General features: G+C 47.5%; 1 protein-coding gene across 1 annotated transcript; it reads left to right on the forward strand.

Annotated features, from left to right (window-relative positions):
• Window positions 1-3,599: 3,599 nt before the first annotated feature.
• On the forward strand, window positions 3,600-37,138 carry BPGM (bisphosphoglycerate mutase). The gene is made up of 3 exons (XM_004608248.2): window positions 3,600-3,750; window positions 21,261-21,923; window positions 36,214-37,138. The coding sequence occupies exons 2-3, from the start codon at window positions 21,323-21,325 to the stop codon at window positions 36,390-36,392; spliced, it is 780 nt and encodes a 259-aa protein (XP_004608305.1). The 5' UTR covers window positions 3,600-3,750; window positions 21,261-21,322; the 3' UTR covers window positions 36,393-37,138.
• Window positions 37,139-71,526: the final 34,388 nt, after the last annotated feature.

Below are 71,526 nucleotides of genomic sequence, written 5' to 3' on the forward strand. Positions count from 1 at the left end.
TGGAGGTCTGCCCCACAGCTTGGAAACTGGCCTCACATGCTGGGGGAAAAGGCAGCTCAGATAGAGAAGGGAACACCAAGTAGAGGATGTTGGGAGGACCCATTCGGGTTGGAAGATTCGAACTAAAAGTAGACTATATGTAGGAGACTAATACCCAAGAATAGTAGTATACAATACCAGGAGGTTGACTCCATAGCTTGGAACTTGGCCTCACACGCTGGGGGAAAGTCATACCAAATGGAGAAGGGAACACCAAGTAAATTGTGAGCGGAGATCCCACGTGGTAAGGGAAATGAGTGCTGAAAGTGGACTAGTGTCTGAACATGATGGCCACTCAATACCCCTATTGCAGACCACAACACCCAAAAGGAGAGAGAGAGAGAACAAATTGGAATGCCCTGCCACAGAGGAGGGGTGAGGGGGATAGGATTGGGGGGTGGGAGGGATACTGGGGTCATTGGTAGTGGAGAATGGACACTGGTGGAGGGATGGGCTCCCAAACACTGCATGAGGGAAAAACAAGCACGAAATGTTTGAATCTGTAACTGTACCCTCACTGTGACTCACTAATTAAAAAATAAAAAAAAATTTAAAAAAGTAAAAGTAGACTATAGACCGAACATGAAGGCCACTCAATACCTCTTTTGCAAACTACAACACCCAGAAGGAGAGAGAATGAGAGGGAATGCCTTGCCACAGAGGCAGGGTGGGGCAGTGGGGGATGGGGTGGGGGTGGTGAGAGGGATACTGGGATCATTGATGGCGGAGAATGGGCACCGGTGGAGGGATGGGTAAAAGACCACTGTATGACTGAAATGCAAACACAAAGGTTCATAAGTTTGTAACTGTACATCACAGTGATTCTCTAATAGAAAATTAAAAAAAGCTATGTTAAATTAAAAAAAAAATACTGGATGGATGGATGGATGGAGCCCATGTTTCACCAGAAGAGAAAATGAGAGTGGCCTGGGTTGGTGGATAATGCTTTGCTTTGTTGTTGTTGTTGTTTTGGGGGCACACCTGGTGGTGCTCGCTCAGGGATTACTCCTGGCTCTGCACTCAAGAATTATTCCTGGGGGCTGGAGCGATAGTACAATGGGTAGGGCGTTTGCCTTGTACACAGTCAACCCGGGTTCAATCCCCAGCATCCCATACGGTCCCCCAAGCTCCGCCAGGAGTAATTCCTGAGTGGGTGTGGGGCCCCATATGAGATGCCGGGGATTGAATCTGTGTCAGCCATGAGCAAGGCAAGCACCCTACCAGCTTTACCATTACTCTGGCCCACCATTCTGGTGCTCTGCTTTGCTGCTTGGTAGAACAACCACACCCCACCTAGGAGAGGCTCTGTGTGTCCAGTCATGAGAAGAGGATTCTGTCCAGATGTGCATGCTATCATGTCATCCCGTTGCTCATCGATTTGTTCGAGTGGGCACCAGTAATGTCTCTCATTGAGAGACTTATTGTTACTGTTTTTGGCAAGAGCAATAGCACAGAGGTTGGGCGTTCGCCTTTCACGCGGCCGACCCGAGTTCGATTCCTCCGCCCCTCTCGGAGAGCCCGGCAAGCTACTGAGAGTATTGAGCCTGAGTGGCAGAGCCTGGCAAGCTACCCGTGCGTATTGGATATGCCATGCTATCATAGAATACTATTTTATTCAGGTCCTGACTAAGACCGCCTGCTACTGAGCCTTATCTTATGATGTCCTGTATGCTCCAGGGACATTTCAAACCCACACTTAGTAGTAGAAAGACAAGCCACCCACGTGGCTCTCCTGATTTAATGCCGTTCCCTTTCTTGCTGGGTGAAAGCACCTGAAGCAAAGCAGTGAACTGAGTCCCTGAGTATTGTCTGCTCTGTCACAGTGAGATTCACTCCGCTTGGTCTGAATGGAAACTCATGTTTAGTCATTTTTTTTTTTTTAATGACTTGCTCTTTCTTGGACGAGGTTGGTGAGGTAGAGGGGGTAAGACAGCAGAAAAGAAAGCATGTTCCTGGAATTATGAATCAATACATGGAGTTCAATCTCGTCAGCCTCCACCCTCAAGCAACAATCCTCAGTGGTAGGTGATGCTGCATGGGGTTGATGTTCTGCCTGGTTTGCCGCCGACATTCCCTGCACATGCAGAATAACAAAACACAGCCCAAAGGAGACCGTGCCCTCTTGTAGGCATCAAATACTCTGACACAGCCCCGAGCCCAAGGCTGTCACTAGCCTCCAGAAAATGGACAGTGGGCGCTGAGTAGGGAGTTAGGATTTTAGAAACTGGTGGAAAAAAACCTGCTCCTGATGGCAAATGCGAGAGGATAAGAGTAAGGCACCTGGAAGCTGCAGCCAGAGCTGCAAGAGGAGAAGCAGCCTCCTGCAAGCGTTCTGACCTAAGCTCTAGTTAATCTTGTGCTAAGTAGAGAGAGCGAAGCTCTAACCTACTCGGAAGGCGCTATTAGGCCTTCTGAGTGAGGCTTTCTCAGAAGCAAAGACAGTTCTGTGTCAGGAGGAGTTCTGGCACCCCAGGGTGGAGGTGGGTGGGGCAAGAGAAGTAAGGGCATGGTACAAACCAGAGCGCGCTGTGTGTTGTCCAGTTAAAAAAATGTGGACACGATCTTTCCAAAGTTGTGTTTATTATTCTGAGGATCTGCGGGCGATCACAGATCAAACTGGCTTGGTTAGGGAGGATGAAGTCCTGCTGAGAAGCGCCCACGAGGGCACTGGGCAGGAGGCAGGGCTTGATTGCAGAGATCAAGAGTGGGGGGTAGCGTGTGTGTGTGGGGGGGAGGGGGGTTCCCCGACTGCTCAGGCAAACACACATCCCCTTATCTTTCTCGCCCACCCGAAAGTTCTAAGGCTTCTGCTTCAAAGCCTGGTGTGCTCCTTCAAGGCTGCTTATTAGCAGCAGCGAGGGCTCCGGGCCAGGCTTTCAGGTATTTTCATAGGGTTCTCGGCTTCAGTAATTGCGGCTTCCCCCCACTCCTAGTTCTCCTCATTCCACCCCATCCTCCCTTCATCTGCCTTTCATTTATCACGCTATTTTTTTTTTCCAAGCGAAAAGAGTGCCCGGGAATTGCCCGCGGGCTGGCCCTATAAAAAGTACCGAGAGAAGAAACAGCGATGAGCAGCTGCTGGCCCCATAAACCGGGCACTTAAAAGGCTTTTGCTTTCATCGCGATTCAAGCCTGCAAAGCCACAACACCCTCTGGCGAGGACGGCAGCCCTGCCCCGGCTGAAGTCCTCCAGGAGTGAAAAGAAACATCACCTCGTCGCTTCCAAGGTCCCGCCGGCATTTCTCCAACTTGGTAGACGCCAAACGTCTTTTTTTTTTTTTCCCCGCCTCCCCTCCCCCCGAACCACGCAAACGTGCAGTGTACCAGCCCCGGGTTTCCAATTGCCGGGGCAACCCCGGTGGCTTTTTCTTTTCTACTTCCCCAAACTGAAGCCCGCCTACCCGGCATCTAGGTCCGTCTCTAACTGGTCCCTGACATGTGCTCGTCTCCACAGTGAGCCAATCAGAGTCTCAATGTCTACCACGTGGCTGTGAAAAGCGGAAAAGACCTCGATGTGGTCCCGGGAGCGGGGCGGGGCCGAGAATGACGGACGGCTCGGCTTTCCAATAGGCGGGGGCCTAGGACCGGCCCCCTCCTGGCTCCGGGGCTAGAAAAAGAGCGTCGATGCCGGCCGCCGGGATGAGTCCCAGCAGGCGCTGGCTCCTAGGTGGCTTCGAGGAGAGGCGGCGGCTGCAGGTGACTTCTTGGCAGGTGAGTGACGGGTGCTTTGGCGAGCGTTTTCATTTATTTTATTTTTCCCAGTGATGGCATGTGTGCCTCCGCAGCGCGGGAAGGCCAGTTGCCTGGCGTCCAGGGGTGGGAAGGAGCTCGCCCGCCCCTTAGGTGCGACCCTCACCTGGACCCCGCTCCCGAGATCAGCCCAGCTCACTGTTTGCAGAACTGCCCGTGCAAAGGAGGACTCTGCCTTGGGCGTGGAGTCTTGAGGGCAGGAATACACAGCAGTTGAAGGGAGAGGTGAATTGATCGCTCCTGGACGTCAGGGGCCGGTGTGGCTGAACCCCTTGCAACAGGAGGGTGGGGGGTGCTTCGCCGGAGACCTCGGGGACCCTGATTCAGGACTGTGTCCTGTGTTTTCGGGCCGTGGCCGACCTGGCCCTGGAAGTCTTAAGTCGACCGGACAAACTCGAACGCCGGGAAGGGGGAAAGAGGTGAAATCCTGCAATGCTTTCAGGAGCGCTCAAATCTGGAGCAGACAGACCGACCAGCCAAACCACCGGGTCTTAGAACCACTGCAGATTTAAACGTTATTTCTGCCCTTTCCAGGATCTGGGACGGTTTTGGTCTCTAGGGTCAGTAGAATGCATAATGGAAAGCAAACAAGCTCCCCGTCAAGTTTCGAAGGGGGAAGCGGTCCATTTGTTTTATTATAACTCCCGCTTCTCCGCTGTCTGCCTTCCAACTTCGGGAGCATTTGGTACCAGAATGTTCGTGGAATGCAGACGCCTGCAAAAACACAAAACAAAACAGCAAATCGAATGCTGCTTTTTCACTGGTAATTACTAAGGTTTTCTAGAATGAAACTAAAAAATGGTCTTTTTTTTTTTTTTTACCTTGCTCTCAATCTGTGTCCCCGGAATCTAGGTTTTATTCATCTTTGCATCTTGAGCACAGTGGGTACTCCTTTAAATGGTGGACTTTAGAGAAGTGTAGTGCAACCAAATGGTGTGCTGGAAGAAGCTGGGTTGGAAGTAGAGACACCGGGGTTTTAGGTGTCTTGAAGCTGTTGCTATTTATGGGATCACAACCAAATCATTTCCACCCTCTGACTCTTCGGGTTTTGCATCTTAAATAAGCGGATGTTCCATGAAACTGTTTCTTTGGCTTATGTCTGTGTTAAAAATCTGGTTTAAATTAGAGATGATTAAACATTTTTTTCCCACCACAAATACGTAAACAGAATTTCGTCGCAGTAAAATCCGTACCAATCTGTTAGAAAAGTCCCCAGCTTCAAGGGACAAGTACCTGTTGCCTTTTTGTTCGTATTGAAACCAAACGGAACCGAATGCATCATTGTAGAAAATGTGGTCATTGTTTAGAATGGCCATTATACAGAAGTATACTAAAGGACAACTGGTATTCCGCTATGCAGAGGCAAGTATTGTTAGGTCAAGGTAGTTAGATCTTTCCCCTCTCTTCCTCTTTAGCCTTCTGCCGTTGGTTGAGATTAAGGGGACACATCTCCTTTGGAGTCCTGAGTGATACTTGAGTTTACCCATGCATCTTTGTGTCTCAGCCCAAAGCCTGAGGCCATGCAAATATTTGGTAGGTCTCTTGAACATCTTTGGAAAGAAATCTGTTGTACGGGACTATTTATAGGGGCAAACAAGACTACAGATATTACTCAATAACAAAACTCTCACCAAAACAGGGCCACAAGTATGGAGAAAACCTCACTTAGGAAATGGAAATGAAATGTGTGCTATCTCACGCAAGCAGTTGGACTCTAGAATTTTACTTAGCGTTCCGTATGCTTGAGCGATTGCATTTTTACCATCTGTGCTCTCTCCCCAGCACTCAGCAAAAACACTGGGCTACATTCCTCTTTCACTCCTCATATAACCTTGACTCTTTCTGCCCGCCCGCATTCTGCCACAGCATTTGCTTCTGCTCATGCCCTCAGCAAGGTGGGCTCACCTTCAGGGACCTGAGGTTGGTGCCCGTTTTCCTGTTCCATTCGACCCAGAATGTCTCTGCCTCTTGGATAGAGAACTTTGCCATCAGCTCATTTATTCTTCCCAAATACCTCTTGAGAACGGCAGTTTCGTTATCTTCATCCTCAGGCAGAAGGAAAAGGGTATCCACACACATCATTTGGTCAAGATCACACAGTCAGAAAGTAGCAGAGCTATAGGACCAGTGTCGAGGTTTCTGGACTAAACATTCTTGGAATTTGGTAAACAACCGAATCAAAGTGTTTGTGTTGACAATAAACCCTCCCCGCAGGGAAGAAGTCGCCGGAGCTAGGAGGGAGGTGTGGTGTGTGGGTGTTCTGCACAGGAGGGATGCGTGCAGGCTGGAACAAGCAGCACACCCAGGCAAACGCTCACCTCGCGGCTCATGGCTCTTTCCTGGCATGGGAGGGCCACCTGCTCTCCTCTGGGTCCCTTGGACCCCGTGGTCCTTCAAGGAGGCTGATCGTCATTTCACATGGGAGAACAGGAAGATAATTGGGCTGGGCTAACGTCACCTGTGCATGATACCATTTGCTTCTGGGAAGGGCGTATTTTTATGTTGCCACTAAAAAATGGGGAAGTGGGTTGGGGAGCCAGCTCAGGTCGTAGGGCGCATGCCCCGAATATGCTGAGAGCGGAGTTCAGCCCCTGGCACTGCTAACCCCACTAATGACTGCCAGCTGTGTCCCTGGCTGCCAGCCCCCCGAGCCGCACCAGGCATAGCCCTGGCTGTTTGGCCCCTACCCCTCCCCAAACTCGGCCAGGCCCAAGCCCCAAACCATCAGACTCACACACTAGGCGGAGCTTTTCTGAGTGTGTCCCCTGAAGGACACGCAGGAACATGTCTAGAGAATGTCTTCTTAAGTTACAGGTGATGCCACACTAGGTACTTTCAGGTACCGTCTTGTTTGAGCTCTTAATATTGAACTTGACAGTGCGGATGGCATGAAGGAACCAAGCTCCAGATTTCATTCCCCTTTAGAACTATTTAGTTTTAATTTACCGGAGCCATATAGTTGAGCTCTCTTTTTCCCTGCCTTCTGTTGTAGCCAGTTTGTGGTCTCCCGAGTTAGGCTCCCAGTGCACAAAGGCTTCAGCTGTTCGAGGCTGTGCAGTGAGAATTCAGACCCAGGAAGACCTCTGGGCAGTCACCTAGAATAGCACTTGACTCTTTGATACTTAAGGGGAAGTTTTGGATCAAAGCGACTCTGTCCCTGATTTTATAACACTTCAACACCAGAACATTGACCATATTTCTTTTTTGTTTTGGTTTTGTTTTTGGGAAGTGGCGTCACACGCAGCGATGCTCAGGGGTTCCTCCTGGCTCTGCACTCAGGAATTAACTCCTGGCAGTGTTTGGGGGGCCATATGGGATGCCAGGGATCTAACCCGGGTGGGCACGTGCAAGGCAAACGCCCACCCGCTGTACTATCGCTCCGGTCCTTTTGACCATATTTCTTAACTCAAGTTTTAGAAATAGGAAACTGTGTTTTTCCTTTTTGATTTCCTGGGGGTTGGGAGTGAGCACATCCAGCAGTGCTTAGGGCTTAGTCCTGGCTCGGTGTTCAGGGATCACTCATCGTGGTGCTGGCAGAGTGACCGTATGTGGTTCTGGGTGTCAAATTAGGGTTGATCATGGTCAAGGCACTGTACTACTCTCCAGTCCTAAAAGCCACATTTAAAAATCCATTTTTATCCTGTAGTTTCTTTTTTAAATTTTTAAAAATTTTTTTATAGAATCACCGTGAGATAGTTACAAGCTTTCATGTTTGGGTTACAATCTCACAATGATCAAACACCCACCCCTCCACCAGTGCACATTCCCCACCACCATTATCCCCGGTATACCCCCCCTTTTCCCCTCTCCCCCTGCCTCCATGGCAGACAGTATTCCCCATACTCTCTCTCTCCTTTTGGGCACTATGGCTTGCAGCACAGACACTGAGAGGTCATCATGTTTGGTCCATTATCTACTTTTGGCACGCATCTCCCATCCCGACTGCTTCCTCCAGCCATCATTTTCTTAGTGCTCCCTTCTCTATTCCATCTGCCTTCTCCCCTCCGCTTGGGAAGCAGGCTTCCAACTATGGGGCAATCCCCCTGGCCCTATCCTGTAGTTTCACCCCCCACCCCTATATGTGAAGCGTTGTCAGATTGGAATATTAGGCACAGTTCTTTCAAATACTTGAGGAAGGGAGACAGCCGTGTCCTGGGAGTATTCCTCTGGGAAGGCAGCCCTGGGTAGGGGGAAGGTTTGCTCCTGGCTTCGTGAGGGCAACAGTAGAAAGCAGCAAAAGCATTAAGCTCCATTTAGTGCTAATCTCTGTGTTAGAGCTAATATTAAGAACTATTGTTGAAGTGTCAGAAGAACTCCTGGCTGCCCATCTACGAGATGGTCAGACTTCTTCTTCACACCCAATGATGCACAAGGGTTACTCCTGGCTCTGGACTCAGGAATCACCCCTGGCGGTGCTCAGAGGACCATATGGGATGCTGGGAATCGAACCTGGGTCGGCCGCGTGCAAGGCAAATGCCCTACACGCTGTACTGTTGCTCCAGCCCTTATAGTCAGACTTCTTCATCAAAACTCCGAACGAACGGTCTGAAGCTCTTCGTGTTCCTGGAGCGAGCAGACGCCATTGGGCTGCATAGCACACGACAGGGACAAATGGAGACGTTACTGGCGCCCGCTCGAGCAAATCGATGAGCAACGGGATGACAAGTGATACAAGTGACACAAGTGATTGTTGCAGTAGCCTCAGCAAATGCTCTGTGTGTGAATTCACCCCTGTCTGCCCTCTCCATCCCTCCCTGCCCAAAGCATGCTGACCTGGAAGCCTAACTTTGGGTTTATGGCAGCAACATCATATTGCTCGTTTTTTTTTTTTTTTTTTTTTTTCCGCTTTTTGGGTCACACCCGATGATGCACAGGGGTTACTCCTGGCTCTGCACTCAGGAATTACTCCTGGCGGTGTTCAGGGGACCATATGGGATGCTGGGAATCGAACCCGGCTGCGTGCAAGGCAAACGCCTTACCTGCTGTGCTATTGCTCCAGCCCCTATATTGCTTGTTTTACATGGGCTTTTTATGCATTTGTTTAGTTGCAGGTATGGCCTCTTTACAGAGCTTTCTTTTGAATCACCTGTTTCTTTCTTTCATTTTTTCCCCCTTGTTCTTCCTATTCACTTCTGTATTGCAAAAATAATTGTACAGCTTCAATTCCCAAGCAAGCGTACACGCGTCTGAAGTGTGAGGTGATAGTTGGTGAAGGTGCATGTCAAAACAGCAGACCATATTTTTCAAGGAGGTCGGCAGGGTGACTAATTTTCCCTGTTGTTCCCTCTGGAACCCATTATGAGATAGTTCAGTTAAGCAAAAGTTTGGTACTCTGATTTCAAGGTGCTCAAATGGTCTTCTGTGATGGGTCAAAATAATTATTATGTGGATTTCTTTACTCAGGGTACTTTGAATTTTAGAATAAAGTTAGGTGGTTTAAGAATGTTAGGATTGGGGCTGGAGTGATAGCACAGCGGGTAGGATGTTTGCCTTGCATGCAGCCAACCCGGGTTCGATTCCCAGCATCCTGTATGGTACCCTGAGCACCGCCTAGAGTTATTCCTGAGTGCACGGAGTAACCCCTGCGCATCACTGGGTGTGACCCAAAAAGCAACAACAACAAAAAAAAAAAAAAAAAGAAAGAAAAGAATGCTGGAATTATCTCAGGATAAGGTGCTTGGGAGGTTCAGAATGCTGATGTCATGAGTAGAAATGACAAACAATGGTATCTAGCAAGGCCTGAACATTACATGAAATTCAAATATCAATATTCCTACATGAAGTTTTATTGGAACACAGCCTGATTATTTATATATTGCCTATGACTGCTTTTAGCTACAGTGGCAGAATAAGTAATAGCAACAGAGACGCTAGAGCCAATCAAGCTTTAAAAAGTACTACTGGGCCCTCTAAAAAAAAAAAAGGTTCCCAGCCCCTGAGCTGTAGCGTCGCTCACATTCATCTCCTTTGTCCCGTTTTATTTACTTTTAATTTGGTTTAGGTAACGAGGTTGCAACAGTATTAACTTGGACGTGGTATACAAAGGTACTAGCACCTTCACCACCACCAGTACGCCAAGGACACTCCACCTTTGTTCTTTTAATTTAATTTTATACTGTGATGCTGCCCCACCAGCCCATCACCAAAGTAACATTATCCCAAGGTCCCGTCTGAACAGCCAGTAAACTTGATCTGGGTCTGGTCATGTGTCATCAGGATTATTGCAAAAGCCTTGTAGTGTTCACCTGGCTGTGTGTTTTTCCATTTTCTCTGTATTTTTAAGCGCTTTCACCTTCCTATAAGACCCGAGTGATTGCACCTTTGATGATGCTCCGGTGTGTACAGGAGAACCTGCTTCCTGGGCACGAGGCCCTTCTGGGCCACGCGTCTGTCTTATCTTTCTAGGCTGGTCTCCTTGTCTCCTGTTGCACCCTAGGCTTGTAGGGAGAGTGTGTAAGTTGTCACCTATGGTACTTCAGTATGAAAGGGACCCTGTAATTCAGTGGGGAGAGCAGGCCGAGAGCAAGCCTTTCCGAGGTGTCCAGCCGTTTCTGATGGGTCCTCTCTCTGCACATGCATCTGGCCCAGTGTCTCCTCACTCCTTCCTTAGGTAAGAATGCCTTTTCCCCTTTCCTATAAATATATTTTTTTTTGATAAATTTCCCCTTTTCTATAAATCTTAAGCATCTCTGTCCAAATGCAGTTTCAACAGTCCTGTGTCCATGAAACTTTACTCGGAGATAATCTCCTCCTTAATTCTTGTTTGCGGCTTCATTCCTCAGCAGCGCATCACTGTACTATGTTCAGATGCTCAAATAGGGTGGGGTGTGTGACTCCAGAGAGGAAGGGAGGGAGGGAGGGGGGAGGAAAGGGGGAGGGATGGAAGGAGAGAGGGAGGGAGAGAGAGAGGAAGAGAAGGAGGGAGGGATTATTTTGTATGTATACAGGGCTGCATCACTGTACTGTGTTCAAATGCTTAAATGGCGTGGGGTGTGTGACTCCAGAGAGGAAGGGAGGGAGGAGAGAGAGAGAGAGAGAGAGAAAGAGAGAGAGAGAGAGAGAGAGAGAGAGAAAGAGAAAGAGAAAGAGAGAGGAGAGAGAGGGAGAGAGAGAGGAGAGAAAGAGAGAGAGAGGAGAGAGAGAGGGAGAGAGAGAGGAGAGAGAGAAAGAGGAGAGAGGAGAGAGGATAGAGAGAAAGAGAGAGAGGAAAGAGAGAGGAGAGAGATTTTTTTTGTATGTATACAGGGCTTCAATCCTGGTCTGATCCAGGCATCACTTATGATTCCCTGAGCACCACCAGGGAGACTCCTGAGTCCTGAGCCTAGGTCAGGAGTAACCCCTGAGCACAGTCAGGCATGCCTGGCATCCCCCTCAGTGGGATTGAAAAGAGAAATAACTAATACAACTGGGGAGGCTGAGTAGTTGGTAGTATATGCAGTACTAGTAGTATATGCAGTAGTTGGTAGTATATGCAGTAGTAGTAGTATATGCAGTAGTACTAGTATGTGCAGTACTAGTAGTAGTATATGCGTCATTCATTGTAATGTCAGTAATGACGGAAGTGAACAAGGATTTAGGGTAGCTTTGAAAGTTCAGAGGTGTGGTTCAAGGTCTCAGTGTAGACCTCAGGGTCCAGCTTCTGCCAGATTGAACTCCAGCTCTGCCAGTTACCATCACCAGGGCCAGGGGGGTTTCTGCATCTGTACAATGGGCGTAATCGTAGCGTCTTCTCCAGACCAAGGTGGCTGAGGATTCAAGTATTCCTGTGCGCCGTAGTCTTCGTCCCTCGAATGGTAGCTGCCATGGAACCGTGTGCTCGGCGTCATAGTATGGTTTTTAGTGGCTGAGGAGACAGGGAGATGGAAGGCCATGTCCAGTGGTATCCCCAAATCTTAGAGCTATTGTTCCCCTGATAGAGGTAGTTAGCTTTGGAGGGATCAAAGCCACTGAGTCATCTCTCTTTCTCTCTCTTTTTTCCCTTGGTCCTTATTTTTGCCTTTATATTTTATTTTTTTCCTGAGATTTTATTTTATTAAAGCACTGTGAATTAGTTATTCACAGTTGGGTTTTTGACATGCAATGTTCCATCATGGATCCCGCCACCAGTGTCACCTTCCCTCCACCAGTGTCCCCAGGTTCCCGCTCCTATCCCAGCCCTTCTCCCCCCCACCCACCCATTCACCCCACCCCCCAGCCCCCAGCTCCAGACTGTTCTCTTGACAGCCACCTTTCAAGTTTGGCCATCTTTTGCACGCCCGTTTCAGAGGTGCGGGCCAGGCACACTGATGTAGCAGAAAAATGTAAAAAGTAACAGTGAGAGGGAGGGGGCTGGAGCAATAGCACAGCGGGGAGAGCGTTTGCCTTGCATGCGGCCGACCCAGGTTTGATTCCCAGCATCCCATATGGTCCCCTGAGCACCGGCAGGAGTGACTCCTGAGTGCAAAGCCAGGAGGTAACCTCTGTGCATTGCTGGGTGTGACCCAAAAAGAAAAATTTAAAAAGTAACAGTGAGAAAGAAGGGCAATCAGCCGGGAGGAAGAGGTGTGGGGAAGATGCCTTTTGAGATCTGCTGTCTGTTTGGTGTTTCTTTATTTCTTCCTTTTCTTGGTTTGGGGGCCACCTCTGGCGGTGCTCGGGGCTTCCTCCTGGCTCTACACTCAGGGATCAGTCCTGGAGGGCTCAGAAGACCGTATGGAACCCGGTGTCTGCCACCTGCTTTTCCCGCTGTACTCTCTCTGTCTCTCTGGCCCCAGGCCGTATCATGCTGTCGAGATGGAGGGAGCCCTCTGGGATTAGGAGCCCCGGGGGGTCCCTTTCCCGAGTATGAAGTAAACTGAGACCGACATCAGTGCCTAGCTCGGGTGCCAGTCACCCACGCTGAGGAAAGCACGAAGAGCCTGGGGAAACCGACCCCAGGCTGGTGAACTTGACCCAAGCCAGCCCCAATGAACAAAGCTCTGGCCTTAGAATCATGGGGAATCTGAGGGTGAGGAGCATGTGTGTCGGTTGGGTACCTCTCCGCGGTTGGGGGGGGACCGATACCCACCTCCACCGTGTGCCTCGGGGTCATGAGCTGAGCCCTCCTTTCTTCTCCGCTGGGTTGCACGCGGTCTGTGAGATGGTTGCCCGGGTGGGGAAGGGCAAGTCGTGACTGGAGAGGCCCCTGTGAAGTGAGGCCAACTGAACCTTGATCTTCACACCGGGATCCAGTTCTTCAGTGGCTCCAGGGTTGGAACGAGCCAGTCGTCAGCCTCGGTGCTCTCCGTGGAGATGAGGCCCTTTCCTGAGCAGGGTCAGTCTCGGAAGACGGTGCAGACAGCGCGGGCGATGTTCTTTTTTTTTTCTTTTTTTTCAATTTTTGGGTCACACCTGATGATGCACAGGGGTTACTCCTGGCTCATGCACTCAGGAATTACCCCTGGCGGTGCTCAGGGGACCATATGGGATGCTGGGATTCGAACCCAGGTTCGTCGCATGCAAGGCAAAGGCCCTCCCCGCTGTGCTGTCGCTCCAGCCCTGGGGTGGTGGGGGTAGGGGGAGGAGGTGATGTTTTTGGCTCGGCCTCGCCAGTGAATCCACCGGGACTCTTGAGTTAAAGCTTCCCAACGCCTGGGGTTGCCAGTGACTCCTCACGCTTCGCTGCTTGCCACCGTCCCATCAGGCTCTCCCCTGCAGTGTTGTGGGGTCCGTGGGGTCTGACTCGGACGCTGTTGGCACACCTGCTGGGCACCTCCCTGTGGGGAACAGAGCAGTGCTCCCCAAGGTTGACAAGCTGGGGGGCCTGAGAGGACCTGGGCACGGGGGATGTGGCTCGTAGTCTTGGGTGAAATTGGAGGCACTTTGGGGCTGGAGTGATAGCACAGCGGGGAGGGCATTTGCCTTGCACGCGGCCGACCCGGGTTCGACCCCCGGCATCCCATATGGTCCCCCAAGCACCGCCAGGGGTCATTCCTGAGTGCAGAGCCAGGAGTAACCCCTGTGCATTGCCGGGTGTGACCCAAAAAGAAAAAAAATAGAAATTGGAGGCGCTTTCTGTCGGTTCGCTTCCAGAGTGTGGGTTTCCGGGGGGTGCTGGGTGTTTATCTGGAAAGGGCTGGTAGGCCAGGCTGGGAACCTCTGTCCTAGATATGGCAGGAAGAAGTGCCAGGATGAGCAAATGTCCTGCCCCCAGGGACCTACATGGCCGCGCCACCACCCCGGGTAGACTCAAGCACTTTCCAGCCAGCAAGGAGGACAGAGATTTTGCCCAGAGCAAAGGGTCTCCTGGCACAAACCTCAGACCACCAATGAACGTGAGAAAAATGCCAGGTGGATGCCCGCCCTACCTTCTCAGGGTCTGGAAACGGCACCCAGAGTTCTCTCTTGCCCCTTTCTCCTGGGGACTCTGACAGACATTCAAAATTGAGACACCTGGGGCTGGAGTGATAGCACAGCAGGTAGGGTGTCTGCCTTGCACGCCACTGACCCGGGTTCGATTCCCAGCATCCCATATGGCACCCTGAGCACTGCCAGGAGTAACCCCTGTGCATTGCCAGGTGTGACTCAAAAGCAAAAACAAAAACAAAAACAAAAACAAAATTGAGACACCCCCACCCTCCGGCTAGCGCAATGAACATTCACGCCAAGTTCTAGAGCTGTGCAGTTCAGTGTGGTGGCCAGCCACTGGTCCCGTGTGGCTTCCAGTCCTCTAGATGTGGCTCGCCCAGATGGAGATGTGTCATCAGCAGGCGGCGTCGGAACCCCTGCGGCTCTCTCTCGCCGCCTGCGTTCGGTGGTCTCGGGCCACTTCCCCACCCGGGACGGCAATGCCATGGGTGGACGAAGGAGGAAACGAGGGCCAGGCTGGTGGGCAATCAGTTGCCTTTGTTCCATTCTCCCCACACGCCTGTCCCAGTCTCACTAAGCCCCCCATTCTAGCCTCACACTGCCCCTCATTCCCGTCCCCTCCTGTCTCTCCCGCTCATCTCCCCGTGCTCTGACTTGCCACCTGGGTCTCTTTAGTCCCTCTCCAACTCCCTGCATTGGGGGTAGCCCCACACCCTTTCCGGTAGCACAATCAACATTTGAAAGCCATTCTTCAGCTCAGGGGCAAAACACCTTTTAGGGGTGTTTCTCCTCTCCTTAGTCCAGTAACTTAATTAACATCTTAATTAACATCTTGATTTTGCTTCTTAATATATTAGTTATTTTGTATGGACACAGTAAGAGATACCTTGAGCTTGGAGAGTGGCTGTCCTGGGGACATCTCACTATAGAGCTCAGTCTACAGTGCTCAGGCCAGATTAATCTTTCCTAACCCTAGTAGGGTCCTAATCTAGATGTTACTTTTTGGATCACAACAGAATCTGTCCATGACCATTCTCTTAACTTATAGTTAAGTATTATGGCGCATTGGCCTGGCCCATTTTGATGCCAAGATAGCTCACAGCTTGCTTTGGGTCCATCTAGTCCCTCATCGGGACACTGCTTTTGGGGTGCTAGGAAGTAAGGGCAACTGAGGCTTAAGTCAAGAGAACAGATGCCCAGGAGTGAATATCATTCGAAGTCAGTTAACTCTCAAGTTACAAAAGCGTAGCATTAACCATCTTCCTGTGTCTGTACAAGAAAAGGACATTGCTCTGAATTAACTATGCAAAGGACTTAAGGAGAAGAGAAAAGCAATATTTACAAGTTAACAGAGTCTGATTAGGAGATAAAGGTGATTGACAGGTTTGGGAAGCAGAGCTCAAAGAAAGAGGTTACAGATAAACACAGAGGAATGGGAGCACTGTGATGGGAGTAACTCAATAAACTTAAGCTCCCTGTGGCAAGGCAGAAAGGACAAACCAATGTTATCCTACAGAGATGTGCTTGAAGTGAAAAAATACGTTCCCAGTTTCAAAGGCATATTACAAAAAAAAAAGACTAAAACATCACGTTAAGATTTGCATCTGGAGGGGCTGTAGTGATAGCACAGTGGGTAGGGCATTTGCCTTGCACACGGCCAACCCGGGTTTGATTCGCAGCATCCCATATGGCCCCCTGAGCACTGCCAGGAGTTAATTCCTGAGTGCAGAGCCAGGAGTAACCCCTGTGCATTGCCGGGTGTGACCCAAAAGCAAAAAAACAAAAAACAACAAAAAAAACCTATTTGGAGCTGGGATTCAGACTCAGATCAGGCCCATGGATGTGGCATTCCATTCCCGGTGCCTCCTGGTCTCTCCCAAGCACTCCAGGTGTGGCCATGGTGGTCCCAGTACTGGTGGGCCCAGGCACCACTGGCTATCTCAGCCACAAGTTGCTGGGAAGAGGCTCTTGGACCCCCAGGATACTGCTTGGCAGCCCAACCCCGCCCTCGCCCCCCCCCACTTAAAGACAAAGAATTGCATACAGATCAGATGTTGAAATTGCAATGTTCCGAATATAATGTTTTTGAACCTGTAAGATTAAAGTGCCTATTAGAATTAGTTCCACCTACTTTTACTCTATAAATATGGTCTTGGGAAAATTAAATCTGTGACGTGCATTTGTGACTGGCATTTATTTTGCTTGGCCACAAAACTAAAGTGCTCTAAGCAGAGACTCCCTTGAGCAGGGCCGGCAGGGGGATGGTAGGTGAGGTTGGAGGGGGGAGGGGGGCACTATAATATGTGCAGAGGTCCTGAGGTGAGAAAGACCACGGCCTGCTCAGGGCGGGGGTGGGGGTAGAAAACAGAGGTCGTGCAGGCCACGGTATGGACTTTGGGCTTCACCCCCCCCCCCCAGACCAGCTGCAGGTAATTGAGGGTCTTAAATAGGGCGCTTGGGTTTCAGGAAGTTTGCAGCCAGCACTGGCGACAGGCAGCGGCAGCTGGCCTCTCCGGCCCAGAGCTGCCCTTCCCTAAAAGGCAGCGGAGTTTTGGAGACCGCAGTTGTGAGTTCGAGACCTCACCTGTCGCCTGCGAGGGTCTGAGGCAGGAGTACCCCCCACTGAAGAGAGAAGCAGGCATTGGGGCAGTGTGGTTCCGACACCGGCTCGTTTTCAGCCCCGCTGGCACTCAGAGCCGGAGGATCAAACTGAGCCCGTTTGATTGGCAGGAGGGCGAGGGCAGATGGGACAGGAGCCAGGGCGCTTGCGCCAAGGAAGAGCGTTGGATGTAACCGAGGTGCACGGGGCGCCGGATTGGCAGGGGTTGCTGGGTCCTGGGGATCGTGACCTCCCCGGCTATGTGTGTCCCCGGGGAGGTCACCCTTTCAGTCACCGGCCAGGCACTGGCAGTCTAGTTCGTTGGCTTATTTTATTTAGCTCACAGTTTAAAAAAAAAAAAAGTGTTCAAACTGCTTTCCAGGATTTATACCAGGTACCACCTAAAATTGCAGCTTCCCGGGACTTTCAGTTTGGGTTTTGATTTTTATATTCTGAAGGTCTGAAGGTCTGGGAACTCAGGTTCCCCATCTCCCAGGGAAATGGGCTAAAGCTAAGAAGTAGCCACTCTTTTTGAGTTTTTATTTATTTTTATTATTATTATTTTTTAGCTTTTTGGGTCACACCCGGCGATGCACAGGGGTCACTCCTGGCTCTGCACTCAGGAATTACTCCTGGCGGTGCTCAGGGGACCATATGGGATGTTGGGATTCGAACCCAGGTCAGCCGCGTGCAAAGCAAACACCCTACCCGCTGTGCTATTTGCTCCAGCCCCTCTTTTTGAGGTTTTAAAATAGTAACTTTGGGGAGTGGGGATGATCGGATCGCTCCTCCAAGAGAGAGGTGGGGTTTTGCTTTGCTTTGACTTTAAAGCTTGGGAGGGGACACGTGGGAGCGCGCGTGCCCCACCCGCGTGCCCCACCTGTGCAGGGTTCCCAGCCAGCGGCGCAGCCAACACCTGGCCAGCTCTGCGGGGAACGGCCCCTGTACTACACGGGAACAAATCAAGCCAGAACAGAACCCCCACTTTCTCTCCAGCCTAACCCCCAGGCCTGCCTTCCCGCCAGTCTTGCATTTCACAGGTCCAGCTTCTTCGGTTCCCCGCAGTGCTCCAAACCCGGAAGTTGGGTGAGCTCAGGCCATGGGACCTTCACTCCCATCCCCACTTCGCCCACCCCCGGCAGAGGGGCCTGGCGCTCCCTGCAGCTCGCTCCCCGCACTCTTCAGCCCTTCCGAAGCCTCTGGGCCTGGAAATGAGGCCGCCCACAGGGTGGCACCTTCCCCGTCAAGCCGGAACACCAGGTCCCGGGAGGCATGACAGCGTCAGGACAGGCACCCGTTGGTTCCCCAAGCTCCTCGGCCTGCCGTGAGCAGCCAGTGAAATGGGAAAGTGAGTTGACAGCCCCACGGAAAAAGAGGGAACGGCTCTTGGGGACTGGAGCGATAGCACAGCGGGGAGGGTGTTTGCCTTGCACGCCACTGATCCGGGTTCGATTCCCAGCATCCCATATGGTTCCCCCGAGCACCACCAGGAGTAATTTCTGAGTGCATGAGCCAGGAGTGACCCCTGTGCATCGCCGGGTGTGACCCAAAAAGCAAAAAAAAAAAAAAGAGGGAACACGGGATCTGTTTCCAAGAATGATGCCCTCCGTGGGGCCCCTGGTCCGACCCCTGAGCTCCCCTCGCACCTGAGGGAGGGAGCGGTCGTGTGTGTGTGTGTGTAGGTAGGTTTTGTGGCTGCGGTGTCCTCTTCCACCTGTGTGTGTGTGTGTGTGTGTGTAGGTAGGTTTTGTGGCTGTGGTGTCCTCTTCCACCTGTGTGTGTGTGTGTGTGTGTGTGTGTGTAGGTTTTGTGGCTGTGGTGTCCTCTTCCACCAGTGTGTGTGTGTGTGTGTGTGTGTGTGTGTGTATGTGTGTGTGTATGTAGGTAGGTTTTGTGGCTGCGGTGTCCTCTTCCACCAATGTGTGTGTGTGTGTGTGTGTGTGTGTGTGTGTAGGTAGGTTTTGTGGCTGCACTGTCCTCTTCCACCAATGTATGTGTGTGTGTGTGTGTGTGTGTGTGTGTGTGTGTGTGTGTGTAGGTTTTGTGGCTGCGGTGTCCTCTTCCATGATGTATAGCTGTTCTGAGGGGCCCCAAGAAATTGTTCCCCGTGGTGAAGCAAGCCAAGCCGCCGATGGAGAGACTCCTGCAGCGCCGAGCGAGATGGCGTCTGTGTGTCCCTGGGCCTGCACACCAGGGTGGTCTTGGGTTCTCCCCACCCGGCCCATCCCCAGCTAGACGATGGCGTGCCTCGGCCAGCATACGGTCTGGGGGGGCCCTTCTTCGCGGGAAGCGGAGAAGGCGGAGGGAGGCTTCTTGCTTGGCAGGATGAACCTGAGGGTGGGCGTAGAGCAACAGCCGAGAGCTGTTCTTCCCTCCGCTGCCCCCCGCCCGGCCACGCGTGTGCCACAGCCGAGCCCCGGTGGCAGCGGTGCGGAGGGCGCCAGCAGCCGGGGCAGGCCCGAAGCTCCCGCTGCTTGGCAGATTGGTGCTCTGTACAGCAACCCTACGAGGGGCCTAGAGCGGGGCCAGGCATGCTGCCCACCCTGGCTCTGATCTGAACACAGAGCCAGCAGTAAGCCCTGGGAACCCCTGGGTAGGCCCCCCACACCCCCCCAAGAGAGAAAAGTACCATAGAAATCTCTCTCTCTCTCTCTTGGGGGGATGGGACGGGGGGTGGGAGGGATACTGGGTTCATGTGGTGGAGAATGGACACTGGTGGAGGGATGGGCTCTCGAACATTGCGTGAGGGTAAAACAAGCACGAAAATGTGTGAATCTGTAACTGTACCCTCACTGTGACTCACTAATTAAAAAATCAATAAATTATAAAAAAATAAAAAAATTATATACATTAAAAAAGAAATCTCTCCTCTCTCTCTCTCTCTCTCTCTCTCTCTCTCTCTCTCTCTCTCTCTCTCTCTCTCTCTCTCTCTCTCTCTCTCTCTCTCTCTCTCTCTCTCCTCTCCCTCCTTTGCTTGCGATTATCCCACTCTGCCACCTGTACTTAATCACTTAGCACAACCCTCTAGGTGCTTTTCATCCCATTCTCCATTCTGCGCCCGAGGCCCTCTGTCTCCCTGCTGCCACCCTTTCCTCTGCTGCTGCTTTGGGCCCTCTGTCTGCCTCCCGGAAATAGAAATAGGAAGCCTGGTTTTACGGACACCCCTTGTAGGAAACTCCTGAGGAAAGGAGGACAGCAGATCTAGAGTCCCGCGAGCGCTGTCCCTGCTTGTTCTCTAACAGACGGTGAATCACAGTTAACGCGGAACCCGGTATCTCCAGTTCGAGGGCTCCTCTCACCTACCCTCCCCGGGGGGCACACTGCTGGGGGTAGAGTGCGTGTGCCGGGTGGAACCCGAGCAGCCCCGGACAGTGGCCGCTGTGCCCACCGACCGCTGAGGGCAGCCCGGCGGCGGGGGCCGGGGGCTCAGAGTGGCCCTCGGGTCTGGGAGCAGCAGCTTCCGCTGGGGGCATTTGGAAGCGCTTCAGGGCGAGCTGTCTGCCGAGAACCCGGTCGCGCTGCCGTGCGGCCGCTGTGCGGTGGCGAGAGGAAGGGCTGGGGGGAGGAGAGCCGGGCGGCTTATCAGGGGGCCGCACCCCGGCAGCCCTCCTCCGTTAATCTGCCCCTCCAGACGGCACCGCGCATCTGCTTGCCCTTGACAGCGTGTTTGGTTTCCGGATTTATCCCTGCCCAAAGGGCTTTCTAGGCACAGGTGACAGATTATTTAGGTAAGTGCCACAGGCAGTGTTAATTCGTTTAAACGTTCAGCGCTGGAATCTGAGTCCGAGTGTTTCCTGGGTGCAGTGGGGACCCATGGCGTCGGACGGCCTGTTGCCTAACGGGTGTCATTATTCCCGTCACCAGGTAAGGCTGGGGTTTCTTTTTCCACCCAGCGACAAACCTGGGACAGCTGCCAGAAGCTGGGAATGCAACTTCCAATTCTCTTTTTTTATATTGGTTCCACCTTATTCTATTAAATTCTCTCTCTCTCTCTCTTTTTTTTTTTTTTGCAGGCACAAACTGCCTTTTTAATCTGGCAGAAATGCAGTGTGCCATTAGAATGAGGCATTTTGTTATTTTCATTAATAATTAATTAATTAATTAATTAATTATTTTTTTTTTTGCTTTTTGGGTCACACCTGGCGATGCACAGGAATTATTCCTGGCTCTGTACTCAGGAATTACTCCTGGTGGTGCTCAGAGGACCATATGGGATGCTGGGAATCGAACCCGGGTTGGCTGCGTGCAAGGCAAACGCCCTTACCTGCTGTGCTATCGCTCCAGCCCCGGCATTTTGTTATTTTAGATAGTACAACTAGCAGGCTTCCAGCCATCACAAAATGTGAGCCGACCAGATTCCCTGCCATTCATGTAGAAGACGCCTGTGTGTTCCAGGGTGTCTGAGCGCTGGATATCTGAGGTCAAAGCTGTTCAGAGGAACGAGTCTCGATTGATCTGGAAACCCGGTGATGGCAGAGTTACACTGGCCGTGTCATTTGGATGGAGATTACATCTTATCCTTTTTTCTTCCCCCCCCTCTTTCTAGATGTGTTGTTGTCGTTGAACCTTGGCCCAGTTGCAAGCTCTGGGAAAGCTCGGCCCATCAGTATGTCCAAGTACAGACTGATTATGCTGAGACACGGGGAGGGAGCTTGGAATAAGGAGAATCGCTTTTGCAGCTGGGTAGATCAGAAGCTCAACAGCGAGGGCTTGGAGGAGGCCCGGAATTGCGGGAAGCAGCTCAGAGCACTCAACATGGAGTTTGATCTCGTGTTCACGTCCATCCTTAATCGGTCCATTCACACGGCCTGGCTGATCCTGGAAGAGCTGGGGCAGGAGTGGGTGCCGGTGGAGAGCTCCTGGCGTCTGAACGAACGTCACTACGGAGCCCTGATCGGTCTTAACAGGGAGAAGATGGCTTTGAATCACGGAGAAGAACAGGTGCGGATCTGGAGGAGAAGTTACAACGTGACGCCGCCACCCATTGATGAGACCCATCCCTACTACCACGAAATCTACAACGACCGGAGGTACAAAGTGTGTGACGTACCTATAGACCAACTGCCCCGAGCCGAGAGCTTAAAAGATGTCCTGGAGAGACTCCTTCCCTATTGGAACGAAAGAATTGCTCCTGAGGTATTGAGCGGCAAAAACGTTCTGATATCTGCGCACGGAAATAGCAGCAGGGCACTCCTGAAACATCTGGAAGGTACTTCTTTGTTTGTTTGTTTGTCTGGGGGCTACACCCAACAATACGCAGGGATAACTCCTGGCCCTGTCCTCAGGAGTCACTTCTGGCAGTGCATGAGGGTAGGGGGGGTGCATATGGGGTGCCAGGGATAGAACCCAGGTTGGCTGGGCGCAGCACAAGTGTCTACCCACTGTGCTATCTCTCCGGCCCCTGGAAGGTACCTTCTTTATGCTATTGTGTAATTGAGGTTGCTGAGTGTTACAGTTGGGCCTAGCCCAAGTGTCTCTGCTGATAGGATACCGTTGGCCTATGCTCCTTATTTATTTATTTTTTCTTTCTGTTTGGGGGCCACATCCTCCACCGATGCTCAGGGATTACTCCTGGCTGTGTACTCAGGGATCATTTTTTTTTTTTGCTTTTTTTAAAAAAATTAATTAATTAATTTTTTTTTTGGCCTATGCTCCTTATTCCCCTTGGTCACGGCAGCCTTTTAAGCGTCCTTTTGCTCTGTGGATCACATATCCTCCAACTTTTACACTCACACTGTGTGAAGCGGTGATGCTCACTCAGCCTTTAGCAAGTACCAGAATCACCTGGTCCGTAGGTTGCTGCCTCCATCCTCAGCTTACTAAATCAGTAAGCCTAGAGCGGAATTCTGAGCATCTGAGAATTCTGCTTTCCTTCCTGTCTTTCTTTGTTGTACTAGGGGTCAGGGATTGGAGCTAGGTGCAAAGCATGCACTCCCCATCTAATTTACGCCCCCCCTCCCAAATTTGCAATTTCTAAAACACTGTCAGGTGTTCAGGTGTTGCTGTTGGAGCTCTCCGTTGTGAGGGCCTCAGCTCATTTCAACAGTCAATGACCCTGCTGGTAGCATGATGAAAGGAGGCAAGGCAGAACGGAATTTTTTTTCTGTAGAAATGATTTTTTTTTTTTTTTTGCTTTTTGGGTCACACCTGATGATGCACAGGGTCATACAGGGTCATTCCTGGCTCTGCACTCAGGAATTACCCCTGGCGGTGCTCAGGGGGCCCTATGGGATGCTGGGAATCGAACCTGGGTCGGCCGCGTGTACGGCAAACGCCCTGCCCGCTGTGCTATCCCTCCATTCCCCTGTAGAAATGATGTTATTCAAGTTAGGCAAAGTTAGTAATCGCTAACTGTGCTCACATTTCCCCAGCTTCCTACAGCAGTTGTTGCTGTGTTTTCAAGGCGGGTCCGCTGAACTGTGCTTTTCCAGGCCTTTCTGGACCAGGCTCAGTCATCGGGAGAAAATTAAGGGGGAAAGAAAGTAAAAGGATGTCTTGAGAGGTGACCTGTAACCTCAATTTCATTTGAACAGCTTCCCCTTGTATTCTAGCTGTGTTCTCAAACATACTGTACTGTGGTCTCTCTCTTTAAGATGAGCTACATGAGCTCCTTTGTGGATTCAAGCTTACCAGTTGGGGGCCCCAGTGATGGCATTGGGACAGGTCAAGGGATTTCTTGTTGTCCTCTCTCTTTGCTAAATGATCTTCAGTGGTTGTGCTTTATAAGGGACCTGCTCTGGGTACTGGTTTCCCATCTTTGCTCACAGCAGAGAGTTGGCTGACTTTGATCTGCATTCCTCCGACCTTCTTTTTCCACTCGGCTTTAGTTTTCAGTGTGAGGCTGTGAAAAATGGAGTCAGGCATTGTTTGTAAAATAAGGGAGAGTTCTTTAAAATAGGTTCCAAAAATGAGATTGTCATGAAAACTTTTAGCATGTCTTCCCCCCACACACACATGCGTCTCCCCAACCATTAATTTTTATAGTATGGCCAAGAAAGAGCCAAATCATTACTCTTCTAGCTGACATCCGTTAGTTGTGCAGAGATCTGAGATCCTCACACTTGATTGGCTAGTAAAACCTGTATATGGTGGATGTGACACTCGATCCATGTGGATGTGCCTATGTCTTGTTTATTCTGCTATATAAAGAATTGATTTTCCCTGGTTCAGAAGTTAGATATTTATTTGAGCCAGTGATGGATAAACATCACTGCTGGACAACATAGTGGGTTCTCTTTACTTCTTATTCTTAGCCAGGAAAATCTTAAAAAAATTTCATCTTGGGGCCGGAGCAATGGTACAGTGAATAGAGTACTTACTTGCCTTGCACACGATCAACCCATGTTCGACCCCCAGCACCACACATGGTCCCCCTAGCCCTGCCAGAGTAATCCCTGAGCACTGGTGGCTGTGCCCCCTCTTCCAAAAAAGAAAAAAAAATCCTCGTGTTGAGTTCCATTTACTCTCATTCTCACTGCAATTATCTTTAAATTTAGAGCCCTTTAAAATTATTCCAAAGGCCCAATCACACTCCTTCTCAGGCCTTCCTCTTCTCAGTGCATTGCTGATTTAATCATTAGTGGTTGTGTTTTTTTTTTTTTTTAAGAAAGTAGGAAGGTTTAGCAAGTGATGGTAGAGAAAATGATCGCCAAGGAGGGAATGGAGGGAGAACTACGCATATTAATGGACTAGTGAATCATTTACACATAGGAAAACTGACTTTTTGTATTTGAGGGGGGTTTTGAAACCTTTAATAATTGATGGGAAACTGAGCTCATTGCATAGCTACTTTGGAAAATAATCCGGCAGTTCCTGAATGGGTTAAACCTAGTGTTACCACATGATCTAGCAATTGCCTAGGTAACTGCCTCTATAATGATTTAGTGCTACTGTAATAAAGTGTGGAAAGCTAGCAGACTTTAAACAGCTCTTGTAACCTTTCTCACAGTTTTAGGGATTACAAGTCCTGCATCAAGGTGTGGATGGGGCTAGGCCTTCTGGGAGCCTTAGGAGAACCCTCTCTCCCTTCAGTGAGCTTCTGGTATTTGCCTGGAATTTCTCATATTATTGGCCTCCATTTTTACCTGACCTTCTCTTTCGTCTTTTTCTAATTTTGCTTTTTTTTAATCAGACACTGCTGTTGCTGCATTGTAGCCCATCCCAGTGCCCTCATTTTAACTCGATTACCACTATTAAGACTGAATTTACAAAGGCTCATTCTAAGTTTCTGGACATTAGGATAACTTCAACATGTTAGACTTCAGCATACCTGTGTGTGTTTGGGATGGGTGATAGGGCATTGGACACACTTCAACTCATAAGAATGCCTAAAAGAAATGAAGCCACGTGTCTTCACAGTTTTAGTACACAGACTTCAGAGCAGAACTACTCATAATTGCCCAAACATGGAGGCTACCTGGATGCACCCAAATGCCCACTATTGAGTGACTGGATCAATGAAATGTGTGCAGTTTTTTCAGTAGAATAGTATTCGGCAATAAGGACTCAAAAACTTATTCTTGCTACAATTTGAATGGCCCGTGAAATAACTGTCACACAGAGGAGGGCAGTTGAAAGGATCCATATGGTAGGATCGCAGTTTGGTGAAAGAGGCAAATCTCTGGAGACACACTGGGGTAGAGGAGGAGAGGGGTGAAGAGGGACCACTCTTGGGTCTCCGTGTTCTTCTTGGGGTGGAGAAACTTGTACAGTTGTGCTAGTGGACCAGCTCTGCAGTTACTGAAAGCCACTGAATCATGCACTTCATGTGAACGAAGTGTATGGCAGGTGAATTATGTCTTTAACATAATTTCATCAGTGGGATTGAAAACTGAGAGGATGTGACATTGTTAAAAAGAATAGTTTGGGGCAAATATATGTAAGGGATGGAAAGCAGAGTACAGGTGGGTTACAGGAAGGGAAAAATTAAAACATGACCTGCCTCTGGGCCAGAAATGGATTTGCAGGCATCACTGAGGAATTAGCCGGCATTTCCCCTCAAGCTTCATTTAACTTTTCTTCTTTTTGTTTGTTTTTTTGGGTCACACCGGCAATGCCCAGGGGTTAGTCCTGGCTCTGCACTCAGGAATTACTCCTGGCGGTGCTCGGGGGACCATATGGGATGCCAGGGGTTGAACTCAGGTCAGCTGCATGCAAGGCAAAGACCCCGCCGGCTGTACTATGGCTTCGGGGTACCCTGAAAGTCTCTTGTAAACAGTTGCATCTAGAGAACTCAGTTACGTTTGCAGTCCCCCTCACTGTGAACCCGCTGTACAGAAAAACGTTTTTATTTGGAGGGGTGACTGATTTAAAACAGCAGCGTTCACATTGCTGGGCGAGGTAACTGGCAGGAAGATGAGGCTGAGGGAGGAGGTTGGCGGAAGTGGACATGGGCTGGGGCTGGAGAAGAGAAGGGGAGAGACGGTGTCAGTGGGAGACAGAAATGATCGGGTCGTAACCAGGGAGGATCGTGGATGTTCAGGGGAAATAATTGGAAGAAAAGCCGGAACATGCCGCTTGGCTCCAGCCCATACCTGGGGATGTAGGAAGACATAAAGCCCTTTGTGTTCTTGCCTCCCCACTTGGGTTGAACAGCGCGCTTCCTTTTGGGCTTAGAGTACCCCCTGGTGGTGCTGTTGTTAAGATTGTTAAGTGCGTGAACAGTGTGTGACTCGCAGGCTGAACAGAGAGAAGGAATGATGTGCTGAAAGAGACTAGGCTAGGTTTGGGCACTATCAAATTAGTTATGCTTTTTTGTTTTGTTTTGTTTTCGGTCTTGTTCTGTTTTGTTGTTTTGGGTCCACACCCAGCAGTGCTCAGGGCTTTCTCCTGGCTCTGTGCTCAGCCATAATTCCGGGCAAGCCCTGGGGACCTTATGGGGTGCCCAGGGTGCAAATGACTGCAGGTTTGTGCAAGGGAAGTGCCTTTCCCCTTTGTTCCACCCCTGTATTGTGAATCCTAATCCCTATTACTCCAGAATGCAACTGTATTTAGAGAAAAGGTCTTTTTTTTTTTTTTTAATTGAATCACCATGTGGAAAGTTACAAGGCTTTCAGGCTTAAGTCTCAGTCATACAATGCTCGAACACCCCTCCCTTCACCAGTGCACATGTTCCACGACCAAGAACCACAGTAAACCTCCCCACCCTCCCACCCCCCAGCCCCCCACCCCGCCTGTGTAGCTGATAAATTTCACTTTACTTTCTCTTTACTTTGATTACATTCAATATTTCAACAAAAAAATCACTATTATTGTTTGGAGTTTCCCTCCCCCCCCAAAGTCAGACCTGCTGGAAAAGAAGCCTTTGATAATTTGTTTTAGAGAAAAGGTCTTTAAAAAGGCAAGTGAAAACAAGGCCATGAGGATGTCCCTAATCCTTGTGCTTCTACGAGGAGGAATTTTAGACACAGACGTAACCGAGCACAAAGCCATGTGAAGATTCCAGGAGCCAGCGGCCCACTTTCAATCCATGACCATCACCCTTGGGGCTGGAGCGATAGCACAGCGGGGAGGGCGTTTGCCTTTCACTCGGCCAACCCGGGTTCGATTCCCAGCATCCTATATGGTCCCCCAGCAGTGCCAGGAGTAATTTCTGAGTGCAGAGCCAGGAGTAACCCCTGAGCATCACCGGGTGTGACCCAAAAAAGCAAAAAAAACCCACAAAAACCAAAAACATGACCATCGCCCTTATACGGACCTGGCGCTCACTTCACTGAATGACAGACCAGAGTGGTTTGTCACTTGGCAAACTTGCATAAAAGTTGGCGCCCAGCCCTGCCACCCTGTTCCTGGGAAGAGGAACTGAGAGCGTGGCGGTGCTTGCTCAAGCCTGCAGGAGCTGTGGGGGTCACTCCAGTGAGCATCTGGACTCTTTGAAAGAGCATCCCTCATACTGCCCATTACCAGGTGGGCAGCATGAACACATGCCCTTCCATTTTTGTCTTCAAAAAACCAAAAAACACCACAAAACAATGTTTGCTTGTTTATTTTGGAAGGGGCCTCCTCACCGGTACTTGGGCCCTGCAGCCACTCCATCACTACCCGGAGTAGCTCTGGGTACCACCAGGGCCATGCCCCGAGGTCCTTGGAGGACCACTTGGTGTCAGAGGGCTCGTTTAGCCCAGCCCTGTAAGCTCTGGGGTCTAACGAGGGATGACCTGGGTTGGGCCAGGCTAAGGCTCTAGCAGCAGAGAGCTTGCCTCGCGCGTGTGAAGCCCCCGTTCTGGTGGCGCTACCGGGCCGGGCTTTCTGCCCTGCAGACCTGGGAAGACCCTCTCCTGCCATTTTTTTCCCCACCCCAGAGCTGCCTCTGCTCATTTTCCACGAGTCCTGTGACCTGCTCTGTCCTCCCCCACCTCCTCACACTGCTCTGTACATGCAGGCTAGCCGGGGCCTCCGGGCATCCGTGCAGGAGAGAGGCGCCGTGAGAGACAAGTGTCCCCCTTCACAGCCAGGTTTGCTCTGCGAGCGGAATCGCACCTACCCCCGAGCCGAGCAGCTGCATCTCGCTGGGCTTCTGGCCCTCGTCTAATTTGGATATTGCTCTGTGTGTGTGTGTGTGTGTGTGTGTGTGTGTGTGTGTGTGTGTGTAGGGGTCAGACACCCACACTCCTGTGTCTAATTTGGATATTACCCACACTCCTGTGTCTAATTTGGATATGGCTCTGTGTGTGTGTGTGTGTGTGTGTGTATGTAGGGGTCAGACACCCACACTCCTGTGTCTAATTTGGATATTACCCACACTCCTGTGTCTAATTTGGATATGGCTCTGTGTGTGTGTGTGTGTGTGTGTGTGTGTAGGGGTCAGACACCCACACTCCTGTGTCTAATTTGGATATGGCTCTGTGTGTGTGTGTGTGTGTAGGTGTCAGACATCCACACTCCTGTGTCTAATTTGGATATTGCTTTGTGTGTGTGTGTGTGTGTGTGTGTGTAGGTGTCAGACATCCACACTCCTGTGTGTAATTTGGATATTGCTTTGTGTGTGTGTGTGTGTGTGTGTGTGTGTGTGTGTAGGGGTCAGACACCCACACTCCTGTGTCTAATTTGGATATTGCTCTGTGTGTGTGTGTGTGTGTGTGTGTGTGTGTATGTAGGGGTCAGACACCCACACTCCTGTGTCTAATTTGGATATTACTCACACTCCTGTGTCTAATTTGGATATTGCTCTGTGTGTGTGTGTGTGTGTGTGTGTGTGTGTGTGTGTGTGTAGGGGTCAGACACCCTCTGCGGTGCTGGAGCTGGAACTCAGGTCAGTCACCAGTCGCCTGCAAGGCAAGAGTCTTTACCTCCATCACATCTCTGAGCCTGGGTTACTTGGCTTTTCTCTTGATAGTAATTCTGAAGAGGTTTCCAAAGAGGGTAGATGAGAAACAGACAGGTGGATACCAGTGAAAGAAAATGCTTGCTAAGGGATTGCTTTCCTCAGTTTTTTTTTTTAGCAGCGGGAGCGAGGTTAGCCCAAGATGAAACAGCTCCCTCTTCCCCCCCCCACCCTCCCCACGCCCCCAACGCCTTGCCCCTCCCGGGCTCAGGCGTGCTACCCCCACAGCCCCACCAAGCACATGGCAGCACCCAGACTTGGTGTGGAACAGCATCCTGCCCTGCCGTGTTCCAGACGGGCGTGCATTGCTCTCTTGGTGGCTGGCATGCTCACTTCCTGTTTGTTTCCCGCTGGCCCGGCGGCAGGTAGGGCCTGAAGCATCCCTCGGAGCCTGCATCTTGCCAGCGGAAGTGGATTGTTTAGTCTGGGCTCGCGCTCAGGCCGAGGGAGAGCAGTTTTGGGTGGGGAACAAGAGGGGCGTGCAGGCGGCTCCTGGGAGGCGGGCTTGATCACACGGGGCAGAGACACGCCGAGATGAAAGGAGAGACTCGGGGAAAGGTCACGGGTCCAGCAGCGGGGCCGGGGACCAGCAAGCGCTCACCTTTGGCATTTTAGTGTGATATTTTCAGAAGCAGCAAACTCAAGCCGCTCTTCCCGGAGGCAGATGCTTGCTTGTGTCCGAGGAACGGTTAGGCTTTCTGTCCTCACAGTCGGGCGAAACCTGCATTTTGCAAAATTGTACGTTAGTTTAGGTACAAAACTCAATATAGAATGGAGTCTTTTCCCTGCCTTATATAATTGGAGGTAGTTATTCATAATATAAAATAAAGGAAAAAACCCAAATACCAAAATAACGTCAAACCTTTATGTGGTATACATGTATAGCATTCTAACTTGAAATAGTGATAGTTTAAAAACTATATTCATTGAATCACAGGGAGATACAGTTACAAAGTTGTTTGTGATTGGGTTTCAGTCATATCATGCATATAATGTTCTAGTACCCTCCTTTGTCCCTTCCCCAATGTCCCCAGTTTCCCTCCCTGCTCCCCCCTCATCCCTTTCAGGCACTTTCCCTCTCTCTCTCCCTCTCACTCCCTCTCCTTTTGGGCATTATGGTTTGCAATACAGATACTGATAGCACAGCGGGCAGCCGACCCAGGTTCGATTCCTCCATCCCTCTCGGAGAGCTCAGCAAGCTACCGAGAGTATCCCACCCGCATAGCAGAGCCTGCCAAGATACCCGTGGTGTAATATTCGATATGCCAAAAACAGTAACAACAAGTCTCACAATGGAGATGTGACTGGTGCCCACTCGAGCAAATCGATGAGCAATGGGATGCAGTGATAGTGACATTAGTCAATGCATAATAGTGTTCCTTATAGTTGAACAGTTTGCTCAATTCTTGCTGTGGGCCACACTGTTCTTGTAGCATGGGTGATGCGGGGATTAGAGGAAAATGGTCTCTAGTCTCAAGGCATTTCTAATCCTGGAGAAGCGAGCATGTGCAGGACTACCTCTAGTAGAGGGCAGGGTTTGCGCACTGGAGTATGTGGTCAGTGAGTTGAGTAAGTGATTCCGGTTTCAGTTATAGTCACGTGGGCAAGGAGTCTAGAAGTGTGGATATGTCTTCCTGAAGTTAGTCCTGTATGCAGAACATGAAGTACCTAAAGTTTCTCCTCATTTTGGTCAAGTTACCTCTTTGACTCGTTTCTAAACTTTTCATTCTTTCCTGTTTGAATTAGGCCAGTGTTTTAAATTGACTGTAGTCAAGTCCGCAATGGTCCTTCGTGGAGATTTGAGAATAACAATTATTGGGGCCAGAGAAAGTGAGTTCAGGGTAAAAGACACTGGCTTTGCATCCTCCTGATCCTGGTTTGATCCCTGGCATCCTGCATATGGGTCCCTTAAGTACCACCAGGGTGACTCCTGAGCACAGAGCCAGGAATAGTCCCTGAGCACTGTCGGTCGTGACTCCACCCCCTCACTCCCCAAATAACATAAAATAAGGACTATGGTTAGGAGTTCATGAGGTGCTTGCTCCAGAGAGGAAGCGATGGAGTCAGGAGGCAGGGGTGGACACAGGATGAGAATTCTCTGATGTTTCCCTGGAGAATATTCTTGGGCCATGGTATAAAGCCTCTAAGCCATTTTATTAGGCGGGAGATGCACTATCTGGATACTTGTCCTAGCTTTCATATGATGGCCCAGTGAGTGAATGGTAATCTATAACTTCTTGACAGTGCTTGGTTTAATCCGGTGCTGATGTATTATTTGAGCCTGAAGAGCTCTGCTGGCTCAAGTATTTTAGGATGAAAAATGTAGCTTGTACCGACAGTCACCAGTGAGTAATGGCTCCCCTGCGGTGGTTCTTTTCCCTAATTTGCTCTCTTAAAATTTCAGTCACTTAAGTCTCATTGACTGATTAGTAGCCAGTCCAAGTATTTTAAATATTTGTATGTAATTAGTCTGCTGGTTAAGTCGCTGGAGTCGTCATTAAGGTGGAATGTTGACTTTCATTTATTTATTGGAAACATCTCTGGTGTGGAGTCCCCGATCCTCTGTAGGTGAAATATTAGAGTGGCCTTTGGTTAGTTGACTCTGACTTGAGTCCCACATAAAAATGGATTATTATCGGAGCCAAAGGCATGAACTAGAGAGTGGCGCTATTAGAGAGAGGGCCGCTTAGGTGTGGCTAGATCCAAGGCTGGGGCCCAATGTGTGAGTCCTGTGTTTGTGTCAGCCCCTTGCAGGGCCCCTGGACTCCTCTGAGATCAGAGCGTAATCACTAACCCCTCCCCCCAGCCCCTCATCGTCTCTTCCCAGTGCGGCAGTTATTTTGGGGTGAGGGGTGGGGTCCGGCACATCAGTTCTGGAACACAGTACCGTGTGCTGGTACCTTGACCAGACAGAGCACGCCCACAGACACACTCTCCTCATGCTCTGGTGGCAGTAGCCATGACCAGACGCCAACCGTGTCCTGGTCCTGAGATTCAGGCATAAAAGCAACAAACAGGTCCAACTTGACTGTCTCAGCTCGTCTCCTGCATGAGCTGTTTTTATTTCACATCTCTGAATCTGCTCAGCGTTTTCCATTGCATGGAGATCGAACCCACAAACCATACAGTGTATCCAGCTAAAGAGCACAGCTCCGTGGCCTCTAGTACATTCACAGGTGGGACCACAGTCCTTTTGGGACATTTCCTTTACCTCAGAAGAAACGAACCCCTTAGCTGCCACCTCCCATTGCCCCCCAAAGTGCCCAGCCTGTGTCTATCACTAGAGCTTTGCCTGTTAGGGCCATTTTATACATATGGAGTCATATTTACTTGAATATGGAGTCATATTTTTATGGTCCATCTGGCTGGCTCCTTTGATTTAGCATAATGTTGTCCAGATCTCATCATCTTTTGCATATGTTAGCAGTTAGCTCCTGTTTATTGCCAAATAGTATTCCAGAATGTGGCCACAAGGCTCTCCGTTTATCCTTTCATCTGTCGATGGCCTTGTAGGTGGTTTCCAATTTTTGGCTGTTATGATTTACATTGCTAGGTCCAGGTGTTTGTGGGCTGATATGTTTTGGTTTCTCTAGATTATATAGCTAGGCATCAACTGGCTGGTCACATGATCACGCTATGTTGAACTGTTTGAGGACTCACCTCCATGTTTTCCTAAGAGCCAACGAATTTTATATTCCTGACTTCACAATGTATTAGGGGGTAGGTTTCCCCCGTTCTCAGCAACGCCTGTTTACAACCTGGCTTTTTGATGGTAGCTATCCTGAGGTGGAGGCCAGTTGAAGTTGTATCTTATTGTGGATTTGATTTGCGTTCTCTGATGGCTGGTGGGGCTGGAGCGTTCGCCTTTCACGCGGCCGGCCCAAGTTTGATTCCTCCGCCCCTCTCGGAGAGCCCGGCAAGCTACCGAGAGTATCTGGCCTGCATGGCAGAGCCTGGCAAGCTACCCATGCGTATTGGATATGCCAAAAACAGTAACAGTAAGTCTCACATTGAGAGATGTTACTGATGCCCACTCAAACAAATCGATGAGCAACGGGATGACAGTGGCAGTGACAGTGATGGCTGGCGATGCTGAGCCCTCCTTGCATGCTTGTTGGCCATTTGATGATCTTCCTTGGAGAAATGTCAGTTCCAATGATCTCTGTTATTGAAGTTCAGTGTTTTCTATATATTCTTAGTCCAAGTCCCATATATGATTTTCAATATTTTTCTCTGTCTTTGGGTGGTCTTTTCATTTTCTTTTTACCCCCTACTTTTTTTTGCCTTTCTTTGGGCGGGGGTCACACCTGGCGATGCACAGGGGTTACTCCTGGCTCTGCACTCAGGAATTACTCCTGGCAATGCTCAGGGGACCATATGGGATGCTGGAAGTTGAACCTGGGTCGACCGCATGCAAGGCAAACGCCCTACCCACTGAGCTATCACTCCAACCCCATTCCCTACTTTCTTGATAATATCCTTTGCACAAATGCTTTAAATTTTATCTGCAAGGGTTTCCCTACTTTTCTTCATTGGTGGTGTTTCTGGTGCAGAAATCTGTCTAAATTAAGGTTTTAATTCTTACATTTTAATTTACATTTTATGCTGTATGTCTAATTTTTTTTTAATCTAAGCTCTTCTATCTTAGGTTTGCCCATTGTGGGCTAACTATTGGAAACAGTGTGAGAGAGGTCACCTCCTGGCTCAGGTCACAGCAGGGACCGCCAGAGCTTCCTGGGGGTTCCAGAGCCTCTTGGTCGGCTCCCCTTCGTGGTTTATTCCAAACGATGCCTCTGGCCACAGCAGTGCCTCCAGCCGACAGCTGACCTGAAGGACAGAGCCAGATGGTTCTCAGGATCCAGGCAGTCGGCTTCCAGCCCAACTGCCTGGTCCAAAGGCGGCCTTTTGTGCCAACTTGCGTGCAGGGTGGTAATCTTGTGGAGGCTCAGGGCGTGGGCATGAGGACGTGCAGTGTCTCAGGAGTCTGCTCGTGAACTCTCTGACCTAGGAGAGAATTCTTAGTAGAGAAAGAAGAGCCTGGTAGAAAGCTCTTCCTGGGTTCTTCTTTGTTATTGTGTTAGATTGATGGATTGATTGATTGATTGTGCTAGATTTGTAATCTCCTACCTACCCTTTTTTCTAATAGTGGGAGGGTGGATGTCCTGGTTTGGTTTCCTTCCTTCCTTCCTTCCTTCCTTCCTTCCTTCCTTCCTTCTTTCTTTCTTTCTTTCTTTCTTTCTTTCTTTCTTTCTTTCTTTCTTTCTTTCTTTCTTTCTTTCTTTCTTTCTTTCTTTCTTTCTTTCTTTTTCTTTTTGGATAGCAGAGATGAAGGCTCAGAGAGGTTACTAGTCTAAAATCCCATAATTAATGTACAGAATCAAGATTGGCGAAGAAGGCACAGGCAGTGAGTAGAAGTGGGAGACGCACTGATTTCCACGCTCATATTCCTTCTGTTGTTTCACAGCAACTAGAGGCTGCACAGTGTATGCATAAGAGTCCTGAGTAGCATTTCTGGACCGAGATGTGGCATTTTCATAAAGCACCCTCCCAGGAATTGGGATTACGATGAAAAGGCGCATTGTTAGTTAACCACCTATAATCTGCTCTGCCATCATCGAATCCCAGTCAAGTCGACACCCCGGACTGTCCTGCGACCTGGCCCCACCTCGTTCCTTTCTATGACTGTAGCACAGACACCTATGGTTAGAATGTAGACGCCCGTGACAAAGGTGCGCTCCCAACCCCAAGCTCATCCTCGCCATCATCCGAATGGCCTTTTAGCTCCCGTCACTCAGTCTCTTTCCACCTCCCTTTTCTCCTCTCATGGTCGACTTGGAGTAACCTGAGCATCACCTTGCGCAGTAGTTTTTAACTAAACGCCGGGGATTTGAGTCCAAGCTCAGCCAGTTTTACTATCTGCGTGATCTTGAGCTGTTGACTTACATCCTCTGTGCCGGAACTTGTTCGGTGGACAAATGATAGCTCGCATTCTTGTAGGATTACCGTGATGACTAAAGAAGTTAATACATGTTCAGTGCTTCGAGGAGCCCGTGGCGGGGAAGATGGGCTCGGTCCCTGTTATAGCTGAGGGTCGTTCGCAGGAGCCATGAAAAGAAACTGTCGCTCCTGGTGGCTACCACAACTCCTTTCACCAGCAGCCTCAGCTCAGGTGAGCCAAGCTGAGCTGCCTGTAGTCCATCCGTATTTTAAAAAGAGAAGAATGTCGCCTGGCCTCGATGGGCACCTTCCTCTCCCAGAAGGTGGGCTGCTAAGGGAAAAACGGGAGAAAGAAGCCTGTGTACAAGTCTTTCTGTGGGATCCCTTTCCTAAATTCCAGGGCACCATGCTTCCTGAGCGTTCCGGTCCGCTGTTCTTGACTGGATCTTGGCAGGGGCATCCCAAGCTCATGCAGCCTTGGGAAACCAACCACATTCTAATTAGTGGAACTAGATGGGTCGCACGATAAACTTGAGCCAGCCCGAGGATGACCTAGAAAAGTAGGAGAAGAGGAAGGAGAACAACAGCAAACCCAGAGGATCTGCCTGGTTCACGTTCAGATTTTTCAAAATTAAGTGATGCGGACAACCTTGGCATGGGGAAGATAGTTTCCATCCCTCAAGGTTTAGATAGGGAACAGCCAGGGGCAGATTGTCTCCTCCAAAGGTATTTTGTTTGCCCCGAGCTTTGATGGGATGTGATTCTCTGTCCAAGCTTTTGTTTAGTTGTTCTTTTTAACTTCTGGGAAGCCTTACCTTTCAGTAAGGAGAGCTGGAATCCCGCGGAGCACCTGGCATGGCTCCGAACTGTAGCACTGTCACTGTAGCACTGTCATCCCATTGTTCATCCCATTTGTTCGAGCGGGCACCAGTAATGTTTCCATTGTGAGACTTGTTACTGTTTTTGGCATATCTAATACACCACGGGTAGCTTGCCAGGCTCTGCCGTGCGGGCGGGATACTCTCAGTAGCTTGCCGGGCTCTCCAAGAGGGACAGAGGAATCAAACCTGGGTCGACTGCATGCAAAGCAAACATCCTACCTGCTGTGCTATCGCTCCGGCCCGGCTCTGAACATATGCAGTGAATTTGAGACCCCAGTGAAGGTGCAGTTCAACACGAAAACAAAACCTCCCGTGGGTGCTGCCTCTAATACCTTGTCCGTCTCTCTCCTAACTCGCAGGTATCTCTGATGAAGACATTATCAACATCACCCTTCCCACTGGGGTCCCCATTCTCTTGGAACTGGATGAGAACCTGCACGCCGTTGGGCCTCACCAGTTCCTGGGTGACCAAGAGGCCATCCAAGCAGCCATTAAGAAAGTAGAAGATCAAGGAAAAGTGAGACAAGCCAAAAAATAAATCTGTGTCCAGCACTGCTGGCAGGGAAGAACTGCAGAAGGAGCAGCTTCGATGTGTGATGGGTGCTGATCATGTTCTCCCCCCTTCCCCACCCTCCCCAGCCCCCAATCCCAACCTCCCCGCTCTGCACCCCTGTTTATCCAGGTTTTCCTGAAACTAGGCTCTGGGGGTGGAATTTTCATAGGTAGGTAAGGAACTTTATGTTGCCCCAGATAAAGGCATTTGGGTACCCGAGGGCCTGTGCCATAAGCCTTGCGAGTTAGCTCTCCTGCTAGTCTCTTTGAATTAGTCACTAAACTAGTAGCCAGTACTTGTTGTCATGGGTTTCCAGGATGGAGGAGTGACCAGTGAAGTATCAGGTCCCGGAGTCACCTCAGACAGGTACTGCTTACTGCCATGAGCGGGTTCCCTTCTCTACGTACTGAGACTTTCCGGGATGGTAGTAAGGGGTGTTAGGTAACACACTATACTGAAGTATTTATTATCAGTCTTTTTCTCTAGGAAAAGGGGCCACTTTGATAGTTAACCGCCAGAGACCCATTCAATGGAGGAAGTCACAGACGTTTTCTTCCAGGGCAATCAGCGATGGGCAGGTTTCTTTATTTAACACAGTTGGGGAGGATTCCACTCTGACAGGGTAGAGAGAACTGTAACTGTTTGTATTCTCTTTTTGTTTGTGTTTTGAACTTTAACCTTTCAGTACTTAAAATTGGTTTAAAAATAAAGTTCTGTGACTGCAAATGCTATCACTTGAAAGTGTCACCATTTATTGGTAATACTAGGTAACGGCCTCTGAGTTGGCCTCCAGTTCACATCTCGTAACACTCAAAGAGTAGATTTTATTTCATATATGGACACTCCTAGTTCTCTACAATTTGAAGGTTGGGCTCAAGAGGAAAGTAAAATACGTGCATAAAATTTTGCTCACATGACCAAAAAAAAATGTTCATTGGACTCATTATCCTTATGCATCCACCAAGGACAAAAAGATCAGATAACATCGAGTAGTCATGGCCGACCATGGGCAGAATTGATTGCTCTTGAATCTTTATGCTGTTTTCTGTAGTATATTTTTTAATGTTCTGGTCAATTTGCAAATTATTTTTAAGGCTATTTATTTTATTTATTTATTATTATTATTATTATTATTTTGCTTTTTGGGTCACATCCAGCAATGCACAGGGGTTACTCCTGGCTTTGCACTCAGAAATAAGTGGTGCTCCAGGGACCATATGAGATGTTGGGAATAGAACACAGGTCAGTCATGTGTAAGGCAAACGCCCTACCTGCTGTACTATCTCTCTAGCCCAAGGCTACTTATTTTTAGAAAAAGGTAAAATCCTCAGTGAGTCATGGGGAAAAAGGTACAGCCATTTCCCATTTTGTTCATGGTTTTCCATTGCGTGATTGGCTTATTCATATCCATTTTATCATTACTAGAGTTAGGAAGAAACTAATTCTAAGACTCTTGCTACAGCTTGATTTCATTTGCTTGTGGAGACTTTCTTCAGGGTTCCTACAGTGTTAATTTATGAAGATGCTTGAAAAGAAGAAACAAATTCTTAGGCAAGGACCTAATAACCTTGTGATCAGATATAACAATTTTCACGTAAATTGATTTTTTATACTTATTAATTTTAATATTGGAGCTTGTTATTTAATCAATTTAATTCTAGAATTGTATAAATGGTTGTGGCTTTTTTCTACATTATAATAAAAGAAACCCAGTTTGTTCACAGCTGGTCACATATGTGATGTGAAAGGACATGAAATATGAATGTTTTATGTTTTTGATCAACTGCTGTTTGTTCTATTGTAGCACTGCCCCCTCTTTTTTTAAGTTATATCGCTTAATCAAGTAATAGTCTTCAGAGTTCATAGATCAAACAAGAATGCAATGCTTAGATCATCCTAGAATCCAAACTATGGTGGGCCAAAATTCAGACCTTTCTTAAGCATTTTCAGCTAGAATCTTGTCTGAATGGGATCCTATCTTTTTGTTTGTTCCTTTGTGGGTCACACCCAATGGATGCTTAGGGGTTACTCCCTGGCCCTGCACTCAGGAATTACTCCTGGTGGTACTTGGGGGACCCCATGGGATGCTGGGAATCAAACCCAGGTTGGCCGCTTGCAAGGCAAGTGACCGAACCCACTATGCTGTCACTCCAGCCCCAGAATCTTGTTTTAATGATGCTCAAGATCCTAGACTTGGAGCTTGCCTTTGTCCTGCCTCTAGATGTCCACTGCTAGGGGGACCCTAACCACAGGATGTCTTGCTCTACCATCTGAACAGGCCTAAAAGCAACCATCTAGTAATGATAAACAGACCTAGTTCACTTAGTCTTGCTTCCCCTAGGATCAGAAGTTTGGGGGAAAATGATTGTGTCCACTTTGGGGGCAGATGATATATACAATGACATTGGAACTTCTTATCAGAAAAGAAGAAAATACCCAAAGATGAGGAGGCACCAGAATATGACTTCAGATCTGGAGTAATCTGTGCATAAAGAATGATGACTGGGAATTACAGAACATCGCTCCTGCTCTGCTCAGGCCACGGTGCCAAAATGCCACCCTGGGTAACTTCAACAACAGACATTTCTCAAGGTTCTGGAGGATGACAAGTCTAGGGTTTGGCATCCCCTAAGGACCCTCTTCCTGGCCTTCAGACAGACGCCCTCCTGCTGTCCACATGGAGGATAAGAAAGTGGGTAGTCACCCTCTGCCAAGGGCATTGCCATCAGGGGTTTCAGACCTCTTCTAAATGTTAGCTTCCTCCCCCAAATCTCACCTCCAAATGACATCCCCTTAGGGATTAGAGCATCAACGTTTGATCCTTGAGTATTTTTTTTTAATTAGAAAGAATATATAGGAGCTGAAGAATCTAAGAAAGAAATAGAGTTCCAGCCACTCATTCTAATGGTTCTGCCAACACAAGATTCTTGTAGGATGAGTCAAGAGTCAAAATGCAATGGTAGTAATATTGGTGAGCAAGGAAAGGACCCAGTGTGTCCTCATTATGTCTTCAGCTTTTCTGTAGGCTGGAATTGTTCAAAATATTATAATGTGACAGGAGAAAAACTGACAAAGAAGGAACTGAAACAATTTAGTATTGAATACAGATGATAAAAGGTGTTTTGCTTTTGTTGTTTTTACAAAACAGGAGAAGAGTCCCTACTTCCTGCACTTTTTAATTTTGAAATGTCTGTCCTCGGGTCGCTAACATGGGGAAAATTTCTTAATTCTCTATCGTCAAGAAAGAAAATTCTACACTGAGTTATTAGGGGTGTGCTTGGTGCTATGATAATGTATCAGACCAACAATTAGCTGTCGATAAAATGGTAACAGGATTATGAGTACCATCCTCTTGTCAACTGAACAAATAATCATGGAGTTTGTGTTTTTTATGGACTAGAATTGAAGTATAATTGGTATAAGACATGAGTTTCCAGTATACAACATGATATAATATTTGCACTTACTACAAAATAATCACCCCATTAGGTCTAGTTAGCATCTGTCTTCATTATATAGTTTTACAATTGTTTCCTTGTGGTCGAAGGTCTTTCAAGGTCTTTCAAAGCTTTCAACAGCTTTCCAATATGCAATACAATAGTAATAGAATCTCCATGCAGTACATCATATTTCTTTCTCTTACTGTGAAACTTTATTTTAACCTCCTTCATGCATTAGAAGATCAGCCCTTCTCAATGTCACCATTTGGCTCTTAAATGCCACTTAATCTCTGGGCCCCTGTGTCTTTGAATTTCAATTCCTGGCAGCAGTCACCTTTCAAGTGTCCTCATGTCACTCTATTCGGTGTTACAGCCCAGCTGGAATCCATGTGACTCTCGTATCTGTGGTTTCTGCTGCTCCTCCATGCATTCTTCTGCTGGGACTACAGCGTGTCAACAGCCTGTAATTGCTGCTTCTCAGGGCTTTGCGCAGAGGTCAGATGGATTCTGGGGGACACTAGAGAGTCCACCTTTTATTGTGTTTGGTCACAAGTCTAGCTTCCCTTTTGATACATTTTTTAAAATTCTATATTCTTAAAGGAAAACTGTCTTTTCAAAATAGCTTCTTGGTTCAACATACTGATGTAATCATCTGCAAAAGCCAAACATGTAAAAAAAAAAGTCCAGCCGAGCCCGGAGTGTGACATAAGGAAGTCTCCGAGGAGCTAACAAATACTTTGCTGTAGAAAGGAGCTGTTGGCCAAGATGGACTGTCCCTTACAGTGAAACAACTCCAGGTGATGGCAGGGAGTTGCTGCAGTTTACTCAAGAATTTCTCATGAGTTCACCCTGGCCATACAGCTATTGGAAGGGCCACTGACCACACTGTCCTTGTATCTGCGTAGACGGAAACTAGATCTGATGGATGGCAACCTTCATAGAGAAATCAGAGCTGGGGTTTGTGTTTCTTAAGTGCATCAAATCTACTCCTTCAGTGGAGAGGCTGAGCCAGGATCCTAGTGGAGCAGCAGGGACAGAAACATCCTTCACACGGCCATGAATGAGGTCATTTAGTTGATCCAGGACTCGTCCTATAGAACATTCTATCACGTTCTCCAGGCGCCTTAGCCATGGGTTAACTAATAAGTGTTTTACTCCTGAAGCATCCCAAGATTCTAAATTGGATTGCAGGAACATCATTATTTGCAACCAGAATTCTAGTCATCTTGGTATTCTATAATAGTTATTTAATCTTGTTTTCTGCCCCTAGACTCCAGGGGCCAGTATTTATCCATAAACTCTTCTGGAGTGACTGCACAGATACCTCTGGCTATTTACAACGTCATGTCCAAGGAAACCTGGAATTAAGTGTAGGATTTTTATTTTTGCTGATTATGTAACTATAGAGCTCAGACAATTTATAAACATAAAATGTAAATATAGACAGGGTGACTTCCCATGAGACTGCAACCCAGGAAAGAGGTAAACAATTTTTAAAAAAAATTTTAAAAAACTTTTATTGAACCACTGTGAGATAGACCCTCAGAAAGCTGCTTATGATTGGATTTGAGTCATACAGCATTCTACCACCTATTCCTCCATCAGTGCACATTTCCCAGCACAGTGTCCCCAGGTTCCCTCCCTTCACCCCCATCCCCCAATCCCACCCAGCCTCTATGCTAGGCAATTCTCTCTCTCTCTCTCTCTCTCTCTCTCTCTCTTTCTCTCTCCCCCCCCCCCTCTCCTTTTGGGCATTGTGGGGCAAACAATTTGTTTTTCCTTTTTGGGTCCCACCCCGGCGATGCACAGGGGTTACTCCTGGCTCTGCACTCAGGAATTACCCCTGGCGGTGCTCAGGGGACCATATGGGATGCTGGGAATCGAACCCGGGTTGGCCGAGTGCAAGGCAAATGCCCTACCTACTGTGCTATCGCTCCAGCCCCAGGGGGCAAACAATTTTTAATGTACGAGTAAATTCATTTTATAACTACCAAGTCCTCGTTGGTAGCTGGAGTCTTGTTCAGAAACTCTGGGTTCTGCCAGTGCCGATACACAACCAGCATCTAGTTGTCGCCCTGGACTACTTTCCTCCAGCTTAGTAAGTGAGGCCTGGCTGGTGCTCCTGTGATTCTTCAAAATTATCTCCTCTCTCCCCCACACCCTCATCCGTCGCGCCCTCATGAACTCTTTATTTCAATGGTCTTTGAACTGATCTCCTCACCTTCATCTTTATTCTCTTTGAATTCTTCTAGAATATTCACCGGGGGGGGGGGGGGCGGGGACTTTTCCTTGTTCTCTAAAATTAGGACTCCGAAGTTGCCTTGGGTCCTTGGAATGTACCAACCTGGGTGCCACTTCCTGCCTTGTCTCTTCACCACCAGGAGTCTTCAGTAAATCTACCTCTTTAGCTACAGGAAGCTGAGTGCCCCAAAGGCCGGGCAAATGTACTCTTCAGAACCCTACAAATGCACCTCCCCTTGAGAGGAAAACTATTCAGGTTTGTAGGTCTAGAGAGTTGGGTTTTGTGTGCTCTGTGTTTGTGTCTGTGTGTCTTCTCATAATGCCAGTCCATGCAGGCAGAGATAGGAACCCTGTTACTGGGGACAGGAAGATCGGGGAGGCAATATCCCTACTCAGCGCAAGGTACATTCCCGACAGTTACTGTAGTTTAGCAACAATGACTTAATGAGTTATCACTTGTATCACTCGTCATCCCGTTGATCCTCGATTTGCTTGAGTGGGTGCCAGTAACGTCTCCATTTGTCCCTGTCGCGTGCTAGTGTAGCCCAGTGATATCTGCTCACTGCAGGAACAGGAAGAGCCTTAAATCGTTCATTCAGTTATGAGTTCAATGAGTTGTGTTCTTGCTTTTCACTTAGTTAATTAGCAATGGAAATATTGTGAACATAAGTAGAAAAGTCTCCTCAATCCCACCATTCTGAGAAATGTCTCATTCCTTTCTTATATGCAGTTTCACATCTTTGAAGGTATAGTCCAAACTGTATTCTTTAGCATATTTATTTCTCCATGTTTCATAGGTGTGAAACAATCTTGTTGCATGGCTACACATTGTCCCATCATTGGGATCTAACTTAAGTGATGCTTGTAATATTTTTGCTATAATTAATAGCTTCTTTTCAGGTCCATCGCAAATATTTCTGAAATCCAGTATGGAAGCCCACATACTATGTATCAAAAAAAAATTAGCCTAACAAGTCAGGTTATAAAATATTTTGGTTATGATACCTTGACAATATATTCATCACTGTATCACTGTCATCCCATTGCTCATTGATTTGCTCGAGTGGGTGCCAGTAACGTCTCCATCCATCCCTGTCACATTCAGGATTAGGGGAATAAGGCCCATTATTGTTAGCTGTTTTTGGCATATTGAATATGCCACGGGTAGCTTTCCAGGCTCTGCCATGCGAGATTCTGCATCGCTCTCTTCCGGGAGCTTTGTTTAATAGTCTCTGGATCTTGGCGGTTGATGAGATTCATAGCTATCAAAAATATAGCTCTATATTATAAATAAAAGCCATTAAAAATAAAGTGTTTTTAATGGAAATCTTCTCTGAAAAGATTTCATATATACTAAGTCTTGAATGATGGTGTTTGTATGTGAGAGAATAAGAGAGAGAGGGAGAGAGTGCCTATATGTTGAGTCAAAGAAGTATGTTATATAAGAAACAACATATCAGCTTTATAGAAAACAGTACATAGATTTCTCAAATAAGCTGGACTTGCAAATGATCCAGAGATTCCACTTCTTGGCATCCAGTCAAGCACAACAACAGCAATCGAAAAGATATGTGCATACCTACATTCACTGAAGAGCTTAGTACAATGGCCTGTCACCCACATGTCCAATGATGGATGAATGGATTAAGAAGGATTAAGAAGTTGTCACATAGTTACATAGTGGAATACTATGCAACTATAATAAAAGGTAAAATTTTGCAGTTCACTGAGAATTTGGAAGGTGTCACATTAAGCAAAGTAAGTTAAGGGTAGAAAGACAAATACTAGATAATCTCACTCATCTGTGGTTTATTAGACAAAGCAAGGGAGGAGATAGCATGGAACAATTGAAAACTGAGATTATGAAGCAAGGTTGTAGCTTAGGTAAACAAGTAACCTAAGCTACAACAACTAAAAACTAAGAAAGAACATTTAAGGTCAGTGTAGTTTGACCGTAGTAATGAGCAGTGACACAGCATGGGATGGATTGGAGAACTCACAGAACTTGGGCCACTGGTATGTTGGTATGTATGAATGATATGACAGGTCTTTAAGGAGAGATGAGTGTCCCAGTGGCTTAGGCCCTCATTAATATTGAGCCATCTTACTCAACCATCTTTCATGACACCAGAAATCAAACATCCATAATACGTGGAAATAAATAGTTCACTCTTAACCAGTGTCAGAGGAAATCACAATGGAATTTAGAAAATAGAGATCAAAACAAAACAACATTTGTTAAATATAGTGAAGGCAGTATTGTAGCACTGTAGCACTGTCGTCCTGTTGTTAATTGATTTGCTCAAGCGGGCACCAGTAACATCTTCATTGTGAGAACTTGTTAAGAAGGAATTTTATAGTGTAAAATACTGGTATGAGAAGTATCTCAATGGATCGTAGCAATAATGCAGTGGATAGAGCACTTATCTTGCAAGCGACCAACCAAGGTTCGATCCCTGGCGCCATATCTGGTCCCCTGAATTTGACAGTAGTGAACCCTAGGCACAGAGCCAGGTGTAAGCCCTGAAAACTTGCTGGGTGTGGTCCCAAAACAAAATCCTCGAGTCAACACTACATTTTCCCCCTAAGATTTTTTATTGAATCTCCATGGAATAGACCCTTACAAAGCTGTTCATAATTAGGTTTCAGTCATACAGTGTTCCAACATGCATCCCTCCACCAGTATACATTTCTCATAACCAGTGTTCCCATCGACTATACATTTTTATATCTTAAGGAACTAAAAATTAAGAACAAGCTGAATTAATAGTAGAAAGAAGTAAATAATAAAGATTACAGGAAAAAACAGAGAATAGAACATTTTTCAACAAATCTAAGAGTTGGTTTTTAAAAAGATCAACAAAATTGGCAATATCTTGCCGAGGCTAAGAAAAAAAGATATGGGGACACTCTGATAACTAAAACGAGAAACAAAAGTGGGAACAGTACAACTTATATCACAAGGGAACAGAACAAAAAAACCAAGATTTCACCCTTGGATATATCCAAATGATTTTTGACAATTTTTGTTCAAGATTATACAATGAGGAAAGGCCTGTCTCTTAAGCAAACTGAACAATGTTGGAAACGGAAACAACCCAAGTACCTGAGAACAGACGACTGGTTAAAGAAACTTTGGTACATCTACACAATGGCATACTATGCAGCTGTTAGGAAAGATGAAGTCATGAAATTTGCTTGTAAGTGGATGGTTATGGAGAGTATCATGCTAAGTGAAATGAGTCAGAAAGAAAGGGACAGACATAGAAGGACTGCACTCATTTGTGGAACATAACATAATATGAGACTGACACCCGAGGACAGTAGACACAAAGGCCAGGAATATTGCTCCATAGTCGAAAGCCTGTCTCATGAGCGAGGGAGAAGGCAGCTGGAACAGAGAAGGGATCACTAAGTCAATGATGATTGGAGGAATCATTCGGGATGGGAGATGTGTGCTGAAAGTAGAAAAAGGGCCAAATGTGATAGCCTCTCAGTATCTATATTGCAAACCATAATGCTCAAAAGTAAAGAGAGAGTATGAGGGAAATTGTCTGCCTTAGAGGCAGGGGGAGGAATGAAAGAGGGGGTTTACTGGGAACCTTGGTGGTGGAGAATGTGCACTGGAGGAGGGATGGGTGTTCAATCATTGTATGACTGAAACTCAAACTTGAAATTTTTGTAACTATATGTCACGGTGATTAACTAAATAAATAAAAAGAAAAATTTGACTTAAAATGAGCTAAAACCTAAATATAAGGCATAAACTAGAAGAAAGCCTAGGGAAAATCTTCAGAACATTGGCTTTGGTGATTATTGTACAAAAATTTATTTTATTTATTTATTTATTTATTTATTTATTTATTTATTTATTTTTTGCTTTTTGGGTCACACCTGGCGATGCACAGGGGTTACTCCTGGCTCTGAACTCAGGAATTACTCCTGGCGGTGCTCAGGGGACCACATGGGACGCTGGGACTTGAACCTGGGTCGGCCGCGTGCAAGGCAAACGCCCTCCCCACTGCAAAAAATTATTTATTATTTTAAGGTATTTATATAAAAATTATTTATTGTACAAAAAAGCACAGGCAACAAAAGCAAATGTAGATCACTGGGACTATATCACACGTTTACCTCTGTGAAAGAGAGCATCACCAGAGTAAAATGACAACTTATAGAATTGGAGAAAATATTAGCAAATCGTAATATGATGAGATCAATATCTTGAATGCTCAAAGAAGTTCTCTAATTCAACAAATAGCCAAATTTAGACGTGGGCAAACGACTTGCATCGACAGGTCCTCAAAGAAAACTTAGAAATGTTCACACATGTATGAGAAGATGCTCAACACCATTAGTTAGAAGAGATGAACATCAAAACTACAATTAGCACCACACGCCCATCTAAGAGATCTGCTATCAAAAGAACAGAAAATAACAAGTACTGATAGGACATAGTAAAATAGTGAAATAAGAAACTTAGCTGCTGGTGAATGCATGAAATAATGAAGACATTGCAGAACACTTGAATCTCAAAAGATTCAAGAGGCCGCAGCCACTAAATACATAAAGAAAAACTAAGGGGTGAAGAAAATATGGTGTATACAAATAATGGAACATTCTGAAGCCAACACTAAAAAGATTTTCTTATTTATGTCACACACCATAATCTTGGGCTGGAGAGATAGCACGGCGGGTAGGGCATTTGCCTTGCACTCGACTGACCCAGGTTCAATTCCTCTGCCCCTCTCGGAGATCCCGGCATGCTACCGAGAGTATCTTGCCCCGCATGGCAGAGCCTGGCAAGCTACCGTGGTGTATTCGATATGCCAAAAACAGTGACAACAAGTCTCACAATGGAGACGTTATTGGTGCCTGCTCGAGCAATGACCACAACCTGAATATCCTAAAAGACATGGGAATAAATAAGCCAGTCACAAAATGATAAATATTACATGAATTCATTCAGATGAAGTATCTAAAGTACTCAAAAACACAATAAGACAAGTTAGAAAGGTAGTTGCCAAGATCTAAAGATATGGGGAATTTTCCGTGATAGATGGGAATAGAGTTTATGTTTTGAGAGATGAAAAAAATGTGTTGCTTAACTGTATACTTAAAAAGAATCAAGATGAAAAATTTAATATAAGTTGTGTCACTAATATTATCAGGGGAGGGGCTGGAGCAATAGCACAGCGGGTAGGGCGTTTGCCTTGCATGCGGCCGACCTGGGTTCAATTCCCAGCATCCCACATGGTCCCCCAAGCACCACCAGGAGTTATTCCTGAGTGCAGAGCCAGGAGTAAACCCTGAGCATGGCCAGGTGTGACCCAAAAAGCAAAAAAATAATAATAAATAAACAAAATAAAATTATCAGGGGAAAGAGTTTTGAAGAGAAAGATCTACTTCTAAAGGCATCATTGTGACTAGATTCACAATGAAAGTGACATGACAATGATTAATTTCATGACTTAAAGTCATGCGCATATACTCAAATTTGAAACCTTGATTTAAAATGTTGTCCCATAGGTATAATGAATTCTTCTTGAGGGTCCTTCTCCAATGACAAATTAAGCCGGGTTTTATATCTTGTCCAATTCTCACAGTAATACTGTGGGTGGGAGCATTTTTGCTTTCCCTTACATAGGTTTATTACCTTTTAAGAAAACTCAATAGGGGGCCGGAGCGATAGCACAGCGGGTAGGGCGTTTGCCTTGCACTCGGCCGACCCGGGTTCGATCCCCGGCATCCCGTATGGTCCCCCAAGCACCGCCAGGAGTGATTCCTGAGTGCAAAGCCAGGAGTAACCCCTGAGCATCGCTGGGTGTGCCCAAAAAGCAAAAAAACAAACAAACAAAAAAGAAAACTCAATAGGAGACCCAAAGAAGCAAAGCGAATACCTCCCTGCCACAGGTTTCAAATGTGATAGTTATCTATCTAATTCTGAGGCTCATGGCTTTTACCACTATTTAATTTGTTTTAGTTTGATTTTTTTAAAAAAAATAATTGAAACGCTATATGAGTCAAAGAATAAGGTTATCCAATGAAGCAAGTGTACACAAGATTGCTTCTCTTTCTTCCAAGTTAGTATGGTGGCACCTACGTTTAAAGGGACACTGGGCGGCAGTAGAGAGCTTAGATTCGAGCCAGCAAAAAAAGCAAAGCACTCTGCTTTTCTTAAGTGGGAGAAATCCAGATTTGCTGTCTTTCCTCAAACCAGCTGTTTTGGTATTTGGGAAGTCCAGAGCTTGTGTATTAAAGTCTAACTGAATTATGCAAATAAGTACATAAGAGTCAGTGAACTCAACATTTCATTAGTGTCAACAACACAACACAGAAATGGTCTCCTTCAGCACGCAGTATTTAAGACCGGAGAGCTCCAGCCTGCGTGCTCTCTAGAAAACAGTGCCACGGTCCTTCGTTTTGAAACAGTAGAAACTACTCTAGTTAGTCTCAGTGGTGACAGAATTGGTTCAAGGCTACCAGGGGCCTCACCCTCTCGTTGGGAAAGACTAAGACTTCAGGTTGAAAGGACACTCATCAGAGAAGAGCGCCCAATAGTAGAGTGTGAGATGACTCCAGCCAGGACACGGATGTCCCTGTCACTGGACACAGGCCCTGCAGTTCAGAAGCGGTGGCCAGGACACCTGCTATTGCTATTCCAATTGGTAGGTCTAGTTGAAGGTGAAAAAGACCATGAGTTCTCCTCCTCATGAATGACCCACTCATTCATGTTCACTTACCATGGAATTCTTAATGCCCTAGAGCTGGAGAGTGGGTTCACCCAATAGGATATCAGGAAACATGAGCAAGCAGAGACTTGACAGGCATGAGCACCCTGGCACTTGTGTGTTTGTGGAATTTAAGGCTGCCATGTGAACAAACCCAAGCTGGCCCTCTAGGTGATGTGCCTGGCCCACTCACTCCTGTTATCCAGGGATGCAACTTGACCACCAGCAGACATATGAAGGAGGTCAGCCTCCATCCATCCTCTGCCAATCTGCAGTTCACCACAAATCTCGGAGTGAGCACAGAGATGGTCAATTCAGCTGGTCCAGAGTACCCAAGCTGGCAGAGCTATAAAATCACAAACTAAACAAGTGGTTATTGCTCTCTGCAACTATATCTTTCAAAAAAATTTTATTATATTTTATTTTCATAAAAGTAGGTCACAATAGTTCATTACAGATGATATTCAAACACCAATCCCACCACTGAGTACCTTTCTACCGCAATAAGAGGGAAGTGTGCAAAGGTTGTTGTATTTCATTCTGGAGCCATTTAAGCCCAAATATAAAAATTTTTCCTGAGCCATGTGCTCCAGGAAATTATGCGATGCTCTCTTCTGGGAGCTTTAGTTTATAGTCTCTGGGTCTTGGCCGTTGATGAGATTACATGGCACCAGGGGCAGTTTGTGGGTGTGACTGCCAAGCCACTGCAAAACTGGGGAGCTGGGGGGAGGGGGCCCAGTCCAGGGCCCAGTGGGCTTAGAGATCTCAGTTACAGGTTCCCGCATACCTGGGTTTTGCTGCCGGTCCACTCTTGAGTGAGGTTCATCCCATCTGGGGTGAGGCTCGTCCCCTCTTGGGTGGAGCTCATCCAAGCATGTGGAGAGTGCTTGAGCATGGCGATGGTTTGGATCTGGAGGTTTACGGCTGTTGGGATTCTGCTTGGGGCGGGGAGGGAAACTCAAGCTACCCCCTCCAAGATGCCCCAGTGAAGACAGCCTGGTGTGGGGTGAGGACATTCTGTCTGCTACTATATCTTAGGGTATCAGTAGCAAAAGCTCCCTACTAGGAGTCTGCTAAATTATTTTACATACCTAATCTCACTTTGCTCACAATCCTGGAAGGCAGAAAGAGCAGGTAAATGTTATGTTCCAAGGGGGAGAATATTGAGGATCACAGATCTTAATAACTTCCACATGTCAAATTGCTAATAAAACATTTGACTCTAGAACAACCTTTAGTTGTTGTTCTGTAGGTCTGCATTAACTGTATTGTTTTGTTCAGAGCAAATGATATTGCAATTGTGGCTTTCTTTTAAACAATAATTCTGGTTCTCTCATGTCTATCAATGATCTGTTTTGTTTTGTTTTTATTTTTGAGCCACACCCAGTGATGCTCATGGCTTACTCCTGGCTCTGGACTCAGGATCATAAGATCACTCCTGGCTGGGCTCAGGACCGTATGTGGTCCAGGGATCAAACGTGTATCAGCTGAATGCAAGACAAGTGTCCTATTCGCTGAACAATCACTCCAGCTCCATATCTCTATCAGTGGTCAGATAAGTTCTTGAAAATTCAAGGCAGGAAGTTACCCCTGTCAAAAATATGTTCCTTCATTTAGAAACAACTATCAAAGTAGCCAGATGAAAGAATCTTTCAGAGGATCCTGGAAAATAAGAACCTGAGCAATTCTCAGGAAAATCATCATTTGGAAGAAATCATCTGTAAACCTCCTCTGATCTCTGCCTTTCTCTTGCTCATAAACTCTTACAGATATCAGTATAGGTAAAAGGACTCAGCACATTAAAGGCAAAGATCTTAGGAAGGAATTTTGGCTTTAAATGAGTACAAAGGCAAGCTTTGGTCCCTAAGGACCCTTCTCTCTGTTAAGAAGCTTAACCTCAAGCTTGTTCTCTAGTTCTAAGGAGAATAAGCTTCATGCCATAAAGCAGGAGTGATAGAAGGTTGCTGGTGTTTGCTGACTGCTGACCAATGGTCTCATGAGGGAAATATCTTGGGAACTATGCTTTAAAGATTATAACAAAGGGGTTCGTGAAGGACAGCAAGGTGATAGATTTGGCAGAGATTGGCAGGACTGGGAAGATGATTAGTAATCTAAGTAAAAGTTAAAACTTCATCCTCTAAAGAGATAGTTCAATAGGTTGGGGTACATGTTTTGCATGTAGGAGGCCCAAGTTTTTGTTTTTTTTTTCTCTTTTGGCTTTTTGGGTCACACTCAGTGATGCTCAGGGGTTACTCCTGGTTCATGTACTCAGGAATTACTCCTGGCAGTGCTTTGGGGACTGTAGGATGACATTGCTGTGTCCTTCCCCCCTTGACACAAGGAGTTTAGGCTTATCCCAGTCATACCCATCAAGGTGTTCCCGAATCACTCCCATCTCTTTGTTTAGCTGTAATCACTTCTCTGTGCTCTCTTCCCCAAAACAGTTAATCAGCTTTCCCCCTAATCTGACTCTGTTAATTTGTAAGGTCAGAACTTTCTAGGACACTGAACTAATATTGTAAGTTAATATTGCCTTTCTCCTCTCCCTGTGTCTTTTGAATAGCTTACTTTAAAGCTATGTCCTTTTTGTATAGACACAAGAAGACAATATTATGCTTTTGTAACTTGGGATTTAATTGGCCTCGAATATTATTCCCTCCCGGGTATCTACTTTCTCGACTTAAGCCTCAGTTGCCCTCAGTTCCTAGCACTCCAAAAGCAGGGTCCCAACGAGGGACAGGACGGATCCAGGGCAAGCGGTGAGTTATGTGCTACCCTGGCATCAAGATGGGCCTGGCCAAAGTGCCTAATGCTTAACTATAAGTTAAGAGCTTGATCATGGACAAATGCTGTCATGATCCAAAAGTAACGATGAGACTAGGACCCTGCTAGGGATAGGAAAGACTAATCTGGCCTGAGCACTGTAGTCTGAGATCGAGATGGCCCCAGGAGAGCAATTCTATAAGCTTAATGCATTTCTTATTGTGTCCATACAAAAATGATTAATATTATGAATGCTTATATGTTTGCTGGACGAGGAGAGGAGAAACACACTCAGGGGACTCTGCCCTGTCCTAGAAGGCGCATCCCCTGAGGGAAAGAACTTTACCCCTGTTGATGGTGACCACACCTATGTGTAAGCCCCAACCCCCTCATGCTGGGAGGATTTAACTAGGCTGTAGGAGTGGATTGAGGGACCAGATCCAGGGGCGAGATCCGGAGAGAGATTGTGAGCTGGGAGAGAAGCGGAGGGAGAGACAGGAGAATGGAATAAATGACAACTGATAGATTAATAGGCTTGGCCCTTGTTTCCTTTGCCGTCTGCCCCAAGGCCCCGGGCTGTTCTGGCTGGGTGAGTGGCCCGGGACCGTCCCCCTCGAACCCGGGGGTGGCCCACGGGGAGAGCCGCTGGGGCTCTCCCCTGGTCGCCCCCTGGCAGATGTTTTTTACAGGGGACCATATGGGATGTCAGGGATTGAAGCCAGGTTGGCTGTGTGCAAGGCAAATGCCCTACCCGCTGTGCTATCACTCCAGCCCAGGAGGCCCAAGTTTGATCTCTGACACCACATAGTCCTCTGAAGACCACTGCAGTGATTCCTAAGCACCAAACTGGGAGTAGTACCTGAACACTGCCAAGTATGGCCCGGAAACAAAAAATTTTAAAAAGTGAAAAACTAAAGTAAGGTGGATTTTAAGTAAAAACAACAAGATAACTAATTAATAGGGAACTAGTTGCTAAGGGTATTAATTCTATATTCACTCAAATTAACTCAAAATGAATCAAAGTAGACTTAAAACTGTAAAATTTGTGGGAGAAAACATAGAAAAAATATTTTATTAGTTTGGATACCAAAGGTACAAACAGCAAAAGAAGAAATAACAAATTAGGTTTCATGAAAATGAAAGTTTTTATAAATCTGAAGAAATTATGACTAGGATAAAAGACTACCCACAGAATGAAAAATTGCATTTCAAAATAAAATCCCTGATAAAAAGTTAATTTCCATAATATATTTTTTAAAAACTTCGAAAGATCAACATTACACAAAAAGAATTGATTCGAAGGTACATGAAGGGCTTGTATTAGCTTTTCTCCAAAAGAGATAAACAAGTGGCCAATTAGCACTTGAAAAGATTCTCCATTTCTCTCACTGATCATTAGAGAAATAGAAATCTAAAATATAATAATATACACTTGAAATCTAAAGTACAGTAATATACACTCCTACACCTTTAGGGTGGGCTTCATGAAAAAGACATTAATGAGTGTTGCCAAGGGTGTGAAGAAATTGAAATTCTTGGGCACTGTCAGCAAGAATGTGAACTGGTACAGCAGTTATGGAAAATAGCATAGCGGTTTTTTAAAAATTAAAAACAGGATTACCATAAGATTCAGAAATTCCACTTTTTTGGGTGTACATGCCAAATCATTGAACGCAGGGTTCAAAGAGATATTTGCATCTGCATGCTCACATCAACATGATCACAATGGCTAAAACATGGGAATGATTCAAGCATCTATCAATGCATGCATGAATGGGCAGAATGGGAAATATACAGAAAGTGCATTACCACAGCTTTGAAAAGGAAGGAAATAAGAGAATAATGACCTCCTATCATATGGGTGAATCCTGAAGACAACTTGCTCCAAGAATTTAAATGGTCACAAAGTCAAGTGCTATGAAATTTCACTTACATGGCATATTTTTAAAAAAGATTTATTGAATCTAATCAGCAATAGAAAACAAATAGTCTAGTGTTGTCTTTTCAGCAGATCTGAGTGATGGGGTAAAATCCCAATAATAATGGTGGGTTTGGTGTCGAAATGTTGAATGTAATCAAAGTAGAGAGAGAGTAATGTTGAAATGTTGAATGTAATCAAAGTAGAGAGAGAGTAATGTGGAAGCCGTCTGCCACACAGGTAGGGGGAGGGTTTGGGATGGGGGTGGAATACTGGGGGTTTTGGTGGTGGAAAATGTGCACTGGTGAAGGGTCGGGTGTTTCATCATTGTATGACCGAGACTTAAACCAAAAACTTTGTAACTGCTCTTACGGTGTTTCAATTAAAAAAAAAAAAGATTTATTGAATCGCTGTGAGATAGATCCTTGCAAAGCTGTTCATGATTAGGTTTCAGTCATACAGTGTTCCAACACTCATCCTTCCACCAGTGTGCATTCCCAGTGTCCCCAGGTTCCCTCCCATTACCCTCCACTCCTTCCCACAGTCTGCCTCTGTGGCAGGCACTTTTCTTTTCTCTCTCTCTGTCTCTCTGTCTCTCTCTCTCCTCTCTCTCCTTCTCTCTCTCTCTTTGTCTCTCTGTCTCTCTGTGTCTCTGACTCTGTCTCTCTCTCTCCTTTTGGACATTAAGGTTTGCAATACAGATACTGAAAGGTTATCAGGTATATCTCTTTACCTAGACTTGACACTCAGTTCTCGTCCAGTGTGATCATTTCCAGTTAGTATTGTCATACTGGTCTCTTGTCTATCTTACCAACTCTCTGTCCCGCACACGCTTGTGGTTGATTCCAACCATTGACCAGTCCTCCTAGTCCCTGTTCTCCCTGGCTTGAATATTATATTACATATATATGTATATATATAAAACAGTAACAATAAGTCTCTCACTGACGTTACTGGTGCCTGCTCGAACAAATCGATGAGCAACAGGATGACAGTGACAGTGATATATATATAATATCAATGAATGAATGCAGTGATCCTATATATGTCCCTCTCCTGAGTAACTTCTACATGGCATGTTTAGAATAGTCACAATCACACAGAAAGACAGTTGAATAGTGATGGCCAAGGGCTGGAGAAAAGTGGGCACTTACGTTTAATAGGTGTAGAGTTTCTGCTTCACCAGATGACAAACCGTCTGCCAGATGGATGGCAGCATAACATTACACAGGTGTTTCAGGCCGCTGGACTCAACTTAAATGCTCACGAGTGATAATGCGATAGCCTGATACATTTTTGTTGTAGCATTTTACTCCAATTTTTTTTTAAATAAGAAAAGAGTACAATCACCTGGAGTGCTTGATAAAAACCAGGGGCTTATCCCTGAGTCCTAGCTGCAGAGGTAAGGGCTGGTTCCGTGGCTCCAAGACCAGCCCTTAGATGTTGAAATGCTGACTCCAGGCTTTGCTCATTGCTGGCCAGCCTGGGGAAAACAGATTCACTACTGGGAAGGAATTTGGGTTAGGCAATGATCTTATGTAACAGAGCAAGAGAGAAAAAGAAAGGAAAAAGAGGGAGGGACGGATAGGGAGAAGGAGAGAGAGAAGGGGGAAGAGAGTGGAGAGAGGAGAGAGGAGGAGAGAAAGGGAAGGTAAAGCTAGGGAGGGAGAAAAATTAAGGGAGAGGGAGGAAGGAAGAGAGAGAGAGAGAGAGTGTGTGTGTGTGTGTGTGTGTGTGAGAGAGAGAGAGAGAGAGAGAGAGAGAGAGAGAGTGAAAGAGAGTAAATGCCCCCTGTATGTGGCTGCCTTTTCAGCTAACTCATTTGGCATCCAGGCACTGCATTGCTCGCTGCAGCCCTGAATAAATGAAGTGCCCCGTGTGTGAGGACAAAGTACAGAAGGGTCTGCACTGCTGGGTTGCTAGGGGGCCTGCTTCTCTCTTCTCCTTCAGGTGCTGTTCGGGGAGTCTCCGGTTGCCAGGAAGGACTGGAGTTAATAGCCAGAATTGGGCAAGAGCAGCAGGCAGCCTTTCTGTGCCAGGAGGCGCCCCTCCTGACACCCGCCTCCCCCTGCCCTAGCGCCAAGCCCTCCAACACCCCCCCCACCCCAGCCTCTGCCCACCATTCCCTCTTCGAGCTGAAGGAGGAGGGGAGCTTTCGGGGTGATGGCTAGGCAGGCTTGCTGAGAGGCTGGAGTCCAAGCTGATGAGCGGAGGAAGCCACTGGGCACTATTAAACCCGAGGCGCTGCCGTGTGGTTGGAAAGAATGTTGGTCCCAACCACTTCCTCCACTTTCTTCTGCATCGGAGCTCAGTGCTGGCCCTGCCCGAGCACTCAGCAAGCATCGTGCTGAGACCTGGACCTCAGGAACTTCAAAAACACACACCCTCTGCAGAAATGTGTCGTTTCATCATTTTTTTTTTTTTTTTTTGACCAAAGGACTCTGACCGCAGGAAAAGCGCACAGTTTCCACTGAGATTGATTCCGCCGCTCCCTGGGGTTGGGGATACTCTTTCTTACTGGCTCTTGCCACCCCCTTCATTATACGAAATATAGGTTTTTCCAAAGCAGATTTTAAGGTACACTCGTGATTAAGCAAGTACGCATATCTTGTCAGCCTCAACCCACTTTGTAGACTTGAGAACTGAGGCAGAAGAGCCAAGGGCTCAGGAAAGCTAAATTCACTTTTTATTTGGACCAAGGGCCAGATCGTGTGGGCTTTGAAGTTGGAAGAGCTAGGATGACCCGCCCTCTCCCCCACCCTGCCCATGGCCAGACCCCGTGTCAAAAGCCAGGAGCCTCATCCACCATAAGGTGGGGCCACCCCAGACTCCCAGCTTCTGGTTGCACCTGAAGGCGAGTAAGTGCAGAGAGCAGGATGGAACCGTTTCTGGTCCAGGCACACAATTTGTAATCATTAAGCAGTGTGGAGTTAATGAAGAGCAATTAATCCAATGGCAAGCGTGCAGCCGTAAATTTTATTCCCCAAGTGCCCGCACGCTCTAGGCATGATCCTTGATTTCAGATAAAGGAGCAAATGTGAAGCTATTATTAAACCCTGAACAAACAAAACGCCAGAAGATAGAAGGAATGCAAGTAGGAACTGGTAGGGGGGAGGGAGGGGAGGACAAGGGAGGGGGCTGGGGGGGTGGTAACAAGGGAGAATGGAGAATGTTCCAGGCCAAACGGAGTTCTCCAGGCTGCCGGCCCGCACACTGACTGGGAAGGGCTCCTGCCTCCTCCTGCATGAGTTCAGAGTGGGGCTTTCTGCAGGCTCCAGGGGGACCCCGGAGTCTCCCCACCCTGAGCCCTCCATGGAGAGTTCTGTGGTGCCTTCCTGAGGAAATATAGCAGAAAGAATAACTCCTGGTTTCCTGTAATGCTAAAGAGCGGGCAGAGGCAGGAAAAGTGAAATGTTTGGTGAACAAAGGAAGGCGGTGGTGTGTGTGTGTGTGTGTGTGTGTGTGTGTGTGTGTGTGTGTGTGTGTGTGTGTGTAAGCTGCCTCCTTTGCTACCTATGGATCTGTCCCTCTCAAGCACAGAGAGTTCTGGAAAAATCCTAGTATGAGTTTTTGTGATCGGCTCAGAAAGAAAGAAAGAAAGAAAGAAAGAAAGAAAGAAAGAAAGAAAGAAAGAAAGAAAGAAAGAAAGAAAGAAAGAAAGAAAGAAAGAAAGAAAGAAAGGAAAGAAAGAAAGAAAGAAAGAAAGAAAGAAAGAAAGAAAGAAAGAAAGAAAGGAAGGAAGGAAGGAAGGAAGGAAGGAAGGAAGAAATAAAGAAAGAAAGAAAGGAAGGAAGCAAAAGAAAAAAACCCACCAAAAACAGAAGAAAAGAAAACCAATCAAAGATGCTTCCAGTTCCACTCAGCATCCCAAAGACCAAGGATGTACTTTTGCCTTTAACAAAATAGCATCTGTTCTTAGGCTTTCGGGTACCTTGAATTCAAACATATTTTTTTTTAAATAAATTTATTTATTTTTAATTAATGAATCACCATGAGGGTACAGTTACGGATTTATACACATCTGTGCTTATGCTTCCCCCATACAAAGTTCGGGAACCCATCCCTTCACCAGTGCCCATATTCCACCACCAGTAAACTCAGCATCCCTCCCACCCTCCCCAATCCCATCTCCCCCCCACCCCACCCTGTCACTGTGGCAGGGCATTCCCTTCTGTTCTCTCCCTCTAATTAGCTATTGTGGTTTGCAATAAAGGTGTTGAGTGGCCACTGTGCTCAGTCTCTAGCCCTCATTCAGCCCGCAACTCCCTTCTCCCACATGGCCTTCGACTACATTATAGTTGGTGATCCCTTCTCTGAGTTGCCCTTTCCCCAGAATGTGAGGCCAGCCTCCTAGCCATGGAGTCAACCTCCTGGTAGTTGTTTCTACAATTCTTGGGTGTTAGTCTCCCACTCTGTTATTCTATATGTCATAGATGAGTGCAATCTTTCTATGTCTGTCTCTCTCTTTCTGACTCATTTCACTTAGCATGAAACTTTTCATGCCGATCCACTTAAATAAAAAATTTGTGACCTCCTTTTTTCTAACAGCTGCATAGTATTCCATTGTATAGATGTACCAAAGTCAAACATATTTTTGAAGACCACTTCAACAACACAAAGACAAAGTGCTTCCCTCGTTTCCACCACAGTGGACTGAAATGGCTCTCAGAGGGGACAGAAGTCTCTGAATCATTAGAGGCAACATTTGAAGGCAGCGACTAGGAAGCACAGTCGCTTTGAAAGCACAGAAGAAGACCCCCATGCTCAGAGGGCAGGTGTCTGCCACGGCCAGCCCAGGGTCCAAGGAGGGTCTCAGATTCTCCGTGCTCTGAGACAGGGGAAGGAGCAAGAGGGTGCGGAGAGCTCCTGTGAAGAGCAGATCTGGCTCCTGCAGGCCGTGAGCTGATTATACTCCCAGGAGGCCCGCGAGTCTCCGGGGGCGGGAGAGAACAGCCCAGTGTCCGGCTGGGGCCGAAGATACATTGTCCCCCTCAGCTGCGGGCTCTAGATAACCTGAAGCTTCCGGGAGGTACCCGTGTGCCTTCTTTTTGATGCTTTTTTGTAGGGGCCTGGGCAGGCAGGGAGGGGGGCGGGTGGGGGAGGGTGGGTGGTGTTCAGGGCTTACTCCTGGCTTTGTGCTCAGGAATCACTCCTGGCGAAGCTCGAGGAGCCACGTGCAGTGCTGGAATTGAGCTGGGACACGTTGTGTGCGAGGCCAGTGCCTTAAGCCCTATACTGGCCCCCGTCTGGTGAAGTGGTACCCAAGCACTCCGGGCGGTTTCCTGTGCTGGAGAGGAGGCTGAGGGCTACAGCAGGTGGGGTACCCGGGGGCCGGGAACAGGAATGAACAGGAAGCCTGGGGTTTGGGGGTCTCTCCCAGGCCCGCTGAGTGACCTGCCCACTGTTTCATTTCTGAGCCTCACTCCGGAGCAGCGTTACCGGGGGTGGGGAGACATTCCAAGGAGGACACCAGGGGAGATTGTGTCGCTGGGGGACACAGCATGAGATGAGGAAGGGGCAACTTGATAGGGTGGGGGTGATGCTGGAAGGAAACCGTGTAGAAAGGCCCTGCTCAGAGAAAGGCTGAGAAACGCAACTGTAGACTGGGCTCTTTCTTTCAAATCATTTATTACCTTTTTTTTTTTTTTGCTTTTTGGGTCACAGGCAATGATGCTCAGGGGTTATTCCTGGCTCATGCACTCAGGAATTACTCCTGGCAGTGCTCAGGGGACCATATGGGATACTGGGAACCGAACCTGGGTCGGCCGCATGCAAGGCAAACGCTCTACCCACTGTGCTATCGCTCCAGCCCCTCATTTATTACTTTTAAAAGATTTTGCTTTGTGGGGCTGGAGCGATAACACAGTGGGTAGGGCATTTGCCTTGCAGGCGGCTGACCTGGGTTTGATTCCCAGCATCCCATATGGTCCCCTGTCATCGTCAGGAGTAATTTCTTAGTGCAGAGCCAGGAGTAAACCCTGTGCATTGCTGGGATTGACCCAAAAAGCAAAAAAAAAAAAAAATTGCTTTCTTTGTTTGGTGGCCACACCTGAACATGCTCAGGGCTTACTCCCAACTCTGTGCTCAGGGATCACTACTGGCAGGGCTCAGTGGGATATATGAGGTGCCAGGGATTGCCACTGGGTTGGTTTGTACAAGGCAAAGGCTTTCCTGCTGTGCTATCTCTCTGGGCTGGAGCGATAGCACAGCGGGTAGGGCGTTTGCCTTGCACATGGCCTACCTGGGTTCAATTTCTATGTCCCTTTCGGAGAGCCCAGAAAGCTACCGAGAGTATCCCGCCTGCACAGCAGAGCCTGGCAAGCTCCCCGTGGCGTATTCGATATGCCAAAAACAAGAAGTCTCACAATGGAGACGTTACTGGTGCCCGCTCTTGCAAATCAATGAACAATGGGACAACAGTCCTACAGTGCTACTACCTCTCTATCTCTGAGGCTCTTTCTTTTGTAGTCAGGGTCCTAGCTTGGAGATGTAGCTGCCAAGTGACAGAGGAAGAAGCTGCCAGCACTCTGCCCAGAATCGTGCCCACCATCCCATCAGGCACCACGGCAGAACTCAGAGAAAAAGACATTGCTCAGAGGGTGGCTAAGGGGTCCCAAAGTCTGTCCTGGGGGCAGTTTGGGCTATCTGAGAGTAAGGCAGATGTTCCCAGCCTCATTTTGCTCGGGGGTAGGGCCAGGGAGCCAGAGGAATCAGACTCTAGAACTGTGCTCACCCTTCTTTTACCGCAGTGCAGTTTCCACTCAGTGTGTTCTGTCTGAACGATCGTGGGCTCCTCAGACTCCCCACTCAGCCCCTTCTCACGGGGCCAGACCCAGGCCTCTGGTCTTCACCCGTCTCTGTCTCCCACTCAGCGTCCCATGGCATGGCTGAGAGAGTTCCACCGTCACTTCCGCACAACACACCGCCCGTCTTGCCCAATAAGAGAAGTCACACGTGGGTCTGGAAAAGACAGAGAATTCTGTTGATCTTGCCCTGCACCTGCTATTTACTCTCTCTGCGACCTTGGGGCTCTGTAACACACCGGGCAGTGGAGGGAATGAGAAATGGAGGGGCTGAGATGACGCACAGTAGCCAGGGCACTTGCCTTGCAATGCAGTCGAGGTAGATTCGATCCCCGCCTGGCACCCCATAGGGTACCCTGAGGCCCACCAGGACTGATTCTGCAGTGCAGAGACAGGAACCAACTGTGAGCACTGCTGGGTGAGACCCAACCTCTCCCCTCCCCAGGAAAAAATTTTGAAAAGAAAAGGGAAGAGTTAGCAGCAACCGAGCTGGTTCTCTAAGTCTTTGTGTAAAGCGGAAACTGGAGCAGTACGGGAGGGTCTTGCAGACCCTTCCACACCGGTGCAAGCAGGGGGGAGAAGATAGTTAAGCCAAATTCTTTTGGCAAGAGACTATGTTAGCACTGTTGTAGCACTGTCCTCCCATTGTTCATTGATTTGCTCGAGTGGGCACCAGTAATGTCTCCATTGTGAGACATGTTACTGTTTTTGGCATATCAAATACGCCACGTCAGGCTCTGCTGTGCGGGCGGGATACTTTCAGTAGCTTGCCGGGCTCTTCGAGAGGGATGGAGGAATCGAACCCAGGTCGGTGGCGTGCAAGACAAACACCCTACCCACTGTGCTATCGCTCTAGTTGCAAGAGAATAGGGAAGACTCAAAGCAGGGCTGTCAGCTCCCAAGATAGTTGGCACTTCTCTGGGCAGGATGAATATGGCTCTGGAAGCATCACCAGGCCATGGGTCCAACTTGGTTTGGGAACAAGAGACTCGTGACCAGCAGCCATGCTGATCTCAACTGTTCCCAAGGAGAGCTGGGGAGAGGCAGGGGGTGCCCTGGATCCCAAGCCTGTGACTCTCCTTTCTAGCAGCACCCTGTGTCTTGGGACAAGCTGCCTGCCTTCTCTCTCTCTTCCCAGATCGTGTGGCTCTACCTAGAAAAATTGGGATGGTCACCAGCACATGGAGAAAATTTCCTTTGCACTAACTCTGCAAAAGGGTTTTGTTGACATTATGAAGTAGGCCCTACTATCGCTCTCCTCTGATGGATAAGGATTGCAGTCACAGAGCAGGGAAGCAATTTTCTCAAGGTCACACAGCTTTGAGTGGGAGAGCAGGGCTCCCAATCCCAGCTCCCAACCCGTGTGACATCTGGGAAGGAATCACCCTTCACCACTTCCTCAAGATAAGCCACCCAGTCACCCGGGTGGGGCTCCTTGGTCTTCTCAACAAGGAGAGTTTTGAGCATGTTAGAGGAAGCCAGTCAACAAGGAAGTGACGGGGGTGTGTGAGTGTACCAATGGGCCTGCAGGATGTCACAGCTACTGTCCGAGGCCCCTGCTCTGCTGTATCTCTGTCTCTCCAAAAATTAACAGTCACAAAGAAACAATCATGTGCAACTTTAGAAAGAAGCTAGCAGCTATAGGGATCTGGAAATAATATCCCCTTAACTCAAAGGACTGATGCATCGATTTAAAAGGGCTTGACTTTAAAGCTGGTATGTGAGTTTACTGGGGCCATTGGCAGAGATGCTAACAATTTATGGAATGTGTTTTTGGAAAGAATTAGGGGTGGGAGGTGGGGGGAAACATGTTGTAGTCTTACAAACCCAGAGTTAGGAATACAGCTCTAAGGGGAGAGCATTAAATATCAAGCTTTCAGTATGCACCGTTTTTAAGGGACTCTGTTCTGTCTCCCTTCTGTTCCTTCTCTTTCTCAGATCTGACCTCAAGGATCAGATTCCGGCTCTACCGGATGTGCCCAAATCATTTCCATCTGACTTCCAGGATGGCCCAGGAGGCCTGGCCTGGAGTTGCTGCTCCCAGAGAGTGCTGTTTGTGAAGGGACAGAGATAGGATCACAGTCACATCAGTCACTGTGCAGCCCGATCCCAGCTCTGCAAACACTGTCTCGTGGGTTTTCCTCTCTCTGTTGCATTTCAAAATGGGCTGTGGTTTACGTTCTGGCCCTGGGTTGAAATGAAGTAAAAAGGAGTCTCATTCCTACTCCACTTCCCTCTCCCCCTCCGCTCCTCCTCCACTGTATAAACCATGCACTTTCCACGGAATAATGGACAACTTATGGGTAAACTGAGGCACCAAGCCGTTGAAGGGTGAATGAGAGCTCTTCTTCATGAGGAAAGAGTCATTTATCGATCTCTCTGTCCGGAACACTGCCCTCCCCCTCCCACCCCCCAACTCCCGGAGCTGAGAGAGTGTTCAAACTGGAGGAAAATATTAGACTCGGAAAAGAATCCCTTTGTTGTTATTTCTGGGAAGGATGCTTGGGGCTCAGTCGCCTCGTCCCAGGGCATCACAGTGCTCTAGGACACAGAGAGCCTGTTTACTTGTGTATCTCCGTACTGACTGGGCACGATCAGATCAATACATCTGGTGGGAAGAATTTTCAACTGCTCCTCAGGATGGCGGTACTAGGGTGAGGTGTGGAACAGGGACACACTGGTATATTTTTAATTTTAAGTATCACTGTCCTCCCATTGTTCATCGATTTGCTCTGAGTGGGTACCAGTAATGTCTCCATTGTGAGACTTGTTATTGTTTTTGGCATATCGAATACACTATGGGTAGCTTGCCAGGCTCTCTGAGAGGGACAGAGGAATCGAACCCGGGTTGGCTGTTTGCAAGGCAAATGCCCTACCCGCTGTGTTTTATTAGTGAATCACCATGAGGTACAGTTACAGACTTACAAACTTTCATTCTTGCGTTTCAGTAATATAGTTGTCAAGTGCCCATCCCTCCACCAGTGCCAATTTTCCACCACCAATGGTCCCAGCATCTCTCCCACCACCCCCACCCCACCCCACCTCTGTGGCAGGCAGGGCATTCCCTTTCGCGCTCTCTCTTCTTTTGGGTGTTGTGGTTTGCAGTAGAGGTATTAAGTGGCCATCATGTTCAGTCTATAGTTCACGTTCAGCCCAATCTCCCTCCTGAATGGGCCCTCCTAGCACCCTTTACATGGTGGTCCCTTCTCTATCTGAGCTGCCTTTTCCCCCAGCATGCGAGGCCAGCTTCCAAGCTCACACTGGTATTTTAGAGGTAGGAAGTGTGGCTAAAGTCAGATGAGGTAGGGAGGTGTGGGGCAGCTGGAGGTTTGCTGCCGAGACTATCTTTGCCCCATTCTGTGACTTTTTCTTCTTGATCAAAGACAGGTTGACTTTACTTGGAGATTTCTGTTTCTGAAACGCCTCATCCACTGACTTATCAGTTCTCTTACCAACACCACACCGCCTTCAGTGCTCTCTCTTTATAGGAGCCTTCGGTCTCAGCATTGTTCCTCTAACTCTGTTTTTCCTCTTTCAATACTGTGGTTATTTATTCTAAGTCATTTGTCTCTCCAGCTAAACATCAAATTCATTTTGCAAACTCCATAAAATAATCGTGGGGTTTTGGTTGGGATGGTATTGAATCTGTGCACTCTGTTAGGAAAACTGACTCTTGAATCTTCCTATCCACAAACATCTCTGTATGCATTTATTTAGGATATTTGAAAAGGAGGGGCAAAAGAGATGTCTTTGCCTTGTTCTTGATCTTGTTGGGAAAGCTTTGACTTTCTCACCATCAAGCCTGATGCTAGCTGTAATCCTTAATAAGTAGAGAAACTTCCACCCTTTACTTCCACTTTTTTGAGTGTAAATTAAGGGACTGGAGTGATAGCACAGTGGTTAGGGTGTTTGCCTTGCACTCGACCAACCTGGGTTCAATTCCTCCGTCCCTCTCAGAGAGCCCGGCAAGCTACTGAGAGTATCCCACCTGCATGGCAGAGCCTGGCAAGCTACCCGTGGCATATTTGATATGCCAAAAATAGTAACAACAAATCTCACAATGGAGACATTACTGGTGCCAGCTTGAGCAAATCGATGAACAACGAGAGGACAGTGCTACAGTGCTACATTTTTTTAAAAATCATGAGTGGGTAATGGAATTTGCCAGATTCTCATTTTCACATCTATTGATATGATCCTTCCCTTTTTCTTTTTTTTGTTTGCTGGCCATGTTTGCAGCAATATTTTCATGTAAAAATTATAATACTATGACATGTTATTTTATGGAATAAAATATTTCCATCATCTTAGATAATGTTTTGCTTTTTGCTATTTACATCAACATTCTACGGTGAGGCCTGTGTTTTATTTTTTTTATGTTCCACCGAGTAATCTTCTCAGTACTGGTCACATTTCACTTTCTAGAAATAAATCACTCCAGGGAGTATTTATTGAGTACCATTTATGTGCAAATTGCAGCGCCTGACACCAAGAAAAATGCCAAGTAGCAGAACCTTAGAGTAATGTTCAAACTTTTGGCTTTGGAATCCTTTGGTAAATTTCAAAATTGGTACAAAATTCAAGCAGAAGATCGCTGTGTCTCTGTGTTCCCCTTAATCCTTCTTCCCCAAAGCTAAGGTCACAACTAACCTTGATATAGCATTGTTTTATGCCTCTAGATTTATAGATTTTTTTTGTAAATGGAGGCCTGAAAAGGCCAGTCACTTGTGCAAAGGCACACTTGTGAGTAAGATCACTCAGCGTCTCTCCCCTCCCGCCATCCCGAACACTCCTCACTGCACTAAGGCAGGTGAAAAAGCAGATGACAACAGCAAGGCATTGTGTGCATCTAGCTTCTGCCACGGATGAGCTGGCTGACTCTGTCAAGTTCCTTAAACTCCCTAAGCTTCTGTTTTCTCAGTACTGTTTCTCTGTACGTCCTGTACAATGGAGGTGACAACAATATCTACACTGAGAGAGAATATCGGGGATCAGGAGCAGATAGAAGCAAAATGCTTGGCACAGTGTCTGACATCTAACCCAAGAACCCTTCCCTGAGAGACTGGTTCTGTTCCTGGTCCTGGTCTAGGAGCGTTTCAAATTACGGTATTTGAGCAACACTTAAAGCAACAGTAGAATACAAATTCACCATCATTCTGCAGAAGAGAAGGTTTGAAGCACACGTTGGTCTCAGACCCAGGAGGGCAGAGCTGGGACGCAAAGCCAGGCAGTCTCAGTGGAGGAGGAGTGTTGCTTTCAGCTTGCCTCGGTGATGCAACACATGGGGCCCCTGCCTGGACACTCTGCCTCGCTGGAATGACTTCTCTGAGCCATCTCCTGTGAGCTTGAGTGCAGCCACTGAGGCAATCCCAAAGCCCTTGTCATCCTTCCGCTGGAAGTCTAGCAGCTAATGAACTAATGGGCCCAGTTCATCATCCTGGGCCTGGTAAAACCTCAGCAACTATCCAGGATCCCTTCTTCCCATCACCAGAGGCTCTGCTCAGCACCTCCCTCTCCCTCTGCCCTGCCTCCTGGGTCCTCTTTTCACAAAAATTTGAAATCCAAGTCTTATATTTGTTCCTGAGTCAGCTCTGTTCCTCCTCCCTCCTTTTTTTTTAAAATAGAAAAAAATGAGCATGTAAGAATCACTTGTATCTTCCCTCGGGGTGAACAACGTTCCTTCTAAACTAAGACAAAAGTTGACATTGGGGGGGGGCGAGGGGTGGGACGGGGGGAGTCTATGCACGCTTAGCGTGCAGCAGTAGGACTTTAATGTGACTGTTAAAAATACTCAAAATAGTTTCAGGACTTGAAGGCTTTAGGCATCCCAGAGACTTAATCCAGTCCCCGAAGATTGTAAAGATTACAGAAAAATCCCCTCTAAAACATAAATATGTTTTAGGTGTTTTATGTTGGCCTAAATCCCCTTTTCAATATCTTAATTCCTTCTACCTTAAAGTTTGATATTTACATGGAATCCCTAAAATTTAAGGCTATCCAATTGCTTTACAATACATCCATACACATATGGTACCCAGGTGCATATTAAATGCTGAAATCATTATTTAAAAAACAGTGACATATAGTATGTTCCCTAGCCATTCAGTCTCTGTCTACCTGCTCACACGTTTCCAGCTATTTTCTCTCTCCTCTCCACGCTTTAACCTGCTTCCCAGGTTCCTTTTCTCACTTTTAATTTTGGAGTCCAAGACACCCCTCGCAAACACGTGCTCTCTGCTCCAGACAGATAGGGATCTGGGAAGAGAGAGGACTAAGAAGCATGGATTAAAAAGAAAGAGACAAAAGCAAGACAGAAGCAGAGTTTTATTTTAAATGACCATGGAGTCATCTTAAGAAATGGTTGTGCGGTGTTGTTGGGCCCCAAATCTACATGGCAGCCTGGAAATTCCAAGAATTGGAGTCCAAATGCAGTTTGGAGGCAAGAATTCCTTCCTCTTCCAAGGACTTCTGCCTTTCCTCTTAAGCCTTTCAGCAGACCGCACAAGGTCCACCCACATCTGGAGCATAATCTCTTTACACTAAGCCCAATGCTTGAAATATTCCTTGTATCTAAAAATTCCTTCATGGGGGCTGGAGCGATAGCACAGCGGGTAGGGTGTTTGCCTTGCATACGGCCAACCCAGGTTCGATTCCCAGCATCCTATATGGTTCCCTGAGCACCGCCAGGGGTAATTCCTGAGTGCAGAGCCAAGAGTGACCCCTGTGCATCATCGGGTGTGACCCAAAAAAGCAAAATAAAATAAAATAAAATAAAATAATATAAAAACATTTTAAAAATTCCTTCATGGAAACATCTAGGTTAGTCTGGGTCAAACAACTGCCTAGTGGTGTACAGGTGCTGAACCAAGCGCCAGAGGTAAGCCACAAATATGACCTTGTCCCTGACCTTAATAAAGTTGATGATGGGGCTGGAGCAATAGCAAAGAGGGGAGGGGAGGTTTACCTTGCAAGTGGCCAATGCGGGTTTGATTCCCAGTATCTCATAGTGTCCCCCGAACACTGCCAGGAGTAATTCCTGAGTGCATGAGTCAGGAGTAACCCCTGTACATCACTGGGTGTGACCCAAAAAGAAAAAAAAAGGTTGATAATCAAAGAGAGGAGGCGTGGCAAACAGAAATTATTTTGGTATATCAGGAGTAAGTACAAAGCCAATGGCCAGGGAGAGTTGACTATGGGCCGCTGTGCAAGGTTTTCTTATAGCCACTGGGGCTTGAGTTGGAGTTTAAAGGCTGAGGAGATGGAGCCAGAGGGGCTGGAGGGGGAGGTCTGTGTGATGCAGGGGATGGAGGCACCTGTGAATGACAGATGAGAAGGAAGGAGAATGTGTGCGTGTGCGAGCAGCCTGGCAGAGTGACAGAGAGACAAACCATGATAGACTGAGGTGAGGGTGGTGGAGTTTTAGGAGGACTCAGTCCGCCCCGCTCACCTTGATACTTTCGTTAGGTAAGGAGGCCTCCGAGAGCCGGCCACAGGCCTCAGGAACTGTGAGGAGGAGAGTTCCTAGGGGGACTCAAGGTTGATTGTCACCTGGAGTCCTCACCATAAAAGGGGCTACAGGACCCATGGCAGGAGGCAAGGGACAGATGGCCTGCAGGAAGGACTCAGGAGGACGCAACCCCTGTTCTAGTGAAAGTCTCAATAATTGTGGGTCAGGGGGCTGGGGCCACACTTGGTGGTGTTCAGGGGCTATTTCTGGCTCTGGGTGTAAGGGTAACTCTTGGAGGTGCTTGGGGAAACATCTGTGGTACCAGTGGTATCAAATAATTTTATACTCTTTTCTTCCCCACAAACTATACTTTTTTTTGGGGGGGTAGCATTGGTTTACAAGACTATATTTTAAGAGTTTTGTTTCCCAACTTTTCAACTATCTATTACCACATCACACCCAAGAACCAATATCCCCGACCCTCCCATCCGTCCCTCCTGTGAGAGCCCCTGAGACCCACTTGTCCCCTAAGTCTTACACCGTTTTAGCGGGGCCTTTCTGCCTTCTGGTCCACTGCTGTTGCCACTGACCATCTTCCACTTTGCACTTGCCTCCAGCCATGAGTGGTGGACCAAGTACAAGGCCACCTGAATAAGTCACCTCACTTCCTGTCACACGGCCCCAACTCTTCCTTGAAAATGTTTAGCCTCTGTGTAAGACAAATCAAAGTAGCTCTGAGGATCTCGAGAGATTGGAGAGCACCTTTCTGTGGCCCATCTATTTTCCTGCTCGTTCTGTCCAGGAGTCAAACCCCAGCCCAGAGTCTCAGACTGGAGATAGGGAACCTCATCCAAGGTGAGGGGGTCTGATAGTGAAATTGGGGGCACTTATGAATATATATTTTTTAATGAATATGTGAAAACATTATCTTTTATTTTTTATTGAATCACCATGTGGAAAGTTGCAAAGCTTTCAGAAGAGGCAAGAGGATCCTTGAAAGAGATGGACCTTTTCTCACCTTTCTTTTATCAAGAAAACCTGGCAAACAGCCCAAGCAAGAAGCCAGTGGCCGATACTTTATCTCCAACTGAATATCTGTACAGACTAGGAGGTGGTGACTCCAGAGATAGACTTTCTTGCTATCTAGTCACTCTGAGAGGGCAGGGCCACAGCTCCACTCTGATATGTTTATGGGAATCTTGAGTTCCTTTGTGACAGAGTGGCTTCATGGATAGGGAAGGGCAGGGCAGGAGGAGCTTAAGCCTGATCTTGACTCACAAGGGATGATAAGGTTCTGTCCAGACATAGTCACTCAGCAAGCCCACAAGACACCTGTCGTTAGCAGAGTTCTTCCCTAGACTCTGGGGGAAGTTACAAGTGCTAAAAAAGATCCCCCATTCATCATAGTAGTAGTAAAAATGGACACAGAAGTCAATGATTGACATGAAAGTGATCGGGACATTGGCTATCAATCTCTCAGGCCCAGAGATCAGCATGAACAGCCCTGCTAACCCATTGGTGGAAAATCTACCTTAGAGAACTGGAGAGCAATCTTGTCTATCTCCTTGAATCATCTTTTTCCCAGTGTGCATGGAAAATATCCTCCCCAGAAAACAGAAGCTGGCAGTCAATACTGGAGGGAGAAGGAGAGTCGGACCCAGAGCCCCAGGCTGCCGGAACCCAGAAGGACCTCTCCTGCCCCTTCTTATGAGCTATGGGGACAAAAAGGAAATGATCAAAGAAACAAAAGAGTCCAACAAATTGTGTTTTAATCCATCCCTCTTATGCAATTAGCATTGCAAGGAGTCAAGAAGCAGTATGTGGTGTTGCTTCTTTTACTGCTTATGACAGATTAGCAAAATGACAAGAGTGGCAGGAGCAGAGGTCTGTCTCTGAACCTTGCCTCCCCTCCAGACACAGCATCTCCTGCTTGCTCAGGAAATATATGCGGTGGAGAGTATAGAGGCAACAAATAGAAGGGCTGTGATCAGATGGCCTGCATTCTAGTTCCAACATTGTCCCCGCCTGGCTATGCTGGAACTGGGTAAGTCCCTTGTTAACCTTTGTCTCCTTCAGCTTCTTTGCCTGCCAGGTTAGGAGGTAGACCCAAGGCCTCTGGGTGTGCTACTGATATCATAGTGCTTCTATTTAATAAAAACATTAGAAGCAGTTTTGAAAATACTAATTGGAGGAAGGATGCATGAAGTTCTGAGGGTTGTAAAGATTACTCTGCTTCACGAGGTGGAAATGTGCCTCAACCCCAAACCGGCCAATAGAAACGCAAGTGCCAACACAGCTGCCACCATGTAAACAACTCAGCTTCACGGCTCCATGACTAACCTCGGAAGAGATGCCAAGCCATGCTGATGACACTCACAGTTACACATGACTTTGGGCTGACAATTCTGGGGTGCCCCTGGGAGGGTGGGGACAGGCCGAGTTCTCACCACGCTGAAACCTCCAAAGTCACCGCACATCCCACAGCCACAGTCCTACAAATAGCTCATCTTTACTGCTTCATGACTTGGCATCTGAAGAGATGCCCAGATGACAAAACTTCCGGGTACAGTACTTAACAGGTTGAAAACTTTGGGGTCTTCTTTGAGCGAGGGTGGGCAGCTCCCTCTTGCACTCAGGAAGCCCAGAAACCACATGCATCTCTCACAGTGGCTGTCATGTAAATGGCTCATCTTCACAACTAGTCTCGGAAGAGATGCCAAGCCACGCCTACAAAACTCACAAATGTCCCCGTCATAGGGCTAAAAACTCTGGAACACCCTTGGGAGAATCAGAGGCTGAACCCTGTGCAGGAGCAAAGGCTATTCTACAGATTCTAGAGCTCCTAGTTCTCCTTGTGTGCACAGGGCACCTCCAAATTCCACAGTACTGACAGGCCAGTAGGAGCACACCAAATTCAATGGAAAAATGGCACAGAAGCCAATCGAGCTGATTAAGCAAAAATAAGAACACAGAAGGATCAACTAGCAATAAATAGCTCAGTCAATCCTCAGACAATTACTTTAATAACCCCATAGTGATATATAACAATTTTCACAAACCTTCTTTTACTTAAAATTTTTTTTTAATGTTAAAATGTTACCCTTTTGTTGTACCAAGCAACAGAAACTATTCTTTGCTTGCCAAGGGAACAGACTTGGAGGAGGTTAGGGGCAGTGGGAAACAGGGAACAATGGTAGAGGAGAGGTCACAGTGGTGGTGGGATTAGTATTGGAACATTGAATGCCAAAATAAAAACCTACCCTCTATTATGAGCAACTTTGTAAACCATGGTGTTTAAATAAAGTTTTTGAATAAAGAACTGCAAGTGCCCAACTCTGAGCATGGCCCGAAATGACTCCAAGAGCACACAGCCAGGAGTAAGCCTGAGTAACACCGGTTTTGGTTTGAGCTGAAGGAAGGAAGGAAAGCAAGAAGGAAAAGGGGACCCAGCAACCAGTCCCAGACGGCACCACAGCACTGGAGATCCCTCTGGGCCCCATACAGAGCTAATTTCACCGGGGCACTCTAGATGGAGCAGGTGCTGTCTCCCCGCCTATTCCAGATGGAATCCTGGTGACCAAGAGCTTCCACAAGCAAGGCCCAGGTATGTGGGTACTGGGACTAAAACTCCAGGCTGCATGGCAGCAGAGGCACCAGGTGGTCCCTCCCCAGCTCTCTGCCTGCTGCATGGCCTGGCTGTCACGCCTATGAGCTTCCGCAGGGCACCATCTTGGCGCACCAACAGCCCTGACCCAGAGACTCCCAATTGAACCCCA

This window comes from Sorex araneus, chromosome 1 (assembly GCF_027595985.1).
Source record: "Sorex araneus isolate mSorAra2 chromosome 1, mSorAra2.pri, whole genome shotgun sequence".
Taxonomy (NCBI): Eukaryota; Metazoa; Chordata; class Mammalia; order Eulipotyphla; family Soricidae; genus Sorex; species Sorex araneus.

What these genes read in the sequence shown, in the direction of transcription:
- BPGM (XM_004608248.2), top strand. Translation starts at nt 21,323, where the DNA reads ATGTCCAAGTACAGACTGATTATGCTGAGACACGGGGAGGGAGCTTGG. An exon ending in ACTCCTGAAACATCTGGAAG is followed by an intron (nt 21,924 to 36,213) that starts GTACTTCTTTGT and finishes CCTAACTCGCAG; the next exon opens with GTATCTCTGATGAAGACATT.